The following is a 72,089-nucleotide window of genomic DNA, read 5'->3' as shown; positions in this document are numbered from 1 at the left end:
TGTGATGACTGTTCTAAGAATTCACAATAATAAACACTGGAATTGTTCTGTGATGTAAATGGAACACTTGAATAACACATAAAAACAACCTTATTACAAAACGGGGAACAAAAATACACTGTACAAACGTTCAGATAACTTTATTGGCGAGTTTACTGTTTACATTTCCTATTCCCATCATTCTCATGACGTTTTTAAAGAAACTCCTTAGAATACTAAAGAATATAAGTTAAAAGAGCTCAGAACACTCTGTAAATGTGGTTACTGTTCTAAGAATTCACATAATAAACACTGGAATTGTTCTGTGATGTAAATGGAACACTTGAATAACAAGTAAAAAGAACCTTTTTGCAAAACGGGGAGCAAAAATACACTGAACACACATTCAGATAACTCTGAAATGGCGAGTTTACTGTTTACAATTACAATTCCCGTCATGCTGATGGCGTGTTTAAAGAAAGTACTTAGAATCCTTCAGAATATAAGAAATTTGATCTCAGAACACTCTGTCAATGTGGTTACTGTTCTAAGAATTCACAATCATAAACATTGGAATGTTTCTGTGATGTAAATGGAACACTTGAATAATAAGTCAAAAGAACCTTATTACAAAACGGGTAACAAAAATACAGTGAACCTAGGTTCAAACAGGTCTCAAATGCCGAGTTACTGTTTACATTTCCTATTCCCGTCATTCTGATGGCGTTTTTAAAGAAACTCCTTAGAATACTAAAGAATATCGGTTAAAGGAGCTCCGAACACTCTGTAAATGTGATGACTGTTCTAAGAATTCACAATAATAAACACTGGAATTGTTCTGTGATGTAAATGGAACACTTGAATAACACGTAAAAACAACCTTATTACAAAACGGGGAACAAAAATACACTGTACAAACGTTCAGATAACTATATTGGCGAGGTTACTGTTTACATTTCCTATTGCCATCATTCTCATGACGTTTTTAAAGAAACTCCTTAGAATACTAAAGAATATAAGTTCAAAGAGCTCAGAACACTCTGTAAATGAGGTTACTGTTCTAATAATTAACAATAATAAACACTGGAATTGTTCTGTGATGTAAATGGAACACTTGAATAACAAGTCAAAAGAACCTTATTACAAATGAGGAACAAAAATACAGTGAACACACGTTCAGATATCTCTGTAATGGTGAGTTTACCGTTTACAGTTACAATTCCCGTCATTCTGATGGTGTGTTTAAAGAAAGTACTTAGAATCCTGCAGAATATAAGAAATTTGATCTCAGACCACTCTGTCAATGTGGTTACTGTTCTAAGAATTCACAATCATAAACATTGGAATGTTTCTGTGATGGAAATGGAACACTTGAATAACAAGTCAAAAGAACCGTATTACAAATCAGGGAGTAAAAATGCAGTGAACATAGGTTCAAAGAGGTCTCAAATGCCGAGTTTACTGTTTACATTTCCAATTCCCGTCATTCTGATGGAGTTTTTAAAGAAACTCCTTAGAATACTAAAGAATATCGGTTAAAGGAGCTCCGAACACTCTGTAAATGTGATGACTGTTCTAAGAATTCACAATAATAAACACTGGAATTGTTCTGTGATGTAAATGGAACACTTGAATAACAAGTAAAAACAACCTTATTACAAAACGGGGAACAAAAATACACTGAACAAACGTTCAGATAACTATATTGGCGAGTTTACTGTTTACATTTCCTATTCCCATAATTCTCATGACGTTTTTAAAGAAACTCCTTAGAATACTAAAGATTATAAGTTAAAAGAGCTCAGAAAACTGTGTAAATGTGGTTACTGTTCTAAGAATTCACTTAATAAACACTGGAATTGTTCTGTGATGTAAATGGAACACTTGAATAACAAGTCAAAAGAACCTTATTACAAAACGGGGAACAAAAATACAGTGAACATAGGTTCAAACAGGTCTCAAATGCCGAGTTTACTGTTTACATTTCCAATTCCCGTCATTCTCATGACGTTTTTAAAGAAACTCCTAGAAGACTAAAGAATATAAGTTAAAAGAGCTCAGGACACTCTGTAAAGGTGGTTACTGTTCTAAGAATTCACAATAATAAACACTGGAATTGTTCTGTGATGTAAATGGAACACTTGAATAACAGGTCAAAAGAACCTTATTACAAAACGGGGAACAAAAATACAGTGAACATAGGTTCAAACAGGTCTCAAATGCCGAGTTTACTGTTTACATTTCCAATTCCCGTCATTCTGATGGCGTTTTTAAAGAAACTCCTTAGAATACTAAAGAATATAAGTTAAAAGAGCTCAGAACACTCTGTAAATGTTGTTATTGTTCTAAGAATTCACATAATAAACACTGGAATTGTTCTGTGATGTAAATGGAACACTTGAATAACAAGTAAAAAGAACGTTATTGCAAAACGGGGAGCAAAAATACACTGAACACACATTCAGATAACTCTGAAATGGCGAGTTTACTGTTTACAATTACAATTCCCGTCATGCTGATGGCGTGTTTAAAGAAAGTACTTAGAATCCTAGAGAATATAAGAAATTTGATCTCAGAACACTCTGTCAATGTGGTTACTGTTCTAAGAATTCACAATCATAAACATTGGAATGTTTCTGTGATGTAAATGGAACACTTGAATAACAAGTCAAAAGATCCTTTTTACAAAACGGGTAACAAAAATACAGTGACCCTAGGTTCAAACAGGTCTCAAATGCCGAGTTCCTGTTTACATTTCCTATTCCCGTCATTCTGATGGCGTTTTTAAAGAAACTCCTTAGAATACTAAAGAATATAAGTTAAAAGAGCTCAGAACACTCTGTAAATGTCATGACTGTTCTAAGAATTCACAATAATAAACACTGGAATGTTTCTGTGATGTAAATGGAACACTTGAATAACAAGTAAAAACAACCTTATTACAAAACGGGGAACAAAAATACACTGAACAAACGTTCAGATAACTGTATTGGCGAGTTTACTGTTTACATTTCCTATTCCCATCATTCTCATGACGTTTTTAAAGAAACTCCTTAGAATACTAAAGAATATAAGTTAAAAGAGCTCAGAACACTCTGTAAATGTGGTTACTGTTCTAAGAATTCACATAATAAACACTGGAATTGTTCTGTGATGTAAATGGAACACTTGAATAACAAGTCAAAAGAACCTTATTACAAATGAGGAACAAAAATACAGTGAACACACGTTCAGATAACTCTGTAATGGTGAGTTTACTGTTTGCAGTTACAATTCCCGTCATTCTGATGGTGTGTTTAAAGAAAGTACTTAGAATCCTTCAGAATATAACAAATTTGATCTCAGAACACTCTGTCAATGTGGTTACTGTTCTAAGAATTCACAATCATAAACATTGTAATGTTTCTGTGATGGAAAAGGAACACTTGAATAAAAAGTCAAAAGAACCGTATTACAAATCAGGGAGTAAAAATGCAGTGAACATAGGTTCAAACAGGTCTCAAATGCCGAGTTTACTGTTTACATTTCCAATTACCGTCATTCTGATGGCGTTTTTAAAGAAACTCCTTAGAATACTAAAGTATACAAGTTAAAAGTGCTCAGAACACTCTCTAAATGTGATTACTGTTCTAAGAATTCACAATAATAAACACTGGAATTGTTCTGTGATGTAAATGGAACACTTGAATAACAAGTCAAAAGAACCTTATTACAAAACGGGGAACAAAAATACAGTGAACATAGGTTCAAACAGGTCTAAAATGCCGAGTTTACTGTTTACATTTCAAATTCCCGTCATTCTGATGGCGTTTTTAAAGAAATTCCTTAGAATACTAAAGAATATCGGTTAAAGGAGCTCCGAACACTCTGTAAATGTGATGACTGTTCTAAGAATTCACAATAATAAACACTGGAATTGTTCTGTGATGTAAATGGAACACTTGAATAACAAGTCAAAAGAACCTTATTACAAAACGGGGAACAAAAATACAGTGAACATAGGTTCAAACAGGTCTCAAATGCCGAGTTAACTGTTTACATTTCCAATTCCCGTCATTCTCATGACATTTTTAAAGAAACTCCTTAGAATACTAAAGAATATAAGTTAAAAGAGCTCAGAACACTCTGTAAATGTGGTTACTGTTATAAGAATTCACAATAATAAACACTGGAATTGTTCTGTGATGTAAATGGAACACTTGAATAACAAGTCAAAAGGACCTTATTACAAAACGGGGAACAAAAATACAGTGAACATAGGTTCAAACAGGTCTCAAATGCCGAGTTTACTGTTTACATTTCCAATTCCCGTCATTCTGATGGCGTTTTTAAAGAAACTCCTTAGAATACTAAAGAATATCGGTTAAAGGAGCTCGGAACACTCTGTAAATGTTATGACTGTTCTAAGAATTCACAATAATAAACACTGGAATTGTTCTGTGATGTAAATGGAACACTTGAATAACACGTAAAAACAACCTTATTACCAAACGGGGAACAAAAATACACTGTACAAACGTTCAGATAACTATATTGGCGAGTTTACTGTTTACATTTCCTATTCCCATCATTCTCATGACGTTTTTAAAGAAAGTCCTTAGAATACTAAAGAATATAAGTTAAAAGAGCTCAGAACACTCTCTAAATGTGGTTACTGTTCTAAGAATTCACATAATAAACACTGGAATTGTTCTGTGATGTAAATGGAACACTTGAATAACAAGTAAAAAGAACCTTTTTGCAAAACGTTGAGCAAAAATACACTGAACACACATTCAGATAACTCTGAAATGGCGAGTTTACTGTTTACAATTACAATTCCCATCATGCTGATGGCGTGTTTAAAGAAAGTACTTAGAATCCTTCAGAATATAAGAAATTTGATCTCAGAACACTCTGTCAATGTGGTTACTGTTCTAAGAATTCACAATCATAAACATTGGAATGTTTCTGTGATGTAAATGGAACACTTGAATAACAAGTCAAAAGAAACTTATTACAAAACGGGTAACAAAATACAGTGACCCTAGGTTCCAACAGGTCTCAAATGCCGAGTTACTGTTTACATTTCCAATTCCCGTCATTCTGATGGCGTTTTTAAAGAAACTCCTTAAAATACTAAAGTATATAAGTTAAAAGAACCAGAACACTCTCTAAATGTGGTTACTGTTCTAAGAATTCACAATAATAAACACTGGAATTGTTCTGTGATGTAAATGGAACACTTGAATAACAAGTCAAAAGAACCTTATTAAAACGGGGAACAAAAATACAGTGAACATAGGTTCAAACAGGTCTCAAATGCCGAGTTTACTGTTTACATTTCCAATTCCCGTCATTCTCATGACATTTTTAAAGAAACTCCTTAGAATACTAAAGAATATAAGTTAAAAGAGCTCAGAACACTCTGTAAATGTGGTTACTGTTATAAGAATTCACAATAATAAACACTGGAATTGTTCTGTGATGTAAATGGAACACTTGAATAACAAGTCAAAAGAACCTTATTACAAAACGGGGAACAAAAATACAGTGAACATAGGTTCAAACAGGTCTCAAATGCCGAGTTTACTGTTTACATTTCCAACTCCCGTCATTCTGATGGCGTTTTTAAAGTAACTCCTTAGAATACTAAAGAATATCGGTTAAAGGAGCTCCGAACACTCTGTAAATGTGATGACTGTTCTAAGAATTCACAATAATAAACACTGGAATTGTTCTGTGATGTAAATGGAACACTTGAATAACAAGTCAAAAGAACCTTATTACAAAACGGGGAACAAAAATACACTGAACAAACGTTCAGATAACTATATTGGCGAGTTTACTGTTTACATTTCCTATTCCCATCATTCTCATGACGTTTTTAAAGAAACTCCTTAGAATACTAAAGAATATAAGTTAAAAGAGCTCAGAAAACTGTGTAAATGTGGTTACTGTTCTAAGAATTCACTTAATAAACACTGGAATTGTTCTGTGATGTAAATGGAACACTTGAATAACAAGTCAAAAGAACCTTATTACAAAACGGGGAACAAAAATACAGTGAACATAGGTTCAAACAGGTCTCAAATGCCGAGTTTACTGTTTACATTTCCAATTCCCGTCATTCTCATGACGTTTTTAAAGAAACTCCTAGAAGACTAAAGAATATAAGTTAAAAGAGCTCAGAACACTCTGTAAAGGTGGTTACTGTTCTAAGAATTCACAATAATAAACACTGGAATTGTTCTGTGATGTAAATGGAACACTTGAATAACAGGTCAAAAGAACCTTATTACAAAACGGGGAACAAAAATACAGTGAACATAGGTTCAAACAGGTCTCAAATGCCGAGTTTACTGTTTACATTTCCAATTCCCGTCATTCTGATGGCGTTTTTAAAGAAACTCCTTAGAATACTAAAGAATATCGGTTAAAGGAGCTCGGAACACTCTGTAAATGTGATGACTGTTCTAAGAATTCACAATAATAAACACTGGAATTGTTCTGTGATGTAAATGGAACACTTGAATAACACGTAAAAACAACCTTATTACAAAACGGGGAACAAAAATACACTGTACAAACGTTCAGATAACTATATTGGCGAGTTTACTGTTTACATTTCCTATTCCCATCATTCTAATATCGTTTTTAAAGAAACTCCTTAGAATACTAAAGAATATAAGTTAAAGAGCTCAGAACACTCTGTAAATGTGGTTACTGTTCTAAGAATTCACATAATAAACACTGGAATTGTTCTGTGATGTAAATGGAACACTTGAATAACAAGTCAAAAGAACCTTATTAAAACGGGGAACAAAAATACAGTGAACATAGGTTCAAACAGGTCTCAAATGCCGAGTTTACTGTTTACATTTCCAATTCCCGTCATTCTCATGACATTTTTAAAGAAACTCCTTAGAATACTAAAGAATATAAGTTAAAAGAGCTCAGAACACTCTGTAAATGTGGTTACTGTTATAAGAATTCACAATAATAAACACTGGAATTGTTCTGTGATGTAAATGGAACACTTGAATAACAAGTCAAAAGGACCTTATTACAAAACGGGGAACAAAAATACAGTGAACATAGGTTCAAACAGGTCTCAAATGCCGAGTTTACTGTTTACATTTCCAATTCCCGTCATTCTGATGGCGTCTTTAAAGAAACTCCTTAGAATACTAAAGAATATCGGTTAAAGGAGCTCCGAACACTCTGTAAATGTGATGACTGTTCTAAGAATTCACAATAATAAACACTGGAATTGTTCTGTGATGTAAATGGAACACTTGAATAACACGTAAAAACAACCTTATTACAAAACGGGGAACAAAAATACACTGTACAAACGTTCAGATAACTATATTGGCGAGGTCACTGTTTACATTTCCTATTCCCATCATTCTCATGACGTTTTTAAAGAAACTCCTTAGAATACTAAAGAATATAAGTTCAAAGAGCTCAGAACACTCTGTAAATGAGGTTACTGTTCTAATAATTAACAATAATAAACACTGGAATTGTTCTGTGATGTAAATGGAACACTTGAATAACAAGTCAAAAGAACCTTATTACAAATGAGGAACAAAAATACAGTGAACACACGTTCAGATAACTCTGTAATGGTGAGTTTACCGTTTACAGTTACAATTCCCGTCATTCTGATGGTGTGTTTAAAGAAAGTACTTAGAATCCTTCAGAATATAAGAAATTTGATCTCAGACCACTCTGTCAATGTGGTTACTGTTCTAAGAATTCACAATCATAAACATTGGAATGTTTCTGTGATGGAAATGGAACACTTGAATAACAAGTCAAAAGAACCGTATTACAAATCAGGGAGTAAAAATGCAGTGAACATAGGTTCAAAGAGGTCTCAAATGCCGAGTTTACTGTTTACATTTCCAACTCCCGTCATTCTGATGGCGTTTTTAAAGTAACTCCTTAGAATACTAAAGAATATCGGTTAAAGGAGCTCCGAACACTCTGTAAATGTGATGACTGTTCTAAGAATTCACAATAATAAACACTGGAATTGTTCTGTGATGTAAATGGAACACTTGAATAACAAGTAAAAACAACCTTATTACAAAACGGGGAACAAAAATACACTGAACAAACGTTCAGATAACTATATTGGCGAGTTTACTGTTTACATTTCCTATTCCCATCATTCTCATGACGTTTTTAAAGAAACTCCTTAGAATACTAAAGAATATAAGTTAAAAGAGCTCAGAAAACTGTGTAAATGTGGTTACTGTTCTAAGAATTCACTTAATAAACACTGGAATTGTTCTGTGATGTAAATGGAACACTTGAATAACAAGTCAAAAGAACCTTATTACAAAACGGGGAACAAAAATACAGTGAACATAGGTTCAAACAGGTCTCAAATGCCGAGTTTACAGTTTACATTTCCAATTCCCGTCATTCTCATGACGTTTTTAAAGAAACTCCTAGAAGACTAAAGAATATAAGTTAAAAGAGCTCAGAACACTCTGTAAAGGTGGTTACTGTTCTAAGAATTCACAATAATAAACACTGGAATTGTTCTGTGATGTAAATGGAACACTTGAATAACAGGTCAAAAGAACCTTATTACAAAACGGGGAACAAAAATACAGTGAACATAGGTTCAAACAGGTCTCAAATGCCGAGTTTACTGTTTACATTTCCAATTCCCGTCATTCTGATGGCGTTTTTAAAGAAACTCCTTAGAATACTAAAGAATATCGGTTAAAGGAGCTCGGAACACTCTGTAAATGTGATGACTGTTCTAAGAATTCACAATAATAAACACTAGAATTGTTCTGTGATGTAAATGGAACACTTGAATAACACGTAAAAACAACCTTATTACAAAACGGGGAACTAAATACACTGTACAAACGTTCAGATAACTATATTGGCGAGTTTACTGTTTACATTTCCTATTCCCATCATTCTCATGACGTTTTTAAAGAAACTCCTTAGAATACTAAAGAATATAAGTTAAAAGAGCTCAGAACACTCTGTAAATGTGGTTACTGTTCTAAGAATTCACATAATAAACACTGGAATTGTTCTGTGATGTAAATGGAACACTTGAATAACAAGTAAAAAGAACCTTTTTGCAAAACGGGGAGCAAAAATACACTGAACACACATTCAGATAACTCTGAAATGGCGAGTTTACTGTTTATAATTACAATTCCCGTCATGCTGATGGCGTGTTTAAAGAAAGTACTTAGAATCCTTCAGAATATAAGAAATTTGATCTCAGAACACTCTGTCAATGTGGTTACTGTTCTAAGAATTCACAATCATAAACATTGGAATGTTTCTGTGATGTAAATGGAACACTTGAATAACAAGTCAAAAGAAACTTATTACAAAACGGGTAACAAAAATACAGTGACCCTAGGTTCCAACAGGTCTCAAATGCCGAGTTACTGTTTACATTTCCTATTCCCGTCATTCTGATGGCGTTTTTAAAGAAACTCCTTAAAATACTAAAGTATATAAGTTAAAAGAACCAGAACACTCTCTAAATGTGGTTACTGTTCTAAGAATTCACAATAATAAACACTGGAATTGTTCTGTGATGTAAATGGAACACTTGAATAACAAGTCAAAAGAACCTTATTAAAACGGGGAACAAAAATACAGTGAACATAGGTTCAAATAGGTCTCAAATGCCGAGTTTACTGTTTACATTTCCAATTCCCGTCATTCTCATGACATTTTTAAAGAAACTCCTTAGAATACTAAAGAATATAAGTTAAAAGAGCTCAGAACACTCTGTAAATGTGGTTAATGTTCTAAGAATTCACAATAATAAACACTGGAATTGTTCTGTGATGTAAATGGAACACTTGAATAACAAGTCAAAAGAACCTTATTACAAAACGGGGAACAAAAATACAGTGAACACAGGTTCAAACAGGTCTCAAATGCCGAGTTTACTGTTTACATTTCCAATTCCCATCATTCTGATGGCGTTTTTAAAGAAACTCCTTAGAATACTAAAGAATATCGGTTAAAGGAGCTCCGAACACTCTGTAAATGTGATGACTGTTCTAACAATTCACAATAATAAACACTGGAATTGTTCTGTGATGTAAATGGAACACTTGAATAACACGTAAAAACAACCTTATTACAAAACGGGGAACAAAAATACACTGTACAAACGTTCAGATAACTATATTGGCGAGGTTACTGTTTACGTTTCCTATTCCCATCATTCTCATGACGTTTTTAAAGAAACTCCTTAGAATACTAAAGAATATAAGTTCAAAGAGCTCAGAACACTCTGTAAATGAGGTTACTGTTCTAATAATTAACAATAATAAACACTGGAATTGTTCTGTGATGTAAATGGAACACTTGAATAACAAGTCAAAAGAACCTTATTACAAATGAGGAACAAAAATACAGTGAACACACGTTCAGATAACTCTGTAATGGTGAGTTTACCGTTTACAGTTACAATTCCCGTCATTCTGATGGTGTGTTTAAAGAAAGTACTTAGAATCCTTCAGAATATAAGAAATTTGATCTCAGACCACTCTGTCAATGTGGTTACTGTTCTAAGAATTCACAATCATAAACATTGGAATGTTTCTGTGATGGAAATGGACCACTTGAATAACAAGTCAAAAGAACCGTATTACAAATCAGGGAGTAAAAATGCAGTGAACATAGGTTCAAAGAGGTCTCAAATGCCGAGTTTACTGTTTACATTTCCAACTCCCGTCATTCTGATGGCGTTTTTAAAGTAACTCCTTAGAATACTAAAGAATATAAGTTAAAAGAGCTCAGAAAACTGTGTAAATGTGGTTACTGTTCTAAGAATTCACTTAATAAACACTGGAATTGTTCTGTGATGTAAATGGAACACTTGAATAACAAGTCAAAAGAACCTTATTACAAAACGGGGAACAAAAATACAGTGAACATAGGTTCAAACAGGTCTCAAATGCCGAGTTTACTGTTTACATTTCCAATTCCCGTCATTCTCATGACGTTTTTAAAGAAACTCCTAGAAGACTAAAGAATATAAGTTAAAAGAGCTCAGAACACTCTGTAAAGGTGGTTACTGTTCTAAGAATTCACAATAATAAACACTGGAATTGTTCTGTGATGTAAATGGAACACTTGAATAACAGGTCAAAAGAACCTTATTACAAAACGGGGAACAAAAATACAGTGAACATAGGTTCGAACAGGTCTCAAATGCCGAGTTTACTGTTTACATTTCCAATTCCCGTCATTCTGATGGCGTTTTTAAAGAAACTCCTTAGAATACTAAAGAATATCGGTTAAAGGAGCTCCGAACACTCTGTAAATGTGATGACTGTTCTAAGAATTCACAATAATAAACACTGGAATAGTTCTGTGATGTAAATGGAACACTTGAATAACAAGTAAAAACAACCTTATTACAAAACGGGGAACAAAAATACACTGAACAAACGTTCAGATAACTATATTGGCGAGTTTACTGTTTACATTTCCAATTCCCGTCATTCTGATGGCGTTTTTAAAGAAACTCCTTAGAATACTAAAGTATACAAGTTAAAACTGCTAAGAACACTCTCTAAATTTGGTTACTGTTCTAAGAATTCACAATAATAAACACTGGAATTGTTCTGTGATGTAAATGGAACACTTGAATAACAAGTCAAAAGAACCTTATTACAAAACGGGGAACAAAAATACAGTGAACATAGATTCAAACATGTCTCAAATGCCGAGTTTACTGTTTACATTTCCAATTCCCGTCATTCTGATGGCGTTTTTAAAGAAACTCCTTAGAATACTAAAGAATATCGGTTAAAGGAGCTCCGAACACTCTGTAAATGTGATGACTGTTCTAAGAATTCACAATAATAAACACTGGAATTGTTCTGTGATGTAAATGGAACACTTGAATAACAAGTCAAAAGAACCTTATTACAAAACGGGGAACAAAAATACACTGAACACACGTTCAGATAACTCTGAAATGGCAAGTTTACTGTTTACAATTACAATGCCCGTCATGCGGATGGCGTGTTTAAAGAAAGTACTTAGAATCCTAGAGAATATAATAAATTTGATCTCAGAACACTCTGTCAATGTGGTTACTGTTCTAAGAATTCACAATAATAAAAACTGGAATTGTTCTGTGATGTAAATGGAACACTTGAATAACAAGTCAAAAGAACCTTCTTACAAAACCGGGAACAAAAATACAGTGACCCTAGGTTCAAACAGGTCTCAAATGCCGAGTTACTGTTTATATTTCCTATTCCCGTCATTCTGATGGCGTTTTTAAAGAAACTCCTTAGAATACTAAAGAATATAAGTTAAAAGAGCTCAGAACACTCTGTAAATGTGGTTACTGTTCTAAGAATTCACAATAATAAACACTGGAATTGTTCTGTGATGTAAATGGAACACTTGAATAACAAGTAAAAAGAACCTTATTACAAAACGGGGAACAAAAATACACTGAACACACATTCAGATAACTCTGAAATGGCGAGTTTACTGTTTACAATTACAATTCCCGTCATGCTGATGGCGTGTTTAAAGAAAGTACTTAGAATCCTTCAGAATATAAGAAATTTGATCTCAGAACACTCTGTAAATGTGGTTACTGTTCTAAGAATTCACAATCATAAACATTGGAATGTTTCTGTGATGGAAATGGAACACTTGAATAACAAGTCAAAAGAACCGTATTACAAATCAGGGAGTAAACATGCAGTGAACATAGGTTCAAAGAGGTCTCAAATGCCGAGTTTACTGTTTACATTTCCAATTCCCGTCTTTGTGATGGCGTTTTTAAAGAAACTCCTTAGAATACTAAAGTATACAAGTTAAAAGTGCTCAGAACACTCTCTAAATGTGGTTACTGTTCTAAGAATTCACAATAATAAACACTGGAATTGTTCTGTGATGTAAATGGAACACTTGAATATCAAGTCAAAAGAACCTTATTACAAAACGGGGAACAAAAATACAGTGAACATAGGTTCAAACAGGTCTCAAATGCCGAGTATACTATTTACATTTCCAATTCCCGTCATTCTGATGGCGTTTTTAAAGAAACTCCTTAGAATACTAAAGAATATCGGTTAAAGGAGCTCCGAACACTCTGTAAATGTGATGACTGTTCTAAGAATTCACAATAATAAACACTGGAATTGTTCTGTGATGTAAATGGAACACTTGAATAACAAGTCAAAAGAACCTTATTACAAAACGGGGAACAAAAATACACTGAACACACGTTCAGATAACTCTGAAATGGCGAGTTTACTGTTTACAATTACAATGCCCGTCATGCGGATGGCGTGTTTAAAGAAAGTACTTAGAATCCTAGAGAATATAAGAAATTTGATCTCAGAACACTCTGTCAATGTGGTTACTGTTCTAAGAATTCACAATAATAAACACTGGAATTGTTCTGTGATGTAAATGGAACACTTGAATAACAAGTCAAAAGAACCTTCTTACAAAACCAGGAACAAAAATACAGTGACCCTAGGTTCAAACAGGTCTCAAATGCCGAGTTACTGTTTATATTTCCTATTCCCGTCATTCTGATGGCGTTTTTAAAGAAACTCCTTAGAATACTAAAGAATATAAGTTAAAAGAGCTCAGAACACTCTGTAAATGTGGTTACTGTTCTAAGAATTCACAATAATAAACACTGGAATTGTTCTGTGATGTAAATGGAACACTTGAATAACAAGTCAAAAGAACCTTATTACAAAACGGGGAACAAAAATACAGTGAACACACGTTCAGATAACTCTGTAATGGTGAGTTTACTGTTTACAGTTACAATTCCCGTCATTCTGATGGTGTGTTTAAAGAAAGTTCTTAGAATCCTTCAGAATATAAGAAGTTTGATCTCAGAAAACTCTGTCAATGTGGTTACTGTTCTAAGAATTCACAATCATAAACATTGGAATGTTTCTGTGATGGAAATGGAACACTTGAATAACAAGTCAAAAGAACCGTATTACAAATCAGGGAGTAAAAATGCAGTGAACATAGGTTCAAAGAGGTCTCAAATACCGAGTTTACTGTTTACATTTCCAATTCCCGTCTTTCTGATGGCGTTTTTAAAGAAACTCCTTAGAATACTAAAGTATACAAGTTAAAAGTGCTCAGAACACTCTCTAAATGTGATTACTGTTCTAAGAATTCACAATAATAAACACTGGAATTGTTCTGTGATGTAAATGGAACACTTGAATAACAAGTAAAAACAACCTTATTACAAAACGGGGAACAAAAATACAGTGAACATAGGTTCAAACAGGTCTCAAATGCCGAGTTTACTGTTTACATTTCCAATTCCCGTCATTCTCATGACGTTTTTAAAGAAACTCCTTAGAATACTAAAGAATATAAGTTAAAAGAGCTCAGAACACTCTGTAAATGTGGTTACTGTTCTAAGAATTCACATAACAAACACTGGAATTGTTCTGTGATGTAAATGGAACACTTGAATAACAAGTAAAAAGAACCTTATTGCAAAACGGGGAGCAAAAATACACTGAACACACATTCAGATAACTCTGAAATGGCGAGTTTACTGTTTACAATTACAATTCCCGTCATGCTGATGGCGTGTTTAAAGAAAGTACTTAGAATCCTTCAGAATATAAGAAATTTGATCTCAGAACACTCTGTCAATGTGGTTACTGTTCTAAGAATTCACAATCATAAACATTGGAATGTTTCTGTGATGTAAATGGAACACTGGAATAACAAGTCAAAAGAACCTTTTTACAAAACGGGTAATAAAAATACAGTGACCCTAGGTTCAAACAGGTCTCAAATGCCGAGTTACTGTTTACATTTCCTATTCCCGTCATTCTCATGGCGTTTTTAAAGAAACTCCTTAAAATACTAAAGTATATAAGTTAAAAGAACTCAGAAATCTCTCTAAATGTGGTTACTGTTCTAAGAATTCACAATAATAAACACTGGAATTGTTCTGTGATGTAAATGGAACACTTGAATAACAAGTCAAAAGAACCTTCTTACAAAACCGGGAACAAAAATACAGTGACCCTAGGTTCAAACAGGTCTCAAATGCCGAGTTACTGTTTATATTTCCTATTCCCGTCATTCTGATGGCGTTTTTAAAGAAACTCCTTAGAATACTAAAGAATATAAGTTAAAAGAGCTCAGAACACTCTGTAAATGTGGTTACTGTTCTAAGAATTCACAATAATAAACACTGGAATTGTTCTGTGATGTAAATGGAACACTTGAATAACAATTCAAAAGAACCTTATTACAAAACGGGGAACAAAAATACAGTGAACACACGTTCAGATAACTCTGTAATGGTGAGTTTACTGTTTACAGTTACAATTCCCGTCATTCTGATGGTGTGTTTAAAGAAAGTTCTTAGAATCCTTCAGAATATAAGAAGTTTGATCTCAGAACACTCTGTCAATGTGGTTACTGTTCTAAGAATTCACAATCATAAACATTGGAATGTTTCTGTGATGGAAATGGAACACTTGAATAACAAGTCAAAAGAACCTTATTACAAATCAGAGAGTAAAAATGCAGTGAACATAGGTTCAAAGAGGTCTCAAATGCCGAGTTTACTGTTTACATTTCCAATTCCCGTCTTTCTGATGGCGTTTTTAAAGAAACTCCTTAGAATACTAAAGTATACAAGTTAAAAGTGCTCAGAACACTCTCTAAATGTGGTTACTGTTCTAAGAATTCACAATAATAAACACTGGAATTGTTCTGTGATGTAAATGGAACACTTGAATAACAAGTAAAAAGGACCTTATTACAAAACGGGGAACAAAAATACAGTGAACATAGGTTCAAACAGGTCTCAAATGTCGAGTTTACTGTTTACATTTCCAATTCCCGTCATTCTCATGACGTTTTTAAAGAAACTCCTTAGAATACTAAAGAATATAAGTTAAAAGAGCTCAGAACACTCTGTAAATGTGGTTACTGTTCTAAGAATTGACATAACAAACACTGGAATTGTTCTGTGATGTAAATGGAACACTTGAATAACAAGTAAAAAGAACCTTATTGCAAAACGGGGAGCAAAAATACACTGAACACACATTCAGATAACTCTGAAATGGCGAGTTTACTGTTTACAATTACAATTCCCGTCATGCTGATGGCGTGTTTAAAGAAAGTACTTAGAATCCTTCAGAATATAAGAAATTTGATCTCAGAACACTCTGTCAATGTGGTTACTGTTCTAAGAATTCACAATCATAAACATTGGAATGTTTCTGTAATGTAAATGGAACACTTGAATAACAAGTCAAAAGAACCTTTTTACAAAACGGGTAATAAAAATACAGTGACCCTAGGTTCAAACAGGTCTCAAATGCCGAGTTACTGTTTACATTTCCTATTCCCGTCATTCTGATGGCGTTTTTAAAGAAACTCCTTAGAATACTAAAGAATATAAGTTAAAAGAGCTCAGAACACTCTGTAAATGTGGTTACTGTTCTAAGAATTCACAATAATAAACACTGGAATTGTTCTGTGATGTAAATGGAACACTTGAATAACAAGTAAAAAGAACCTTATTACAAAACGGGGAACAAAAATACACTGAACACACATTCAGATAACTCTGAAATGGCGAATTTACTGTTTACAATTACAATTCCCGTCATGCTGATGGCATGTTTAAAGAAAGTACTTAGAATCCTTCAGAATATAAGAAATTTGATCTCAGAACACTCTGTCAATGTGGTTACTGTTCTAAGAATTCACAATCATAAATTTGGAATGTTTCTGTGATGTAAATGGAACACTTGAATAACAAGTCAGAAGAACCTTATTACAAAACGGGTAATAAAAATACAGTGACCCTAGGTTCAAACAGGTCTCAAATGCCGAGTTACTGTTTACATTTCCTATTCCCGTCATTCTGATGGCGTTTTTAAAGAAACTCCTTAAAATACTAAAGTATATAAGTTAAAAGAACTCAGAAAACTCTCTAAATGTGGTTACTGTTCTAAGAATTCACAATAATAAACACTGGAATTGTTCTGTGATGTAAATGGAACACTTGAATAACAAGTCAAAAGAACCTTATTACAAAACGGGGAACAAAAATACAGGGAACATAGGTTCATACAGGTCTCAAATGCCGAGTTACTGTTTACATTTCCTATTCCTGTCTTTCTGATGGCGTTTTTAAAGAAACTCTTTAGAATACTAAAGAATATAAGTTAAAAGAGCTCAGAACACTCTGTAAATGTGGTTACTGTTCTAAGAATTCACAATAATAAACACTGGAATTGTTCTGTGATGTAAAATGAACACTTGAATAACAAGTCAAAAGAACCTTATTACAAAACGGGGAACAAAAATACAGTGAACACACGTTCAGATAACTCTGTAATGGTGAGTTTACTGTTTACAGTTACAATTCCCGTCATTCTGATGGTGTGTTTAAAGAAAGTTCTTAGAATCCTTCAGAATATAAGAAATTTGATCTCAGAACACTCTGTCAATGTGGTTACTGTTCTAAGAATTCACAATCATAAACATTGGAATGTTTCTGTGATGGAAATGGACCACTTGAATAACAAGTCAAAAGAACCGTATTACAAATCAGGGAGTAAACATGCAGTGAACATAGGTTCAAAGAGGTCTCAAATGCCGAGTTTACTGTTTACATTTCCAATTCCCGTCTTTGTGATGGCGTTTTTAAAGAAACTCCTTAGAATACTAAAGTATACAAGTTAAAAGTGCTCAGAACACTCTCTAAATGTGGTTACTGTTCTAAGAATTCACAATAATAAACACTGGAATTGTTCTGTGATGTAAATGGAACACTTGAATAACAAGTCAAAAGAACCTTATTACAAAACGGGGAACAAAAATACAGTGAACATAGGTTCAAACAGGTCTCAAATGCCGAGTTTACTGTTTACATTTCCAATTCCCGTCATTCTGATGGCGTTTTTAAAGAAACTCCTTAGAATACTAAAGAATATCGGTTAAAGGAGCTCCGAACACTCTGTAAATGTGATGACTGTTCTAAGAATTCACAATAATAAACACTGGAATTGTTCTGTGATGTAAATGGAACACTTGAATAACAAGTCAAAAGAACCTTATTACAAAACGGGGAACAAAAATACACTGAACACACGTTCAGATAACTCTGAAATGGCGAGTTTACTGTTTACAATTACAATGCCCGTCATGCGGATGGCGTGTTTAAAGAAAGTACTTAGAATCCTAGAGAATATAAGAAATTTGATCTCAGAACACTCTGTCAATGTGGTTACTATTCTAAGAATTCACAATAATAAACACTGGAATTGTTCTGTGATGTAAATGGAACACTTGAATAACAAGTCAAAAGAACCTTCTTACAAAACCAGGAACAAAAATACAGTGACCCTAGGTTCAAACAGGTCTCAAATGCCGAGTTACTGTTTATATTTCCTATTCCCGTCATTCTGATGGCGTTTTTAAAGAAACTCCTTAGAATACTAAAGAATATAAGTTAAAAGAGCTCAGAACACTCTGTAAATGTGGTTACTGTTCTAAGAATTCACAATAATAAACACTGGAATTGTTCTGTGATGTAAATGGAACACTTGAATAACAAGTCAAAAGAACCTTATTACAAAACGGGGAACAAAAATACAGTGAACACACGTTCAGATAACTCTGTAATGGTGAGTTTACTGTTTACAGTTACAATTCCCGTCATTCTGATGGTGTGTTTAAAGAAAGTTCTTAGAATCCTTCAGAATATAAGAAGTTTGATCTCAGAACACTCTGTCAATGTGGTTACTGTTCTAAGAATTCACAATCATAAACATTGGAATGTTTCTGTGATGGAAATGGAACACTTGAATAACAAGTCAAAAGAACCGTATTACAAATCAGGGAGTAAAAATGCAGTGAACATAGGTTCAAAGAGGTCTCAAATGCCGAGTTTACTGTTTACATTTCCAATTCCCGTCTTTCTGATGGCGTTTTTAAAGAAACTCCTTAGAATACTAAAGTATACAAGTTAAAAGTGCTCAGAACACTCTCTAAATGTGATTACTGTTCTAAGAATTCACAATAATAAACACTGGAATTGTTCTGTGATGTAAATGGAACACTTGAATAACAAGTAAAAAGAACCTTATTACAAAACGGGGAACAAAAATACAGTGAACATAGGTTCAAACAGGTCTCAAATGCCGAGTTTACTGTTTACATTTCCAATTCCCGTCATTCTCATGACGTTTTTAAAGAAACTCCTTAGAATACTAAAGAATATAAGTTAAAAGAGCTCAGAACACTCTGTAAATGTGGTTACTGTTCTAAGAATTCACATAACAAACACTGGAATTGTTCTGTGATGTAAATGGAACACTTGAATAACAAGTAAAAAGAACCTTATTGCAAAACGGGGAGCAAAAATACACTGAACACACATTCAGATAACTCTGAAATGGCGAGTTTACTGTTTACAATTACAATTCCCGTCATGCTGATGGCGTGTTTAAAGAAAGTACTTAGAATCCTTCAGAATATAAGAAATTTGATCTCAGAACACTCTGTCAATGTGGTTACTGTTCTAAGAATTCACAATCATAAACATTGGAATGTTTCTGTGATGTAAATGGAACACTTGAATAACAAGTCAAAAGAACCTTTTTACAAAACGGGTAATAAAAATACAGTGACCCTAGGTTCAAACAGGTCTCAAATGCCGAGTTACTGTTTACATTTCCTATTCCCGTCATTCTCATGGCGTTTTTAAAGAAACTCCTTAAAATACTAAAGTATATAAGTTAAAAGAACTCAGAAATCTCTCTAAATGTGGTTACTGTTCTAAGAATTCACAATAATAAACACTGGAATTGTTCTGTGATGTAAATGGAACACTTGAATAACAAGTCAAAAGAACCTTCTTACAAAACCGGGAACAAAAATACAGTGACCCTAGGTTCAAACAGGTCTCAAATGCCGAGTTACTGTTTATATTTCCTATTCCCGTCATTCTGATGGCGTTTTTAAAGAAACTCCTTAGAATACTAAAGAATATAAGTTAAAAGAGCTCAGAACACTCTGTAAATGTGGTTACTGTTCTAAGAATTCACAATAATAAACACTGGAATTGTTCTGTGATGTAAATGGAACACTTGAATAACAATTCAAAAGAACCTTATTACAAAACGGGGAACAAAAATACAGTGAACACACGTTCAGATAACTCTGTAATGGTGAGTTTACTGTTTACAGTTACAATTCCAGTCATTCTGATGGTGTGTTTAAAGAAAGTTCTTAGAATCCTTCAGAATATAAGAAGTTTGATCTCAGAACACTCTGTCAATGTGGTTACTGTTCTAAGAATTCACAATCATAAACATTGGAATGTTTCTGTGATGGAAATGGAACACTTGAATAACAAGTCAAAAGAACCTTATTACAAATCAGGGAGTAAAAATGCAGTGAACATAGGTTCAAAGAGGTCTCAAATGCCGAGTTTACTGTTTACATTTCCAATTCCCGTCTTTCTGATGGCGTTTTTAAAGAAACTCCTTAGAATACTAAAGTATACAAGTTAAAAGTGCTCAGAACACTCTCTAAATGTGATTACTGTTCTAAGAATTCACAATAATAAACACTGGAATTGTTCTGTGATGTAAATGGAACACTTGAATAACAAGTAAAAAGGACCTTATTACAAAACGGGGAACAAAAATACAGTGAACATAGGTTCAAACAGGTCTCAAATGCCGAGTTTACTGTTTACATTTCCAATTCCCGTCATTCTCATGACGTTTTTAAAGAAACTCCTTAGAATACTAAAGAATATAAGTTAAAAGAGCTCAGAACACTCTGTAAATGTGGTTACTGTTCTAAGAATTGACATAACAAACACTGGAATTGTTCTGTGATGTAAATGGAACACTTGAATAACAAGTAAAAAGAACCTTATTGCAAAACGGGGAGCAAAAATACACTGAACACACATTCAGATAACTCTGAAATGGCGAGTTTACTGTTTACAATTACAATTCCCGTCATGCTGATGGCGTGTTTAAAGAAAGTACTTAGAATCCTTCAGAATATAAGAAATTTGATCTCAGAACACTCTGTCAATGTGGTTACTGTTCTAAGAATTCACAATCATAAACATTGGAATGTTTCTGTAATGTAAATGGAACACTTGAATAACAAGTCAAAAGAACCTTTTTACAAAACGGGTAATAAAAATACAGTGACCCTAGGTTCAAACAGGTCTCAAATGCCGAGTTACTGTTTATATTTCCTATTCCCGTCATTCTCATGGCGTTTTTAAAGAAACTCCTTAGAATACTAAAGAATATAAGTTAAAAGAGCTCAGAACACTCTGTAAATGTGGTTACTGTTCTAAGAATTCACAATAATAAACACTGGAATTGTTCTGTGATGTAAAAGGAACACTTGAATAACAAGTCAAAAGAACCTTATTACAAAACGCGGAACAAAAATACAGTGAACACACGTTCAGATAACTATGTAATGGTGAGTTTACTGTTTACAGTTACAATTCCCGTCATTCTGATGGTGTGTTTAAAGAAAGTTCTTAGAATCCTTCAGAATATAAGAAGTTTGATCTCAGAACACTCTGTCAATGTGGTTACTGTTCTAAGAATTCACAATCATAAACATTGGAATGTTTCTGTGATGGAAATGGAACACTTGAATAACAAGTCAAAAGAACCGTATTACAAATCAGGGAGTAAAAATGCAGTGAACATAGGTTCAAAGAGGTCTCAAATGCCGAGTTTACTGTTTACATTTCCAATTCCCGTCTTTCTGATGGCGTTTTTAAAGAAACTCCTTAGAATACTAAAGTATACAAGTTAAAAGTGCTCAGAACACTCTCTAAATGCGGTTACTGTTCTAAGAATTCACAATAATAAACACTGGAATTTTTCTGTGATGTAAATGGAACACTTGAATAACAAGTCAAAAGAACCTTATTACAAAACGGGGAACAAAAATACAGTGAACATAGGTTCAAACAGGTCTCAAATGCCGAGTTTACAGTTTACATTTCCAATTCCCGTCATTCTGATGGCGTTTTTAAAGAAACTCCTTAGAATACTAAAGAATATCGGTTAAAGGAGCTCCGAACACTCTGTAAATGTGATGACTGTTCTAAGAATTCACAATAATAAACACTGGAATTGTTCTGTGATGTAAATGGAACACTTGAATAACAAGTCAAAAGAACCTTATTACAAAACGGGGAACAAAAATACACTGAACACACGTTCAGATAACTCTGAAATGGCGAGTTTACTGTTTACAATTACAAGGCCCGTCATGCGGATGGCGTGTTCAAAGATAGTACTTAGAATCCTAGAGAATATAAGAAATTTGATCTCAGAACACTCTGTCAATGTGGTTACTGTTCTAAGAATTCACAATAATAAACACTGGAATTGTTCTGTGATGTAAATGGAACACTTGAATAACAAGTCAAAAGAAACTTCTTACAAAACCGGGAACAAAAATACAGTGACCCTAGGTTCAAACAGGTCTCAAATGCCAAGTTACTGTTTATATTTCCTATTCCCGTCATTCTGATGGCGTTTTTAAAGAAACTCCTTAGAATACTAAAGAATATAAGTTAAAAGAGCTCAGAATACTCTGTAAATGTGGTTACTGTTCTAAGAATTCACAATAATAAACACTGGAATTGTTCTGTTATGTAAATGGAATACTTGAATAACAAGTCAAAAGAACCTTATTACAAAACGGGGAACAAAAATACAGTGAACACACGTTCAGATAACTCTGTAATGGTGAGTTTACTGTTTACAGTTACAATTCCCGTCATTCTGATGATGTGTTTAAAGAAAGTTCTTAGAATCCTTCAGAATATAAGAAATTTGATCTCAGAACACTCTGTCAATGTGGTTACTGTTCTAAGAATTCACAATCATAAACATTGGAATTGTTCTGTGATGTAAATGGAACACTTGAATAACAAGTCAAAATAACCTTAATACAAAACGGGGAACAAAAATACAGTGAACAGAGGTTCAAACAGGTCTCAAATGCCGAGTTTACTGTTTACATTTCCAATTCCCGTCATTCTGATGGCGTTTTTAAAGAAACTCCTTAGAATACTAAAGTATCCAAGTTAAAAGTGCTCAGAACACTCTCTAAATGTGGTTACCGTTCTAAGAATTAACAATAATAAACACTGGAATTGTTCTGTGATGTAAATGGAACACTTGAATAACAAGTAAAAACAACCTTATTACAAAACGGGGAACAAAAATACACTGAACAAACGTTCAGATAACTGTATTGGCGAGTTTACTGTTTACATTTCCAATTCCCATCATTCTCATGACGTTTTTAAAGAAACTCCTTAGAATACTAAAGAATATAAGTTAAAAGAGCTCAGAACACTCTGTAAATTTGGTTATTGTTCTAAGAATTCACATAATAAACACTGGAATTGTTCTGTGATGTAAATGTAACACTTGAATAACAAGTAAAAAGAACCTTATTACAAAACGGGGAACAAAAATACACTGAACACACATTCAGATAACTCTGAAATGGCGAGTTTACTGTTTACAATTACAATTCCCGTCATGCTGATGGCGTGTTTAAAGAAAGTACTTAGAATCCTAGAGAATATAAGAAATTTGATCTCAGAACACTCTGTCAATGTGGTTACTGTTCTAAGAATTCACAATCATAAACATTGGAATGTTTCTGTGATGGAAATGGAACACTTGACTAACAAGTCAAAAGAACCGTATTACAAATCAGGGAGAAAAAATGCAGTGAACATAGGTTCCAACAGGTCTCAAATGCCTTTCCAATTCCCGTCCTTCTGATGGCGTTTTTAAAGAAACTCCTTAGAATACTAAAGTATACAAGTTAAAAGTGCTCAGAACACTCTCTAAATGTGGTTACTGTTCTAAGAATTCACAATAATAAACACTGGAATTGTTCTGTGATGTAAATGGAACACTTGAATAACAAGTCAAAAGAACCTTATTACAAAACGGGGAACAAATATACAGTTAACATAGGTTCAAACAGGTCTCAAATGCCGAGTTTACTGTTTACTTTTCCAATTACCGTCATTCTGATGGCGTTTTTAAAGAATCTCCTTAGAATACTAAAGAATATCGGTTAAAGGAGCTCCGAACACTCTGTAAATGTGATGACTGTTCTAAGAATTCACAATAATAAACACTGGAATTGTTCTGTGATGTAAATGGAACACTTGAATAACAAGTAAAAACAACCTTATTACAAAACGGGGAACAAAAATCCACTGAACAAACGTTCAGAATTCTATATTGGCGAGTTTACAGTTTACATTTCCTATTCGGTCATTCTCATGACGTTTTTAAAGAAACTCCTTAGAATACTAAAGAATATAAGTTCAAAGAGCTCAGAACACTCTGTAAATGTGGTTACTGTTCCAAGAATTCACATAACAAACACTGGAATTGTTCTGTGATGTAAATGGAACACTTGAATAACAAGTAAAAAGAACCTTATTGCAAAACGGGGAGCAAAAATACACTGAACACACATTCAGATAACTCTGAAATGGCGAGTTTACTGTTTACAATTACAATTCCCGTCATGCTGATGGCGTGTTTAAAGAAAGTACTTAGAATCCTTCAGAATATAAGAAATTTGATCTCAGAACACTCTGTCAATGTGGTTACTGTTCTAAGAATTCACAATCATAAACATTGGAATGTTTCTGTGATGTAAATGGAACACTTGAATAACAAGTCAAAAGAACCTTATTACAAAACGGGTAATAAAAATACAGTGACCCTAGGTTCAAACAGGTCTCAAATGCCGAGTTACTGTTTACATTTCCAATTCCCGTCTTTCTGATGGCGTTTTTAAAGAAACTCCTTAGAATACTAAAGTATAGAAGTTAAAAGTGCTCAGAACACTCTCTAAATGTGGTTACTGTTCTAAGAATTCACAATAATAAACACTGGAATTGTTCTGTGATGTAAATGGAACACTTGAATAACAAGTCAAAAGAACCTTATTACAAAACGGGGAACAAAAATACAGTGAAAATAGGTTCAAACAGTTCTCAAATGCCGAGTTTACTGTTTACATTTCCAATTCCCGTCATTCTGATGGCGTTTTTAAAGAAACTCCTTAGAATACTAAAGAATATCGGTTAAAGGATCTCCGAACACTCTGTATATGTGATGACTGTTCTAAGAATTCACAATAATAAACACTGGAATTGTTCTGTGATGTAAATGGAACACTTGAATAACAAGTCAAAAGAACCTTATTACAAAACGGGGAACAAAAATACACTGAACACACGTTCAGATAACTCTGAAATGGCGAGTTTACTGTTTACAATTACAATGCCCGTCATGCGGATGGCGTGTTTAAAGAAAGTACTTAGAATCCTAGAGAATATAAGAAGTTTGATCTCAGAACACTCTGTCAATGTGGTTACTGTTCTAAGAATTCACAATAATAAACACTGGAATTGTTCTGTGATGTAAATGGAACACTTGAATAACAAGTCAAAAGAACCTTCTTACAAAACCGGGAACAAAAATACAGTGACCCTAGGTTCAAACAGGTCTCAAATGCCGAGTTACTGTTTATATTTCCTATTCCCGTCATTCTGATGGCGTTTTTAAAGAAACTCCTTAGAATACTAAAGAATATAAGTTAAAAGAGATCAGAACACTCTGTAAATGTGGTTACTGTTCTAAGAATTCACAATAATAAACACTGGAATTGTTCTGTGATGTAAATGGAACACTTGAATAACAAGTCAAAAGAACCTTATTACAAAACGGGGAACAAAAATACAGTGAACACACGTTCAGATAACTCTGTAATGGTGAGTTTACTGTTTACAGTTACAATTCCCGTCATTCTGATGGTGTGTTTAAAGAAAGTTCTTAGAATCCTTCAGAATATAAGAAGTTTGATCTCAGAACACTCTCTCAATGTGGTTACTGTTCTAAGAATTCACAATCATAAACATTGGAATGTTTCTGTGATGGAAATGGAACACTTGAATAACAAGTAAAAAGAACCGTATTACAAATCAGGGAGTAAAAATGCAGTGAACATAGGTTCAAAGAGGTCTCAAATGCCGAGTTTACTGTTTACATTTCCAATTCCCGTCTTTCTGATGGCGTTTTTAAAGAAACTCCTTAGAATACTAAAGTATACAAGTTAAAAGTGCTCAGAATACTCTCTAAATGTGGTTACTGTTCTAAGAATTCACAATAATAAACACTGGAATTGTTCTGTGATGTAAATGGAACACTTGAATAACAAGTCAAAAGAACCTTATTACAAAACGGGGAACAAAAATACACTGAACATAGGGTCAAACCGGTCTCAAATGCCGAGTTTACTGTTTACATTTCCAATTCCCGTCATTCTCATGACGATTTTAAAGAAACTCCTTAGAATACTAAAGAATATAAGTTAAAAGAGCTCAGAACACTCTGTAAATGTGGATACTGTTCTAAGAATTCACATAACAAACACTGGAATTGTTCTGTGATGTAAATGGAACACTTGAATAACAAGTAAAAAGAACCTTATTGCAAAACGGGGAGCAAAAATACACTGAACACACATTCAGATAACTCTGAAATGGCGAGTTTACTGTTTACAATTACAATTCCCGTCATGCTGATGGCGTGTTTAAAGAAAGTACTTAGAATCCTTCAGAATATAAGAAATTTGATCTCAGAACACTCTGTCAATGTGGTTACTGTTCTAAGAATTCACAATCATAAACATTGGAATGTTTCTGTGATGTAAATGGAACACTTGAATAACAAGTCTAAAGAACCTTATTACAAAACGGGTAATAAAAATACAGTGACCTTAGGTTCAAACAGGTCTCAAATGCCGAGTTACTGTTTACATTTCCAATTCCCGTCTTTCTGATGGCGTTTTTAAAGAAACTCCTTAGAATACTAAAGTATAGAAGTTAAAAGTGCTCAGAACACTCTCTAAATGTGGTTACTGTTCTAAGAATTCACAATAATAAACACTGGAATTGTTCTGTGATGTAAATGGAACACTTGAATAACAAGTCAAAAGAACCTTATTACAAAACGGGGAACAAAAATACAGTGAAAATAGGTTCAAACAGTTCTCAAATGCCGAGTTTACTGTTTACATTTCCAATTCCCGTCATTCTGATGGCGTTTTTAAAGAAACTCCTTAGAATACTAAAGAATATCGGTTAAAGGATCTCCGAACACTCTGTATATGTGATGACTGTTCTATGAATTCACAATAATAAACACTGGAATTGTTCTGTGATGTAAATGGAACACTTGAATAACAAGTCAAAAGAACCTTATTACAAAACGGGAAACAAAAATACACTGAACACACGTTCAGATAACTCTGAAATGGCAAGTTTACTGTTTACAATTACAATGCCCGTCATGCGGATGGTGTGTTTAAAGAAAGTACTTAGAATCCTAGAGAATATAAGAAATTTGATCTCAGAACACTCTGTCAATATGGTTACTGTTCTACGAATTCACAATAATAAACACTGGAATTGTTCTGTGATGTAAATGGAACACTTGAATAACAAGTCAAAAGAACCTTCTTACAAAACCGGGAACAAAAATACAGTGACCCTAGGTTCAAACAGGTCTCAAATGCCGAGTTACTGTTTATATTTCCTATTCCCGTCATTCTGATGGCGTTTTTAAAGAAACTCCTTAGAATACTAAAGAATATAAGTTAAAAGAGATCAGAACACTCTGTAAATGTGGTTACTGTTCTAAGAATTCACAATAATAAACACTGGAATTGTTCTGTGATGTAAATGGAACACTTGAATAACAAGTCAAAAGAACCTTATTACAAAACGGGGAACAAAAATACAGTGAACACACGTTCAGATAACTCTGTAATGGTGAGTTTACTGTTTACAGTTACAATTCCCGTCATTCTGATGGTGTGTTTAAAGAAAGTTCTTAGAATCCTTCAGAATATAAGAAGTTTGATCTCAGAACACTCTCTCAATGTGGTTACTGTTCTAAGAATTCACAATCATAAACATTGGAATGTTTCTGTGATGGAAATGGAACACTTGAATAACAAGTCAAAAGAACCTTATTACAAAACGGGTAATAAAAATACACTGACCCTAGGTTCAAACTGGTCTCAAATGCCGAGTTACTGTTTACATTTCCAATTCCCGTCTTTCTGATGGCGTTTTTAAAGAAACTCCTTAGAATACTAAAGTATACAAGTTAAAAGTGCTCAGAACACTCTCTAAATGTGGTTACTGTTCTAAGAATTCACAATAATAAACACTGGAATTGTTCTGTGATTTAAATGGAACACTTGAATAACAAGTCAAAAGAACCTTATTACAAAACGGGGAACAAAAATACAGTGAACATAGGTTCAAACAGGTCTCAAATGCCGAGTTTACTGTTTACATTTCCAATTCCCGTCATTCTCATGACGTTTTTAAAGAAACTCCTTAGAATACTAAAGAATATAAGTTAAAAGAGCTCAGAACACTCTGTAAATGTGGTTACTGTTCTAAGAATTCACATAACAAACACTGGAATTGTTCTGTGATGTAAATGGAACACTTGAATAACAAGTAAAAAGAACCTTATTGCAAAACGGGGAGCAAAAATACACTGAACACACATTCAGATAACTCTGAAATGGCGAGTTTACTGTTTACAATTACAATTCCCGTCATGCTGATGGCGTGTTTAAAGAAAGTACTTAGAATCCTTCAGAATATAAGAAATTTGATCTCAGAACACTCTGTCAATGTGGTTACTGTTCTAAGAATTCACAATCATAAACATTGGAATGTTTCTGTGATGTAAATGGAACACTTGAATAACAAGTCAAAAGAACCTTATTACAAAACGGGTAATAAAAATACACTGACCCTAGGTTCAAACCGGTCTCAAATGCCGAGTTACTGTTTACATTTCCAATTCCCGTCTTTCTGATGGCGTTTTTAAAGAAACTCCTTAGAATACTAAAGTATAGAAGTTAAAAGTGCTCAGAACACTCTCTAAATGTGGTTACTGTTCTAAGAATTCACAATAATAAACACTGGAATTGTTCTGTGATGTAAATGGAACACTTGAATAACAAGTCAAAAGAACCTTATTACAAAACGGGGAACAAAAATACAGTGAAAATAGGTTCAAACAGTTCTCAAATGCCGAGTTTACTGTTTACATTTCCAATTCCCGTCATTCTGATGGCGTTTTTAAAGAAACTCCTTAGAATACTAAAGAATATCGGTTAAAGGATCTCCGAACACTCTGTATATGTGATGACTGTTCTATGAATTCACAATAATAAACACTGGAATTGTTCTGTGATGTAAATGGAACACTTGAATAACAAGTCAAAAGAACCTTATTACAAAACGGGAAACAAAAATACACTGAACACACGTTCAGATAACTCTGAAATGGCAAGTTTACTGTTTACAATTACAATGCCCGTCATGCGGATGGCGTGTTTAAAGAAAGTACTTAGAATCCTAGAGAATATAAGAAATTTGATCTCAGAACACTCTGTCAATGTGGTTACTGTTCTACGAATTCACAATAATAAACACTGGAATTGTTCTGTGATGTAAATGGAACACTTGAATAACAAGTCAAAAGAACCTTCTTACAAAACCGGGAACAAAAATACAGTGACCCTAGGTTCAAACAGGTCTCAAATGCCGAGTTACTGTTTATATTTCCTATTCCCGTCATTCTGATGGCGTTTTTAAAGAAACTCCTTAGAATACTAAAGAATATAAGTTAAAAGAGATCAGAACACTCTGTAAATGTGGTTACTGTTCTAAGAATTCACAATAATAAACACTGGAATTGTTCTGTGATGTAAATGGAACACTTGAATAACAAGTCAAAAGAACCTTATTACAAAACGGGGAACAAAAATACAGTGAACACACGTTCAGATAACTCTGTAATGGTGAGTTTACTCTTTACAGTTACAATTCCCGTCATTCTGATGGTGTGTTTAAAGAAAGTTCTTAGAATCCTTCAGAATATAAGAAGTTTGATCTCAGAACAGTCTCTCAATGTGGTTACTGTTCTAAGAATTCACAATCATAAACATTGGAATGTTTCTGTGATGGAAATGGAACACTTGAATAACAAGTCAAAAGAACCGTATTACAAATCAGGGAGTAAAAATGCAGTGAACATAGGTTCAAAGAGGTCTCAAATGCCGAGTTTACTGTTAACATTTCCAATTCCCGTCTTTCTGATGGCGTTTTTAAAGAAACTCCTTAGAATACTAAAGTATACAAGTTAAAAGTGCTCAGAACACTCTCTAAATGTGGTTACTGTTCTAAGAATTCACAATAATAAACACTGGAATTGTTCTGTGATGTAAATGGAACACTTGAATAACAAGTCAAAAGAACCTTATTACAAAACGGGGAACAAAAATACAGTGACCATAGGTTCAAACAGGTCTCAAATGCCGAGTTTACTGTTTACATTTCCAATTCCCGTCATTCTCATGACGTTTTTAAAGAAACTCCTTAGAATACTAAAGAATATAAGTTAAAAGAGCTCAGAACACTCTGTAAATGTGGTTACTGTTCTAAGAATTCACATAACAAACACTGGAATTGTTCTGTGATGTAAATGGAACACTTGAATAACAAGTAAAAAGAACCTTATTGCAAAACGGGGAGCAAAAATACACTGAACACACATTCAGATAACTCTGAAATGGCGAGTTTACTGTTTACAATTACAATTCCCGTCATGCTGATGGCGTGTTTAAAGAAAGTACTTAGAATCCTTCAGAATATAAGAAATTTGATCTCAGAACACTCTGTCAATGTGGTTACTGTTCTAAGAATTCACAATCATAAACATTGGAATGTTTCTGTGATGTAAATGGAACACTTGAATAACAAGTCAAAAGAACCTTATTACAAAACGGGTAATAAAAATACACTGACCCTAGGTTCAAACAGGTCTCAAATGCCGAGTTACTGTTTACATTTCCAATTCCCGTCTTTCTGATGGCGTTTTTAAAGAAACTCCTTAGAATACTAAAGTATAGAAGTTAAAAGTGCTCAGAACACTCTCTAAATGTGGTTACTGTTCTAAGAATTCACAATAATAAACACTGGAATTGTTCTGTGATGTAAATGGAACACTTGAATAACAAGTCAAAAGAACCTTATTACAAAACGGGGAACAAAAATACAGTGAAAATAGGTTCAAACAGTTCTCAAATGCCGAGTTTACTGTTTACATTTACAATTCCCGTCATTCTGATGGCGTTTTTAAAGAAACTCCTTAGAATACTAAAGAATAACGGTTAAAGGATCTCCGAACACTCTGTATATGTGATGACTGTTCTAAGAATTCACAATAATAAACACTGGAATTGTTCTGTGATGTAAATGGAACACTTGAATAACAAGTCAAAAGAACCTTATTACAAAACGGGGAACAAAAATACACTGAACACACGTTCAGATAACTCTGAAATGGCGAGTTTACTGTTTACAATTACAATGCCCGTCATGCGGATGGCGTGTTTAAAGAAAGTACTTAGAATCCTAGAGAATATAAGAAGTTTGATCTCAGAACACTCTGTCAATGTGGTTACTGTTCTAAGAATTCACAATAATAAACACTGGAATTGTTGTGTGATGTAAATGGAACACTTGAATAACAAGTCAAAAGAACCTTCTTACAATACCGGGAACAAAAATACAGTGACCCTAGGTTCAAACAGGTCTCAAATGCCGAGTAACTGTTTATATTTCCTATTCCCGTCATTCTGATGGCGTTTTTAAAGAAACTCCTTAGAATACTAAAGAATATAAGTTAAAAGAGATCAGAACACTCTGTAAATGTGGTTACTGTTCTAAGAATTCACAATAATAAACACTGGAATTGTTCTGTGATGTAAATGGAACACTTGAATAACAAGTCAAAAGAACCTTATTACAAAACGGGGAACAAAAATACAGTGAACACACGTTCAGATAACTCTGTAATGGTGAGTTTACTGTTTACAGTTACAATTCCCGTCATTCTGATGGTGTGTTTAAAGAAAGTTCTTAGAATCCTTCTGAATATAAGAAGTTTGATCTCAGAACCCTCTGTCAATGTGTTTACTGTTCTAAGAATTCACAATCATAAACATTGGAATGTTTCTGTGATGGAAATGGAACACTTGAATAACAAGTCAAAAGAACCGTATTACAAATCAGGGAGTCAAAATGCAGTGAACATAGGTTCAAAGAGGTCTCAAATGCCGAGTTTACTGTTTACATTTCCAATTCCCGTCTTTCTGATGGCGTTTTTAAAGAAACTCCTTAGAATACTAAAGTATACAAGTTAAAAGTGCTCAGAACACTCTCTAAATGTGGTTACTGTTCTAAGAATTCACAATAATAAACACTGGAATTGTTCTGTGATGTAAATGGAACACTTGAATAACAAGTCAAAAGAACCTTATTACAAAACGGGGAACAAAAATACAGTGAACATAGGTTCAAACAGGTCTCAAATGCCGAGTTTACTGTTTACATTTCCAATTCCCGTCATTCTCATGACGTTTTTAAAGAAACTCCTTAGAATACTAAAGAATATAAGTTAAAAGAGCTCAGAACACTCTGTAAATGTGGTTACTGTTCTAAGAATTCACATAACAAACACTGGAATTGTTCTGTGATGTAAATGGAACACTTGAATAACAAGTAAAAAGAACCTTATTGCAAAACGGGGAACAAAAATACACTGAACACACATTCAGATAACTCTGAAATGGCGAGTTTACTGTTTACAATTACAATTCCCGTCATGCTGATGGCGTGTTTAAAGAAAGTACTTAGAATCCTTCAGAATATAAGAAATTTGATCTCAGAACACTCTGTCAATGTGGTTACTGTTCTAAGAATTCACAATCATAAACATTGGAATGTTTCTGTGATGTAAATGGAACACTTGAATAACAAGTCAAAAGAACCTTATTACAAAACGGGTAATAAAAATACTGTGACCCTAGGTTCAAACAGGTCTCAAATGCCGAGTTACTGTTTACATTTCCAATTCCCGTCTTTCTGATGGCGTTTTTAAAGAAACTCCTTAGAATACTAAAGTATAGAAGTTAAAAGTGCTCAGAACACTCTCTAAATGTGGTTACTGTTCTAAGAATTCACAATAATAAACACTGGAATTGTTCTGTGATGTAAATGGAACACTTGAATAACAAGTCAAAAGAACCTTATTACAAAACGGGGAACAAAAATACAGTGAACATAGGTTCAAACAGTTCTCAAATGCCGAGTTTACTGTTTACATTTCCAATTCCCGTCATTCTGATGGCGTTTTTAAAGAAACTCCTTAGAATACTAAAGAATATAAGTTAAAAGAGCTCAGAACACTCTGTAAATGTGGTTACTGTTCTAAGAATTCACATAATAAACACTGGAATTGTTCTGTGATGTAAATGGAACACTTGAATAACAAGTAAAAAGAACCTTATTGCAAAACGGTGAGCAAAAATACACTGAACACACATTCAGATAACTCTGAAATGGCGAGTTTACTGTTTACAATTTCAATTCCCGTCATGCTGATGGCGTGTTTAAAGAAAGTACTTAGAATCCTTCAGAATATAAGAAATTTGATCTCAGAACACTCTGTCAATGTGGTTACTGTTCTAAGAATTCACAATCATAAACATTGGAATGTTTCTGTGATGGAAATGGAACACTTGAATAACAAGTAAAAAGAACCGTATTACAAATCAGGGAGTAAAAATGCAGTGAACATATGTTCAAAGAGGTCTCAAATGCCGAGTTTACTGTTTACATTTCCAATTCCCGTCTTTCTGATGGCGTTTTTAAAGAAACTCCTTAGAATACTAAAGTATACAAGTTAAAAGTGCTCAGAACACTCTCTAAATGTGGTTACTGTTCTAAGAATTCACAATAATAAACACTGGAATTGTTCTGTGATGTAAATGGAACACTTGAATAACAAGTCAAAAGAACCTTATTACAAAACGGGGAACAAAAATACAGTGAAAATAGGTTCAAACAGTTCTCAAATGCCGAGTTTACTGTTTACATTTCCAATTCCCGTCATTCTGATGGCGTTTTTAAAGAAACTCCTTAGAATACTAAAGAATATCGGTTAAAGGATCTCCGAACACTCTGTATATGTGATGACTGTTCTATGAATTCACAATAATAAACACTGGAATTGTTCTGTGATGTAAATGGAACACTTGAATAACAAGTCAAAAGAACCTTATTACAAAACGGGAAACAAAAATACACTGAACACACGTTCAGATAACTCTGAAATGGCAAGTTTACTGTTTACAATTACAATGCCCGTCATGCGGATGGCGTGTTTAAAGAAAGTACTTAGAATCCTAGAGAATATAAGAAATTTGATCTCAGAACACTCTGTCAATGTGGTTACTGTTCTACGAATTCACAATAATAAACACTGGAATTGTTCTGTGATGTAAATGGAACACTTGAATAACAAGTCAAAAGAACCTTCTTACAAAACCGGGAACAAAAATACAGTGACCCTAGGTTCAAACAGGTCTCAAATGCCGAGTTACTGTTTATATTTCCTATTCCCGTCATTCTGATGGCGTTTTTAAAGAAACTCCTTAGAATACTAAAGAATATAAGTTAAAAGAGATCAGAACACTCTGTAAATGTGGTTACTGTTCTAAGAATTCACAATAATAAACACTGGAATTGTTCTGTGATGTAAATGGAACACTTGAATAACAAGTCAAAAGAACCTTATTACAAAACGGGGAACAAAAATACAGTGAACACACGTTCAGATAACTCTGTAATGGTGAGTTTACTGTTTACAGTTACAATTCCCGTCATTCTGATGGTGTGTTTAAAGAAAGTTCTTAGAATCCTTCAGAATATAAGAAGTTTGATCTCAGAACACTCTCTCAATGTGGTTACTGTTCTAAGAATTCACAATCATAAACATTGGAATGTTTCTGTGATGGAAATGGAACACTTGAATAACAAGTCAAAAGAACCGTATTACAAATCAGGGAGTAAAAATGCAGTGAACATAGGTTCAAAGAGGTCTCAAATGCCGAGTTTACTGTTTACATTTCCAATTCCCGTCTTTCTGATGGCGTTTTTAAAGAAACTCCTTAGAATACTAAAGTATACAAGTTAAAAGTGCTCAGAACACTCTCTAAATGTGGTTACTGTTCTAAGAATTCACAATAATAAACACTGGAATTGTTCTGTGATGTAAATGGAACACTTGAATAACAAGTCAAAAGAACCTTATTACAAAACGGGGAACAAAAATACAGTGAACATAGGTTCAAACAGGTCTCAAATGCCGAGTTTACTGTTTACATTTCCAATTCCCGTCATTCTCATGACGTTTTTAAAGAAACTCCTTAGAATACTAAAGAATATAAGTTAAAAGAGCTCAGAACACTCTGTAAATGTGGTTACTGTTCTAAGAATTCACATAACAAACACTGGAATTGTTCTGTGATGTAAATGGAACACTTGAATAACAAGTAAAAAGAACCTTATTGCAAAACGGGGAGCAAAAATACACTGAACACACATTCAGATAACTCTGAAATGGCGAGTTTACTGTTTACAATTACAATTCCCGTCATGCTGATGGCGTGTTTAAAGAAAGTACTTAGAATCCTTCAGAATATAAGAAATTTGATCTCAGAACACTCTGTCAATGTGGTTACTGTTCTAAGAATTCACAATCATAAACATTGGAATGTTTCTGTGATGTAAATGGAACACTTGAATAACAAGTCAAAAGAACCTTATTACAAAACGGGTAATAAAAATACAGTGACCCTAGGTTCAAACCGGTCTCAAATGCCGAGTTACTGTTTACATTTCCAATTCCCGTCTTTCTGATGGCGTTTTTAAAGAAACTCCTTAGAATACTAAAGTATAGAAGTTAAAAGTGCTCAGAACACTCTCTAAATGTGGTTACTGTTCTAAGAATTCACAATAATAAACACTGGAATTGTTCTGTGATGTAAATGGAACACTTGAATAACAAGTCAAAAGAACCTTATTACAAAACGGGGAACAAAAATACAGTGAAAATATGTTCAAACAGTTCTCAAATGCCGAGTTTACTGTTGACATTTCCAATTCCCGTCATTCTGATGGCGTTTTTAAAGAAACTCCTTAGAATACTAAAGAATATCGGTTAAAGGATCTCCGAACACTCTGTATATGTGATGACTGTTCTATGAATTCACAATAATAAACACTGGAATTGTTCTGTGATGTAAATGGAACACTTGAATAACAAGTCAAAAGAACCTTATTACAAAACGGGAAACAAAAATACACTGAACACACGTTCAGATAACTCTGAAATGGCAAGTTTACTGTTTACAATTACAATGCCCGTCATGCGGATGGCGTGTTTAAAGAAAGTACTTAGAATCCTAGAGAATATAAGAAATTTGATCTCAGAACACTCTGTCAATGTGGTTACTGTTCTACGAATTCACAATAATAAACACTGGAATTGTTCTGTGATGTAAATGGAACACTTGAATAACAAGTCAAAAGAACCTTCTTACAAAACCGGGAACAAAAATACAGTGACCCTAGGTTCAAACAGGTCTCAAATGCCGAGTTACTGTTTATATTTCCTATTCCCGTCATTCTGATGGCGTTTTTAAAGAAACTCCTTAGAATACTAAAGAATATAAGTTAAAAGAGATCAGAACACTCTGTAAATGTGGTTACTGTTCTAAGAATTCACAATAATAAACACTGGAATTGTTCTGTGATGTAAATGGAACACTTGAATAACAAGTCAAAAGAACCTTATTACAAAACGGGGAACAAAAATACAGTGAACACACGTTCAGATAACTCTGTAATGGTGAGTTTACTGTTTACAGTTACAATTCCCGTCATTCTGATGGTGTGTTTAAAGAAAGTTCTTAGAATCCTTCAGAATATAAGAAGTTTGATCTCAGAACAGTCTCTCAATGTGGTTACTGTTCTAAGAATTCACAATCATAAACATTGGAATGTTTCTGTAATGGAAATGGAACACCTGAATAACAAGTCAAAAGAACCGTATTACAAATCAGGGAGTAAAAATGCAGTGAACATAGGTTCAAAGAGGTCTCAAATGCCGAGTTTACTGTTAACATTTCCAATTCCCGTCTTTCTGATGGCGTTTTTAAAGAAACTCCTTAGAATACTAAAGTATACAAGTTAAAAGTGCTCAGAACACTCTCTAAATGTGGTTACTGTTCTAAGAATTCACAATAATAAACACTGGAATTGTTCTGTGATGTAAATGGAACACTTGAATAACAAGTCAAAAGAACCTTATTACAAAACGGGGAACAAAAATACAGTGAACATAGGTTCAAACAGGTCTCAAATGCCGAGTTTACTGTTTACATTTCCAATTCCAGTCATTCTGATGGCGTTTTTAAAGAAACTCCTTAGAATACTAAAGAATATAAGTTAAAAGAGCTCAGAACACTCTGTAAATGTGGTTACTGTTCTAAGAATTCACATAATAAACACTGGAATTGTTCTGTGATGTAAATGGAACACTTGAATAACAAGTAAAAAGAACCTTATTGCAAAACGGTGAGCAAAAATACACTGAACACACATTCAGATAACTCTGAAATGGCGAGTTTACTGTTTACAATTTCAATTCCCGTCATGCTGATGGCGTGTTTAAAGAAAGTACTTAGAATCCTTCAGAATATAAGAAATTTGATCTCAGAACACTCTGTCAATGTGGTTACTGTTCTAAGAATTCACAATCATAAACATTGGAATGTTTCTGTGATGGAAATGGAACACTTGAATAACAAGTAAAAAGAACCGTATTACAAATCAGGGAGTAAAAATGCAGTGAACATATGTTCAAAGAGGTCTCAAATGCCGAGTTTACTGTTTACATTTCCAATTCCCGTCTTTCTGATGGCGTTTTTAAAGAAACTCCTTAGAATACTAAAGTATACAAGTTAAAAGTGCTCAGAACACTCTCTAAATGTGGTTACTGTTCTAAGAATTCACAATAATAAACACTGGAATTGTTCTGTGATGTAAATGGAACACTTGAATAACAAGTCAAAAGAACCTTATTACAAAACGGGGAACAAAAATACAGTGAAAATAGGTTCAAACAGTTCTCAAATGCCGAGTTTACTGTTTACATTTCCAATTCCCGTCATTCTGATGGCGTTTTTAAAGAAACTCCTTAGAATACTAAAGAATATCGGTTAAAGGATCTCCGAACACTCTGTATATGTGATGACTGTTCTATGAATTCACAATAATAAACACTGGAATTGTTCTGTGATGTAAATGGAACACTTGAATAACAAGTCAAAAGAACCTTATTACAAAACGGGAAACAAAAATACACTGAACACACGTTCAGATAACTCTGAAATGGCAAGTTTACTGTTTACAATTACAATGCCCGTCATGCGGATGGCGTGTTTAAAGAAAGTACTTAGAATCCTAGAGAATATAAGAAATTTGATCTCAGAACACTCTGTCAATGTGGTTACTGTTCTACGAATTCACAATAATAAACACTGGAATTGTTCTGTGATGTAAATGGAACACTTGAATAACAAGTCAAAAGAACCTTCTTACAAAACCGGGAACAAAAATACAGTGACCCTAGGTTCAAACAGGTCTCAAATGCCGAGTTACTGTTTATATTTCCTATTCCCGTCATTCTGATGGCGTTTTTAAAGAAACTCCTTAGAATACTAAAGAATATAAGTTAAAAGAGATCAGAACACTCTGTAAATGTGGTTACTGTTCTAAGAATTCACAATAATAAACACTGGAATTGTTCTCTGATGTAAATGGAACACTTGAATAACAAGTCAAAAGAACCTTATTACAAAACGGGGAACAAAAATACAGTGAACACACGTTCAGATAACTCTGTAATGGTGAGTTTACTGTTTACAGTTACAATTCCCGTCATTCTGATGGTGTGTTTAAAGAAAGTTCTTAGAATCCTTCAGAATATAAGAAGTTTGATCTCAGAACACTCTCTCAATGTGGTTACTGTTCTAAGAATTCACAATCATAAACATTGGAATGTTTCTGTGATGGAAATGGAACACTTGAATAACAAGTAAAAAGAACCTTATTGCAAAACGGGGAGCAAAAATACACTGAACACACATTCAGATAACTCTGAAATGGCGAGTTTACTGTTTCCATTTCCAATTCCCGTCATTCTCATGACGTTTTTAAAGAAACTCCTTAGAATACTAAAGTATAGAAGTTAAAAGTGCTCAGAACACTCTCTAAATGTGGTTACTGTTCTAAGAATTCACAATAATAAACACTGGAATTGTTCTGTGATGTAAATGGAACACTTGAATAACAAGTCAAAAGAACCTTATTACAAAACGGGGAACAAAAATACAGTGAACATAGGTTCAAACTGGTCTCAAATGCCGAGTTTACTGTTTACATTTCCAATTCCCGTCATTCTGATGGCGTTTTTAAAGAAACTCCTTAGAATACTAAAGAATATCGGTTAAAGGAGCTCCGAACACTCTGTAAATGTGATGACTGTTCTAAGAATTCACAATAATAAACACTGGAATTGTTCTGTGATGTAAATGGAACACTTGAATAACAAGTAAAAAGAACCTTATTGCAAAACGGTGAGCAAAAATACACTGAACACACATTCAGATAACTCTGAAATGGCGAGTTTACTGTTTACAATTACAATTCCCGTCATGCTGATGGCGTGTTTAAAGAAAGTACTTAGAATCCTTCAGAATATAAGAAATTTGATCTCAGAACACTCTGTCAATGTGGTTACTGTTCTAAGAATTCACAATCATAAACATTGGAATGTTTCTGTGATGGAAATGGAACACTTGAATAACAAGTCAAAAGAACCGTATTACAAATCAGGGAGTAAAAATGCAGTGAACATAGGTTCAAAGAGGTCTCAAATGCCGAGTTTACTGTTTACATTTCCAATTCCCGTCTTTCTGATGGCGTTTTTAAAGAAACTCCTTAGAATACTAAAGTATAGAAGTTAAAAGTGCTCAGAACACTCTCTAAATGTGGTTACTGTTCTAAGAATTCACAATAATAAACACTGGAATTGTTCTGTGATGTAAATGGAACACTTGAATAACAAGTCAAAAGAACCTTATTACAAAACGGGGAACAAAAATACAGTGAAAATAGGTTCAAACAGTTCTCAAATGCCGAGTTTACTGTTTACATTTCCAATTCCCGTCATTCTGATGGCGTTTTTAAAGAAACTCCTTAGAATACTAAAGAATATCGGTTAAAGGATCTCCGAACACTCTGTATATGTGATGACTGTTCTATGAATTCACAATAATAAACACTGGAATTGTTTTGTGATGTAAATGGAACACTTGAATAACAAGTCAAAAGAACCTTATTACAAAACGGGAAACAAAAATACACTGAACACACGTTCAGATAACTCTGAAATGGCAAGTTTACTGTTTACAATTACAATGCCCGTCATGCGGATGGCGTGTTTAAAGAAAGTACTTAGAATCCTAGAGAATATAAGAAATTTGATCTCAGAACACTCTGTCAATGTGGTTACTGTTCTACGAATTCACAATAATAAACACTGGAATTGTTCTGTGATGTAAATGGAACACTTGAATAACAAGTCAAAAGAACCTTCTTACAAAACCGGGAACAAAAATACAGTGACCCTAGGTTCAAACAGGTCTCAAATGCCGAGTTACTGTTTATATTTCCTATTCCCGTCATTCTGATGGCGTTTTTAAAGAAACTCCTTAGAATACTAAAGAATATAAGTTAAAAGAGATCAGAACACTCTGTAAATGTGGTTACTGTTCTAAGAATTCACAATAATAAACACTGGAATTGTTCTGTGATGTAAATGGAACACTTGAATAACAAGTCAAAAGAACCTTATTACAAAACGGGGAACAAAAATACAGTGAACACACGTTCAGATAACTCTGTAATGGTGAGTTTACTGTTTACAGTTACAATTCCCGTCATTCTGATGGTGTGTTTAAAGAAAGTTCTTAGAATCCTTCAGAATATAAGAAGTTTGATCTCAGAACACTCTCTCAATGTGGTTACTGTTCTAAGAATTCACAATCATAAACATTGGAATGTTTCTGTGATGGAAATGGAACACTTGAATAACAAGTAAAAAGAACCGTATTACAAATCAGGGAGTAAAAATGCAGTGAACATAGGTTCAAAGAGGTCTCAAATGCCGAGTTTACTGTTTACATTTCCAATTCCCGTCTTTCTGATGGCGTTTTTAAAGAAACTCCTTAGAATACTAAAGTATACAAGTTAAAAGTGCTCAGAACACTCTCTAAATGTGGTTACTGTTCTAAGAATTCACAATAATAAACACTGGAATTGTTCTGTGATGTAAATGGAACACTTGAATAACAAGTCAAAAGAACCTTATTACAAAACGGGGAACAAAAATACAGTGAACATAGGTTCAAACAGGTCTCAAATGCCGAGTTTACTGTTTACATTTCCAATTCCCGTCATTCTCATGACGTTTTTAAAGAAACTCCTTAGAATACTAAAGAATATAAGTTAAAAGAGCTCAGAATACTCTGTAAATGTGGTTACTGTTCTAAGAATTCACAATAATAAACACTGGAATTGTTCTGTGATGTAAATGGAACACTTGAATAACAAGTCAAAAGAACCTTATTACAAAATGGGGAACAAAAATACACTGAACACACGTTCAGATAACTCTGAAATGGCGAGTTTACTGTTTACAATTACAATGCCCGTCATGCTGATGGCGTGTTTAAGGAAAGTACTTAGAATACTAGAGAATATAAGAAATTTGATCTCAGAACACTCTGTCAATGTGGTTACTGTTCTAATAATTCACAATCATAAACATTGGAATGTTTCTGTGATGTAAATGGAACACTTGAATAACAAGTCAAAAGAACCTTATTACAAATGAGGAACAAAAATACAGTGAACACACGTTCAGATAACTCTGTAATGGTGAGTTTACTGTTTACAGTTAGAATTCCCGTCATTCTGATGATGTGTTTAAAGAAAGTACTTAGAATCCTTCAGAATATAAGAAATTTGATCTCAGAACATTCTGTCAATGTGGTTACTGTTCTAAGAATTCACAATCATAAACATTGGAATGTTTCTGTGATGGAAATGGAACACTTGAATAACAAGTCAAAAGAACCGTATTACAAATCAGGGAGAAAAAATACAGTGAACATATTTTCAATCAGGTCTCAAATGCTGAGTTTACTGTTTACATTTCCAATTCCCGTCATTCTGATGGCGTTTTGAAAGAAAATCCTTAGAATACTAAAGTATACAAGTTAAAAGTGCTCAGAACACTCTCTAAATGTGATGACTGTTATAAGAATTCACAATAATAAACACTGGAATTGTACTGTGATGTAAATGGAACACTTGAATAACAAGTAAATACAACCTTATTACAAAACGGGAACAAAAATGCACTGAACAAACGTTCGGATAACTGTAATGGCGAGTTTAGTGTTTACATTTCCTATTCTGTCATTCTCATGACGTTTTTAAAGAAACTCCTTAGAATACTAAAGAATATCGCTTAAGGGAGCTCTGAACACTCTGTAAATGTGATGACTGTTCTAAGAATTCACAATAATAACCACTGGAATTGTTCTGTGATGTAAATGGAACACTTGAATAACAATTAAATACAACCTTATTCCAAAACGGGAACAAAAATACACTGAACAAACGTTCAGATAACTGTAATGGCGAGTTTACTGTTTACATTTCCTATTCTGTCATTCTCATGACGTTTTTAAAGAAACTGCTTAGAATACTAAAGAATATAAGTTAAAAGAGCTCAGAACACTCTGTAAATGTGGTTACTGTTCTAAGAATTCACATAATAAACACTGGAATTGTTCTGTGATGTAAATGGAACACTTGAATAACAAGTAAAAAGAACCTTATTACAAAACGGGGAACAAAAATACACTGAACACACATTCAGATAACTCTGAAATGGCGAGTTTACTGTTTACAATTACAATTCCCGTCATGCTGATGGCGTGTTTAAAGAAAGTACTTAGAATCCTAGAGAATGTAAGAAATTTGATCTCAGAACCCTCTGTCAATGTGGTTACTGTTCTAAAAATTCACAATCATAAACATTGGAATGTTTCTGTGATGTAAATGGAACACTTGAATAACAAGTCAAAAGAACCTTATTACAAAACTGGAAACAAAAATACTGTCACCCTAGGTTCAAACAGGTCTCAAATGCCGAGTTACTGTTTACATTTCCTATTCCCGTCATTCTGATGGCGTTTTTAAAGAAACTCCTTAGAATACTAAAGTATATAAGTTAAAAGAACCAGAACACTCTGTAAATGTGGTTACTGTTCTAAGAATTCACAATAATAAACACTGGAATTGTTCTGTGATGTAAATGGAACACTTGAATAACAAGTCAAAAGAACCTTATTACAAAACGGGGAACAAAAATCCACTGAACAAACGTTCAGATAACTATATTGGCGAGTTTACAGTTTACATTTCCTATTCTGTCATTCTCATGACGTTTTTAAAGAAACTCCTTAGAATACTAAAGAATATAAGTTCAAAGAGCTCAGAACACTCTGTAAATGTGGTTACTGTTCTAAGAATTCACAATAATAAACACTGGAATTGTTCTGTGATGTAAATGGAACACTTGAATAACAAGTCAAAAGAACCTTATTACAAATGAGGAACAAAAATATAGTGAAAACACGTTCAGATAACTCTGTAATGGTGAGTTTACTGTTTCCAGTTAAAATTCCTGTCATTCTCATGGTGGGTTTAAAGAAAGTACTTAGAATGCTTCAGAATATAAGAAATTTGATCTCAGAATACACTGTCAATGTGGTTATTGTTCTAAGAATTCACAATCATAAACATTGGAATGTTTCTGTGATGTAAATGGAACACTTGAATAACAAGTAAAAAGAACGTTATTACTAAACGGGGAGCAAAAATACACTGAACACACATTCAGATAACTCTGAAATGGCGAGTTTACTGTTTACAATTACAATTCCCGTCATGCTGATGGCGTGTTTAAAGAAAGTACTTAGAATCCTTCAGAATATAAGAAATTTGATCTCAGAACACTCTGTCAATGTGGTTACTGTTCTAAGAATTCTCAATCATAAACATTGGAATGTTTCTGTGATGTAAATGGAACACTTGAATAACAAGTCAAAAGAACCTTATTACAAAACGGGTAACAAAAATACAGTGACCCTAGGTTCAAACAGGTCTCAAATGCCGAGTTACTGTTTACATTTCCTATTCCCGTCATTCTGATGGCGTTTTTAAAGAAACTCCTTAGAATACTAAAGTATATATATATTAAAAGAGCTCAGAACACTCTGTAAATGTGGTTACTGTTCTAAGAATTCACAATAATAAACACTGGAATTGTTCTGTGATGTAAATGGAACACTTGAATAACAAGTCAAAAGAACCTTATTACAAAACGGGGAACAAAAATACAGTGAACATAGGTTCAAACAGGTCTCAAATGCCGAGTTTACTGTTTACATTTCCAATTCCCGTCATTCTGATGGCGTTTTTAAAGAAACTCCTTAGAATACTAAAGAATATCGGTTAAAGGAGCTCCGAACACTCTGTAAATGTGATGACTGTTCTAAGAATTCAGAATAATGACAACTGGAATTGTTCTGTGATGTAAATGGAACACTTGAATAAGAAGTAAATACAACCTTATTACAAAACGGGAACAAATATACACTGAACAAACGTTCAGATAACTGTAATGGCGAGTTTACTGTTTACAATTCCTATTCCCGTCATTCTCATGACGTTTTTAAAGAAACTCCTGAGAATACTAAAGAATATAAGTTAAAAGAGCTCAGAATACTCTGTAAATGTGGTTACTGTTCTAAGAATTCACAATAATAAACACTGGAATTGTTCTGTGATGTAAATGGAACACTTGAATAACAAGTCAAAAGAACCTTATTACAAAACGGGGAACAAAAATACACTGAACACACGTTCAGATAACTCTGAAATGGCGAGTTTACTGTTTACAATTACAATGCCCGTCATGCTGATGGCGTGTTTAAGGAAAGTACTTAGAATACTAGAGAATATAAGAAATTTGATCTCAGAACACTCTGTCAATGTGGTTACTGTTCTAATAATTCACAATCATAAACATTGGAATGTTTCTGTGATGTAAATGGAACACTTGAATAACAAGTCAAAAGAACCTTATTACAAATGAGGAACAAAAATACAGTGAACACACGTTCAGATAACTCTGTAATGGTGAGTTTACTGTTTACAGTTAGAATTCCCGTCATTCTGATGATGTGTTTAAAGAAAGTACTTAGAATCCTTCAGAATATAAGAAATTTGATCTCAGAACATTCTGTCAATGTGGTTACTGTTCTAAGAATTCACAATCATAAACATTGGAATGTTTCTGTGATGGAAATGGAACACTTGAATAACAAGTCAAAAGAACCGTATTACAAATCAGGGAGAAAAAATACAGTGAACATATTTTCAATCAGGTCTCAAATGCTGAGTTTACTGTTTACATTTCCAATTCCCGTCATTCTGATGGCGTTTTGAAAGAAAATCCTTAGAATACTAAAGTATACATGTTAAAAGTGCTCAGAACACTCTCTAAATGTGATGACTGTTATAAGAATTCACAATAATAAACACTGGAATTGTACTGTGATGTAAATGGAACACTTGAATAACAAGTAAATACAACCTTATTACAAAACGGGAACAAAAATGCACTGAACAAACGTTCGGATAACTGTAATGGCGAGTTTAGTGTTTACATTTCCTATTCTGTCATTCTCATGACGTTTTTAAAGAAACTCCTTAGAATACTAAAGAATATCGCTTAAGGGAGCTCTGAACACTCTGTAAATGTGATGACTGTTCTAAGAATTCACAATAATAACCACTGGAATTGTTCTGTGATGTAAATGGAACACTTGAATAACAAGCAAATACAACCTTATTCCAAAACGGGAACAAAAATACACTGAACAAACGTTCAGATAACTGTAATGGCGAGTTTACTGTTTACATTTCCTACTCTGTCATTCTCATGACGTTTTTAAAGAAACTGCTTAGAATACTAAAGAATATAAGTTAAAAGAGCTCAGAACACTCTGTAAATGTGGTTACTGTTCTAAGAATTCACATAATAAACACTGGAATTGTTCTGTGATGTAAATGGAACACTTGAATAACAAGTAAAAAGAACCTTATTACAAAACGGGGAACAGAAATACACTGAACACACATTCAGATAACTCTGAAATGGCGAGTTTACTGTTTACAATTACAATTCCCGTCATGCTGATGGCGTGTTTAAAGAAAGTACTTAGAATCCTAGAGAATGTAAGAAATTTGATCTCAGAACCCTCTGTCAATGTGGTTACTGTTCTAAAAATTCACAATCATAAACATTGGAATGTTTCTGTGATGTAAATGGAACACTTGAATAACAAGTCAAAAGAACCTTATTACAAAACTGGTAACAAAAATACTGTCACCCTAGGTTCAAACAGGTCTCAAATGCCGAGTTACTGTTTACATTTCCTATTCCCGTCATTCTGATGGCGTTTTTAAAGAAACTCCTTAGAATACTAAAGTATATAAGTTAAAAGAACCAGAACACTCTGTAAATGTGGTTACTGTTCTAAGAATTCACAATAATAAACACTGGAATTGTTCTGTGATGTAAATGGAACACTTGAATAACAAGTCAAAAGAACCTTATTACAAAACGGGGAACAAAAATCCACTGAACAAACGTTCAGATAACTATATTGGCGAGTTTACAGTTTACATTTCCTATTCTGTCATTCTCATGACGTTTTTAAAGAAACTCCTTAGAATACTAAAGAATATAAGTTCAAAGAGCTCAGAACACTGTGTAAATGTGGTTACTGTTCTAAGAATTCACAATAATAAACACTGGAATTGTTCTGTGATGTAAATGGAACACTTGAATAACAAGTCAAAAGAACCTTATTACAAATGAGGAACAAAAATATAGTGAAAACACGTTCAGATAACTCTGTAATGGTGAGTTTACTGTTTCCAGTTACAATTCCTGTCATTCTCATGGTGGGTTTAAAGAAAGTACTTAGAATGCTTCAGAATATAAGAAATTTGATCTCAGAATACACTGTCAATGTGGTTATTGTTCTAAGAATTCACAATCATAAACATTGGAATGTTTCTGTGATGTAAATGGAACACTTGAATAACAAGTAAAAAGAACGTTATTACTAAACGGGGAACAAAAATACACTGAACACACGTTCAGATAACTCTGAAATGGCGAGTTTACTGTTTACAGGTACAATTCCCGTCATTCTGATGGCGTGTTTAAAGAAAGTACTTAGAATCCTAGAGAAGATAAGAAATTTGATCTCAGAACACTCTGTCAATGTGGTTACTGTTCTAAGAATTCTCAATCATAAACATTGGAATGTTTCTGTGATGTAAATGGAACACTTGAATAACAAGTCAAAAGAACCTTATTACAAAACGGGTAACAAAAATACAGTGACCCTAGGTTCAAACAGGTCTCAAATGCCGAGTTACTGTTTACATTTCCTATTCCCGTCATTCTGATGGCGTTTTTAAAGAAACTCCTTAGAATACTAAAGTATATATATATTAAAAGAGCTCAGAACACTCTGTAAATGTGGTTACTGTTCTAAGAATTCACAATAATAAACACTGGAATTGTTCTGTGATGTAAATGGAACACTTGAATAACAAGTCAAAAGAACCTTATTACAAAACGGGGAACAAAAATACAGTGAACATAGGTTCAAACAGGTCTCAAATGCCGAGTTTACTGTTTACATTTCCAATTCCCGTCATTCTGATGGCGTTTTTAAAGAAACTCCTTAGAATACTAAAGAATATCGGTTAAAGGAGCTCCGAACACTCTGTAAATGTGATGACTGTTCTAAGAATTCAGAATAATGACAACTGGAATTGTTCTGTGATGTAAATGGAACACTTGAATAAGAAGTAAATACAACCTTATTACAAAACGGGAACAAATATACACTGAACAAACGTTCAGATAACTGTAATGGCGAGTTTACTGTTTACATTTCCTATTCCCGTCATTCTCATGACGTTTTTAAAGAAACTCCTTAGAATACTAAAGAATATAAGTTAAAAGAGCTCAGAATACTCTGTAAATGTGGTTACTGTTCTAAGAATTCACAATAATAAACACTGGAATTGTTCTGTGATGTAAATGGAACACTTGAATAACAAGTCAAAAGAACCTTATTACAAAACGGGGAACAAAAATACACTGAACACACGTTCAGATAACTCTGAAATGGCGAGTTTACTGTTTACAATTACAATGCCCGTCATGCTGATGGCGTGTTTAAGGAAAGTACTTAGAATACTAGAGAATATAAGAAATTTGATCTCAGAACACTCTGTCAATGTGGTTACTGTTCTAATAATTCACAATCATAAACATTGGAATGTTTCTGTGATGTAAATGGAACACTTGAATAACAAGTCAAAAGAACCTTATTACAAATGAGGAACAAAAATACAGTGAACACACGTTCAGATAACTCTGTAATGGTGAGTTTACTGTTTACAGTTAGAATTCCCGTCATTCTGATGATGTGTTTAAAGAAAGTACTTAGAATCCTTCAGAATATAAGAAATTTGATCTCAGAACATTCTGTCAATGTGGTTACTGTTCTAAGAATTCACAATCATAAACATTGGAATGTTTCTGTGATGGAAATGGAACACTTGAATAACAAGTCAAAAGAACCGTATTACAAATCAGGGAGAAAAAATACAGTGAACATATTTTCAATCAGGTCTCAAATGCTGAGTTTACTGTTTACATTTCCAATTCCCGTCATTCTGATGGCGTTTTGAAAGAAAATCCTTAGAATACTAAAGTATACAAGTTAAAAGTGCTCAGAACACTCTCTAAATGTGATGACTGTTATAAGAATTCACAATAATAAACACTGGAATTGTACTGTGATGTAAATGGAACACTTGAATAACAAGTAAATACAACCTTATTACAAAACGGGAACAAAAATGCACTGAACAAACGTTCGGATAACTGTAATGGCGAGTTTAGTGTTTACATTTCCTATTCTGTCATTCTCATGACGTTTTTAAAGAAACTCCTTAGAATACTAAAGAATATCGCTTAAGGGAGCTCTGAACACTCTGTAAATGTGATGACTGTTCTAAGAATTCACAATAATAACCACTGGAATTGTTCTGTGATGTAAATGGAACACTTGAATAACAAGGAAATACAACCTTATTCCAAAACGGGAACCAAAATACACTGAACAAACGTTCAGATAACTGTAATGGCGAGTTTACTGTTTACATTTCCTATTTTGTCATTCTCATGACGTTTTTAAAGAAACTGCTTAGAATACTAAAGAATATAAGTTAAAAGAGCTCAGAACACTCTGTAAATGTGGTTACTGTTCTAAGAATTCACATAATAAACACTGGAATTGTTCTGTGATGTAAATGGAACACTTGAATAACAAGTAAAAAGAACCTTATTACAAAACGGGGAACAAAAATACACTGAACACACATTCAGATAACTCTGAAATGGCGAGTTTACTGTTTACAATTACAATTCCCGTCATGCTGATGGCGTGTTTAAAGAAAGTACTTAGAATCCTAGAGAATATAAGAAATTTGATCTCAGAACCCTCTGTCAATGTGTTTACTGTTCTAAAAATTCACAATCATAAACATTGGAATGTTTCTGTGATGTAAATGGAACACTTGAATAACAAGTCAAAAGAACCTTATTACAAAACTGGTAACAAAAATACTGTCACCCTAGGTTCAAACAGGTCTCAAATGCCGAGTTACTGTTTACATTTCCTATTCCCGTCATTCTGATGGCGTTTTTAAAGAAACTCCTTAGAATACTAAAGTATATAAGTTAAAAGAACCAGAACACTCTGTAAATGTGGTTACTGTTCTAAGAATTCACAATAATAAACACTGGAATTGTTCTGGGATGTAAATGGAACACTTGAATAACAAGTCAAAAGAACCTTATTACAAAACGGGGAACAAAAATCCACTGAACAAACGTTCAGATAACTATATTGGCGAGTTTACAGTTTACATTTCCTATTCTGTCATTCTCATGACGTTTTTAAAGAAACTCCTTAGAATACTAAAGAATATAAGTTCAAAGAGCTCAGAACACTCTGTAAATGTGGTTACTGTTCTAAGAATTCACAATAATAAACACTGGAATTGTTCTGTGATGTAAATGGAACACTTGAATAACAAGTCAAAAGAACCTTATTACAAATGAGGAACAAAAATATAGTGATAACACGTTCAGATAACTCTGTAATGGTGAGTTTACTGTTTCCAGTTACAATTCCTGTCATTCTGATGGTGGGTTTAAAGAAAGTACTTAGAATGCTTCAGAATATAAGAAATTTGATCTCAGAATACACTGTCAATGTGGTTATTGTTCTAAGAATTCACAATCATAAACATTGGAATGTTTCTGTGATGTAAATGGAACACTTGAATAACAAGTAAAAAGAACGTTATTACTAAACGGGGAACAAAAATACACTGAACACACGTTCAGATAACTCTGAAATGGCGAGTTTACTGTTTACAGGTACAATTCCCGTCATTCTGATGGCGTGTTTAAAGAAAGTACTTAGAATCCTAGAGAAGATAAGAAATTTGATCTCAGAACACTCTGTCAATGTGGTTACTGTTCTAAGAATTCTCAATCATAAACATTGGAATGTTTCTGTGATGTAAATGGAACACTTGAATAACAAGTCAAAAGAACCTTATTACAAAACGGGTAACAAAAATACAGTGACCCTAGGTTCAAACAGGTCTCAAATGCCGAGTTACTGTTTACATTTCCTATTCCCGTCATTCTGATGGCGTTTTTAAAGAAACTCCTTAGAATACTAAAGTATATATATATTAAAAGAGCTCAGAACACTCTGTAAATGTGGTTACTGTTCTAAGAATTCACAATAATAAACACTGGAATTGTTCTGTGATGTAAATGGAACACTTGAATAACAAGTCAAAAGAACCTTATTACAAAACGGGGAACAAAAATACAGGGAACATAGGTTCATACAGGTCTCAAATGCCGAGTTACTGTTTACATTTCCAATTCCCGTCATTCTGATGGCGTTTTTAAAGAAACTCCTTAGAATACTAAAGAATATCGGTTAAAGGAGCTCCGAACACTCTGTAAATGTGATGACTGTTCTAAGAATTCAGAATAATGACAACTGGAATTGTTCTGTGATGTAAATGGAACACTTGAATAAGAAGTAAATACAACCTTATTACAAAACGGGAACAAATATACACTGAACAAACGTTCAGATAACTGTAATGGCGAGTTTACTGTTTACATTTCCTATTCCCGTCATTCTGATGGCGTTTTTAAAGAAACTCCTTAGAATACTAAAGTATATAAGTTAAAAGAACCAGAACACTCTGTAAATGTGGTTACTGTTCTAAGAATTCACAATAATAAACACTGGAATTGTTCTGTGATGTAAATGGAACACTTGAATAACAAGTCAAAAGAACCTTATTACAAAACGGGGAACAAAAATCCACTGAACAAACGTTCAGATAACTATATTGGCGAGTTTACAGTTTACATTTCCTATTCTGTCATTCTCATGACGTTTTTAAAGAAACTCCTTAGAATACTAAAGAATATAAGTTCAAAGAGCTCAGAACACTCTGTAAATGTGGTTACTGTTCTAAGAATTCACAATAATAAACACTGGAATTGTTCTGTGATGTAAATGGAACACTTGAATAACAAGTCAAAAGAACCTTATTACAAATGAGGAACAAAAATATAGTGATAACACGTTCAGATAACTCTGTAATGGTGAGTTTACTGTTTCCAGTTACAATTCCTGTCATTCTGATGGTGGGTTTAAAGAAAGTACTTAGAATGCTTCAGAATATAAGAAATTTGATCTCAGAATACACTGTCAATGTGGTTATTGTTCTAAGAATTCACAATCATAAACATTGGAATGTTTCTGTGATGTAAATGGAACACTTGAATAACAAGTAAAAAGAACGTTATTACTAAACGGGGAACAAAAATACACTGAACACACGTTCAGATAACTCTGAAATGGCGAGTTTACTGTTTACAGGTACAATTCCCGTCATTCTGATGGCGTGTTTAAAGAAAGTACTTAGAATCCTAGAGAAGATAAGAAATTTGATCTCAGAACACTCTGTCAATGTGGTTACTGTTCTAAGAATTCTCAATCATAAACATTGGAATGTTTCTGTGATGTAAATGGAACACTTGAATAACAAGTCAAAAGAACCTTATTACAAAACGGGTAACAAAAATACAGTGACCCTAGGTTCAAACAGGTCTCAAATGCCGAGTTACTGTTTACATTTCCTATTCCCGTCATTCTGATGGCGTTTTTAAAGAAACTCCTTAGAATACTAAAGTATATATATATTAAAAGAGCTCAGAACACTCTGTAAATGTGGTTACTGTTCTAAGAATTCACAATAATAAACACTGGAATTGTTCTGTGATGTAAATGGAACACTTGAATAACAAGTCAAAAGAACCTTATTACAAAACGGGGAACAAAAATACAGTGAACATAGGTTCAAACAGGTCTCAAATGCCGAGTTTACTGTTTACATTTCCAATTCCCGTCATTCTGATGGCGTTTTTAAAGAAACTCCTTAGAATACTAAAGAATATCGGTTAAAGGAGCTCCGAACACTCTGTAAATGTGATGACTGTTCTAAGAATTCAGAATAATGACAACTGGAATTGTTCTGTGATGTAAATGGAACACTTGAATAAGAAGTAAATACAACCTTATTACAAAACGGGAACAAATATACACTGAACAAACGTTCAGATAACTGTAATGGCGAGTTTACTGTTTACATTTCCTATTCCCGTCATTCTCATGACGTTTATAAAGAAACTCCTTAGAATACTAAAGAATATAAGTTAAAAGAGCTCAGAATACTCTGTAAATGTGGTTACTGTTCTAAGAATTCACAATAATAAACACTGGAATTGTTCTGTGATGTAAATGGAACACTTGAATAACAAGTCAAAAGAACCTTATTACAAAACGGGGAACAAAAATACACTGAACACACGTTCAGATAACTCTGAAATGGCGAGTTTACTGTTTACAATTACAATGCCCGTCATGCTGATGGCGTGTTTAAGGAAAGTACTTAGAATACTAGAGAATATAAGAAATTTGATCTCAGAACACTCTGTCAATGTGGTTACTGTTCTAATAATTCACAATCATAAACATTGGAATGTTTCTGTGATGTAAATGGAACACTTGAATAACAAGTCAAAAGAACCTTATTACAAAACGGGGAACAAAAATCCACTGAACAAACGTTCAGATAACTATATTGGCGAGTTTACAGTTTACATTTCCTATTCTGTCATTCTCATGACGTTTTTAAAGAAACTCCTTAGAATACTAAAGAATATAAGTTCAAAGAGCTCAGAACACTCTGTAAATGTGGTTACTGTTCTAAGAATTCACAATAATAAACACTGGAATTGTTCTGTGATGTAAATGGAACACTTGAATAACAAGTCAAAAGAACCTTATTACAAATGAGGAACAAAAATATAGTGATAACACGTTCAGATAACTCTGTAATGGTGAGTTTACTGTTTCCAGTTACAATTCCTGTCATTCTGATGGTGGGTTTAAAGAAAGTACTTAGAATGCTTCAGAATATAAGAAATTTGATCTCAGAATACACTGTCAATGTGGTTATTGTTCTAAGAATTCACAATCATAAACATTGGAATGTTTCTGTGATGTAAATGGAACACTTGAATAACAAGTAAAAAGAACGTTATTACTAAACGGGGAACAAAAATACACTGAACACACGTTCAGATAACTCTGAAATGGCGAGTTTACTGTTTACAGGTACAATTCCCGTCATTCTGATGGCGTGTTTAAAGAAAGTACTTAGAATCCTAGAGAAGATAAGAAATTTGATCTCAGAACACTCTGTCAATGTGGTTACTGTTCTAAGAATTCTCAATCATAAACATTGGAATGTTTCTGTGATGTAAATGGAACACTTGAATAACAAGTCAAAAGAACCTTATTACAAAACGGGGAACAAAAATCCACTGAACAAACGTTCAGATAACTATATTGGCGAGTTTACAGTTTACATTTCCTATTCTGTCATTCTCATGACGTTTTTAAAGAAACTCCTTAGAATACTAAAGAATATAAGTTCAAAGAGCTCAGAACACTCTGTAAATGTGGTTACTGTTCTAAGAATTCACAATAATAAACACTGGAATTGTTCTGTGATGTAAATGGAACACTTGAATAACAAGTCAAAAGAACCTTATTACAAATGAGGAACAAAAATATAGTGATAACACGTTCAGATAACTCTGTAATGGTGAGTTTACTGTTTCCAGTTACAATTCCTGTCATTCTGATGGTGGGTTTAAAGAAAGTACTTAGAATGCTTCAGAATATAAGAAATTTGATCTCAGAATACACTGTCAATGTGGTTATTGTTCTAAGAATTCACAATCATAAACATTGGAATGTTTCTGTGATGTAAATGGAACACTTGAATAACAAGTAAAAAGAACGTTATTACTAAACGGGGAACAAAAATACACTGAACACACGTTCAGATAACTCTGAAATGGCGAGTTTACTGTTTACAGGTACAATTCCCGTCATTCTGATGGCGTGTTTAAAGAAAGTACTTAGAATCCTAGAGAAGATAAGAAATTTGATCTCAGAACACTCTGTCAATGTGGTTACTGTTCTAAGAATTCTCAATCATAAACATTGGAATGTTTCTGTGATGTAAATGGAACACTTGAATAACAAGTCAAAAGAACCTTATTACAAAACGGGTAACAAAAATACAGTGACCCTAGGTTCAAACAGGTCTCAAATGCCGAGTTACTGTTTACATTTCCTATTCCCGTCATTCTGATGGCGTTTTTAAAGAAACTCCTTAGAATACTAAAGTATATATATATTAAAAGAGCTCAGAACACTCTGTAAATGTGGTTACTGTTCTAAGAATTCACAATAATAAACACTGGAATTGTTCTGTGATGTAAATGGAACACTTGAATAACAAGTCAAAAGAACCTTATTACAAAACGGGGAACAAAAATACAGTGAACATAGGTTCAAACAGGTCTCAAATGCCGAGTTTACTGTTTACATTTCCAATTCCCGTCATTCTGATGGCGTTTTTAAAGAAACTCCTTAGAATACTAAAGAATATCGGTTAAAGGAGCTCCGAACACTTTGTAAATGTGATGACTGTTCTAAGAATTCAGAATAATGACAACTGGAATTGTTCTGTGATGTAAATGGAACACTTGAATAAGAAGTAAATACAACCTTATTACAAAACGGGAACAAATATACACTGAACAAACGTTCAGATAACTGTAATGGCGAGTTTACTGTTTACATTTCCTATTCCCGTCATTCTGATGGCGTTTTTAAAGAAACTCCTTAGAATACTAAAGTATATAAGTTAAAAGAACCAGAACACTCTGTAAATGTGGTTACTGTTCTAAGAATTCACAATAATAAACACTGGAATTGTTCTGTGATGTAAATGGAACACTTGAATAACAAGTCAAAAGAACCTTATTACAAAACGGGGAACAAAAATCCACTGAACAAACGTTCAGATAACTATATTGGCGAGTTTACAGTTTACATTTCCTATTCTGTCATTCTCATGACGTTTTTAAAGAAACTCCTTAGAATACTAAAGAATATAAGTTCAAAGAGCTCAGAACACTCTGTAAATGTGGTTACTGTTCTAAGAATTCACAATAATAAACACTGGAATTGTTCTGTGATGTAAATGGAACACTTGAATAACAAGTCAAAAGAACCTTATTACAAATGAGGAACAAAAATATAGTGATAACACGTTCAGATAACTCTGTAATGGTGAGTTTACTGTTTCCAGTTACAATTCCTGTCATTCTGATGGTGGGTTTAAAGAAAGTACTTAGAATGCTTCAGAATATAAGAAATTTGATCTCAGAATACACTGTCAATGTGGTTATTGTTCTAAGAATTCACAATCATAAACATTGGAATGTTTCTGTGATGTAAATGGAACACTTGAATAACAAGTAAAAAGAACGTTATTACTAAACGGGCAACAAAAATACACTGAACACACGTTCAGATAACTCTGAAATGGCGAGTTTACTGTTTACAGGTACAATTCCCGTCATTCTGATGGCGTGTTTAAAGAAAGTACTTAGAATCCTAGAGAAGATAAGAAATTTGATCTCAGAACACTCTGTCAATGTGGTTACTGTTCTAAGAATTCTCAATCATAAACATTGGAATGTTTCTGTGATGTAAATGGAACACTTGAATAACAAGTCAAAAGAACCTTATTACAAAACGGGTAACAAAAATACAGTGACCCTAGGTTCAAACAGGTCTCAAATGCCGAGTTACTGTTTACATTTCCTATTCCCGTCATTCTGATGGCGTTTTTAAAGAAACTCCTTAGAATACTAAAGTATATATATATTAAAAGAGCTCAGAACACTCTGTAAATGTGGTTACTGTTCTAAGAATTCACAATAATAAACACTGGAATTGTTCTGTGATGTAAATGGAACACTTGAATAACAAGTCAAAAGAACCTTATTACAAAACGGGGAACAAAAATACAGTGAACATAGGTTCAAACAGGTCTCAAATGCCGAGTTTACTGTTTACATTTCCAATTCCCGTCATTCTGATGGCGTTTTTAAAGAAACTCCTTAGAATACTAAAGAATATCGGTTAAAGGAGCTCCGAACACTCTGTAAATGTGATGACTGTTCTAAGAATTCAGAATAATGACAACTGGAATTGTTCTGTGATGTAAATGGAACACTTGAATAAGAAGTAAATACAACCTTATTACAAAACGGGAACAAATATACACTGAACAAACGTTCAGATAACTGTAATGGCGAGTTTACTGTTTACATTTCCTATTCCCGTCATTCTCATGACGTTTTTAAAGAAACTCCTTAGAATACTAAAGAATATAAGTTAAAAGAGCTCAGAATACTCTGTAAATGGGGTTACTGTTCTAAGAATTCACAATAATAAACACTGGAATTGTTCTGTGATGTAAATGGAACACTTGAATAACAAGTCAAAAGAACCTTATTACAAAACGGGGAACAAAAATACACTGAACACACGTTCAGATAACTCTGAAATGGCGAGTTTACTGTTTACAATTACAATGCCCGTCATGCTGATGGCGTGTTTAAGGAAAGTACTTAGAATACTAGAGAATATAAGAAATTTGATCTCAGAACACTCTGTCAATGTGGTTACTGTTCTAATAATTCACAATCATAAACATTGGAATGTTTCTGTGATGTAAATGGAACACTTGAATAACAAGTCAAAAGAACCTTATTACAAATGAGGAACAAAAATACAGTGAACACACGTTCAGATAACTCTGTAATGGTGAGTTTACTGTTTACAGTTAGAATTCCCGTCATTCTGATGATGTGTTTAAAGAAAGTACTTAGAATCCTTCAGAATATAAGAAATTTGATCTCAGAACATTCTGTCAAAGTGGTTACTGTTCTAAGAATTCACAATCATAAACATTGGAATGTTTCTGTGATGGAAATGGAACACTTGAATAACAAGTCAAAAGAACCGTAATACAAATCAGGGAGAAAAAATACAGTTAACATATTTTCAATCAGGTCTCAAATGCTGAGTTTACTGTTTACATTTCCAATTCCCGTCATTCTGATGGCGTTTTGAAAGAAAATCCTTAGAATACTAAAGTATACAAGTTAAAAGTGCTCAGAACACTCTCTAAATGTGATGACTGTTATAAGAATTCACAATAATAAACACTGGAATTGTACTGTGATGTAAATGGAACACTTGAATAACAAGTAAATACAACCTTATTACAAAACGGGAACAAAAATGCACTGAACAAACGTTCGGATAACTGTAATGGCGAGTTTAGTGTTTACATTTCCTATTCTGTCATTCTCATGACGTTTTTAAAGAAACTCCTTAGAATACTAAAGAATATCGCTTAAGGGAGCTCTGAACACTCTGTAAATGTGATGACTGTTCTAAGAATTCACAATAATAACCACTGGAATTGTTCTGTGATGTAAATGGAACACTTGAATAACAAGGAAATACAACCTTATTCCAAAACGGGAACCAAAATACACTGAACAAACGTTCAGATAACTGTAATGGCGAGTTTACTGTTTACATTTCCTATTTTGTCATTCTCATGACGTTTTTAAAGAAACTGCTTAGAATACTAAAGAATATAAGTTAAAAGAGCTCAGAACACTCTGTAAATGTGGTTACTGTTCTAAGAATTCACATAATAAACACTGGAATTGTTCTGTGATGTAAATGGAACACTTGAATAACAAGTAAAAAGAACCTTATTACAAAACGGGGAACAAAAATACACTGAACACACATTCAGATAACTCTGAAATGGCGAGTTTACTGTTTACAATTACAATTCCCGTCATGCTGATGGCGTGTTTAAAGAAAGTACTTAGAATCCTAGAGAATATAAGAAATTTGATCTCAGAACCCTCTGTCAATGTGTTTACTGTTCTAAAAATTCACAATCATAAACATTGGAATGTTTCTGTGATGTAAATGGAACACTTGAATAACAAGTCAAAAGAAACTTATTACAAAACTGGTAACAAAAATACTGTCACCCTAGGTTCAAACAGGTCTCAAATGCCGAGTTACTGTTTACATTTCCTATTCCCGTCATTCTGATGGCGTTTTTAAAGAAACTCCTTAGAATACTAAAGTATATAAGTTAAAAGAACCAGAACACTCTGTAAATGTGGTTACTGTTCTAAGAATTCACAATAATAAACACTGGAATTGTTCTGTGATGTAAATGGAACACTTGAATAACAAGTCAAAAGAACCTTATTACAAAACGGGGAACAAAAATCCACTGAACAAACGTTCAGATAACTATATTGGCGAGTTTACAGTTTACATTTCCTATTCTGTCATTCTCATGACGTTTTTAAAGAAACTCCTTAGAATACTAAAGAATATAAGTTCAAAGAGCTCAGAACACTCTGTAAATGTGGTTACTGTTCTAAGAATTCACAATAATAAACACTGGAATTGTTCTGTGATGTAAATGGAACACTTGAATAACAAGTCAAAAGAACCTTATTACAAATGAGGAACAAAAATATAGTGATAACACGTTCAGATAACTCTGTAATGGTGAGTTTACTGTTTCCAGTTACAATTCCTGTCATTCTGATGGTGGGTTTAAAGAAAGTACTTAGAATGCTTCAGAATATAAGAAATTTGATCTCAGAATACACTGTCAATGTGGTTATTGTTCTAAGAATTCACAATCATAAACATTGGAATGTTTCTGTGATGTAAATGGAACACTTGAATAACAAGTAAAAAGAACGTTATTACTAAACGGGGAACAAAAATACACTGAACACACGTTCAGATAACTCTGAAATGGCGAGTTTACTCTTTACAGGTACAATTTCCGTCATTCTGATGGCGTGTTTAAAGAAAGTACTTAGAATCCTAGAGAAGATAAGAAATTTGATCTCAGAACACTCTGTCAATGTGGTTACTGTTCTAAGAATTCTCAATCATAAACATTGGAATGTTTCTGTGATGTAAATTGAACACTTGAATAACAAGTCAAAAGAACCTTATTACAAAACGGGTAACAAAAATACAGTGACCCTAGGTTCAAACAGGTCTCAAATGCCGAGTTACTGTTTACATTTCCTATTCCCGTCATTCTGATGGCGTTTTTAAAGAAACTCCTTAGAATACTAAAGTATATATATATTAAAAGAGCTCAGAACACTCTGTAAATGTGGTTACTGTTCTAAGAATTCACAATAATAAACACTGGAATTGTTCTGTGATGTAAATGGAACACTTGAATAACAAGTCAAAAGAACCTTATTACAAAACGGGGAACAAAAATACAGTGAACATAGGTTCAAACAGGTCTCAAATGCCGAGTTTACTGTTTACATTTCCAATTCCCGTCATTCTGATGGCGTTTTTAAAGAAACTCCTTAGAATACTAAAGAATATCGGTTAAAGGAGCTCCGAACACTCTGTAAATGTGATGACTGTTCTAAGAATTCAGAATAATGACAACTGGAATTGTTCTGTGATGTAAATGGAACACTTGAATAAGAAGTAAATACAACCTTATTACAAAACGGGAACAAATATACACTGAACAAACGTTCAGATAACTGTAATGGCGAGTTTACTGTTTACATTTCCTATTCCCGTCATTCTCATGACGTTTTTAAAGAAACTCCTTAGAATACTAAAGTATATAAGTTAAAAGTGCTCAGAACACTCTCTAAATGTGGTTACTGTTCTAAGAATTCACAATAATAAACACTGGAATTGTTCTGTGATGTAAATGGAACACTTGAATAACAAGTCAAAAGAACCTTATTACAAAACGGGGAACAAAAATACACTGAACACACGTTCAGATAACTCTGAAATGGCGAGTTTACTGTTTACAATTACAATGCCCGTCATGCTGATGGCGTGTTTAAGGAAAGTACTTAGAATACTAGAGAATATAAGAAATTTGATCTCAGAACACTCTGTCAATGTGGTTACTGTTCTAATAATTCACAATCATAAACATTGGAATGTTTCTGTGATGTAAATGGAACACTTGAATAACAAGTCAAAAGAACCTTATTACAAATGAGGAACAAAAATACAGTGAACACACGTTCAGATAACTCTGTAATCGTGAGTTTACTGTTTACAGTTAGAATTCCCGTCATTCTGATGATGTGTTTAAAGAAAGTACTTAGAATCCTTCAGAATATAAGAAATTTGATCTCAGAACATTCTGTCAAAGTGGTTACTGTTCTAAGAATTCACAATCATAAACATTGGAATGTTTCTGTGATGGAAATGGAACACTTGAATAACAAGTCAAAAGAACCGTAATACAAATCAGGGAGAAAAAATACAGTGAACATATTTTCAATCAGGTCTCAAATGCTGAGTTTACTGTTTACATTTCCAATTCCCGTCATTCTGATGGCGTTTTGAAAGAAAATCCTTAGAATACTAAAGTATACAAGTTAAAAGTGCTCAGAACACTCTCTAAATGTGATGACTGTTATAAGAATTCACAATAATAAACACTGGAATTGTACTGTGATGTAAATGGAACACTTGAATAACAAGTAAATACAACCTTATTACAAAACGGGAACAAAAATGCACTGAACAAACGTTCGGATAACTGTAATGGCGAGTTTAGTGTTTACATTTCCTATTCTGTCATTCTCATGACGTTTTTAAAGAAACTCCTTCGAATACTAAAGAATATCGCTTAAGGGAGCTCTGAACACTCTGTAAATGTGATGACTGTTCTAAGAATTCACAATAATAACCACTGGAATTGTTCTGTGATGTAAATGGAACACTTGAATAACAAGCAAATACAACCTTATTCCAAAACGGGAACCAAAATACACTGAACAAACGTTCAGATAACTGTAATGGCGAGTTTACTGTTTACATTTCCTATTCCCGTCATTCTGAAGGCGTTTTTAAAGAAACTCCTTAGAATACTAAAGTATATAAGTTAAAAGAACCAGAACACTCTGTAAATGTGGTTACTGTTCTAAGAATTCACATAATAAACACTGGAATTGTTCTGTGATGTAAATGGAACACTTGAATAACAAGTAAAAAGAACCTTATTACAAAACGGGGAACAAAAATACACTGAACACACATTCAGATAACTCTGAAATGGCGAGTTTACTGTTTACAATTACAATTCCCGTCATGCTGATGGCGTGTTTAAAGAAAGTACTTAGAATCCTAGAGAATATAAGAAATTTGATCTCAGAACCCTCTGTCAATGTGGTTACTGTTCTAAAAATTCACAATCATAAACATTGGAATGTTTCTGTGATGTAAATGGAACACTTGAATAACAAGTCAAAAGAACCTTATTACAAAACTGGTAACAAAAATACTGTCACCCTAGGTTCAAACAGGTCTCAAATGGCGAGTTACTGTTTACATTTCCTATTCCCGTCATTCTGATGGCGTTTTTGAAGAAACTCCTTAGAATACTAAAGTATATAAGTTAAAAGAACCAGAACACTCTGTAAATGTGGTTACTGTTCTAAGAATTCACAATAATAAACACTGGAATTGTTCTGTGATGTAAATGGAACACTTGAATAACAAGTCAAAAGAACCTTATTAAAACGGGGAACAAAAATACAGTGAACATAGGTTCAAACAGGTCTCAAATGCCGAGTTTACTGTTTACAATTCCAATTCCCGTCATTCTGATGGCGTTTTTAAAGAATCTCCTTAGAATACTAAAGAATATCGCTTAAAGGAGCTCCGAACACTCTGTAAATGTGATGACTGTTCTAAGAATTCACAATAATAACAACTGGAATTGTTCTGTGATGTAAATGGAACACTTGAATAACAAGTAAATACAACCTTATTACAAAACGGGAACAAAAATACACTGAACAAACGTTCAGATAACTGTAATGGCGAGTTTACTGTTTACATTTCCTATTCTGTCACTCTCATGACGTTTTTAAAGAAACTCCGTAGAATACGAAAGAATATAAGTTAAAAGAGCTCCGAACACTCTGTAAATGTGGTTACTGTTCTAAGAATTCACAATAATAAACACTGGAATTGTTCTGTGATGTAAATGGAACACTTGAATAACAAGTCAAAAGAACCTTATTACAAAACGGGTAACAAAAATACAGTGACCCTAGGTTCAAACAGGTCTCAAATGCCGAGTTACTGTTTACATTTCCTATTCCCGTCATTCTGATGGCGTTTTTAAAGAAACTCCTTAGAATACTAAAGTATATATATATTAAAAGAGCTCAGAACACTCTGTAAATGTGGTTACTGTTCTAAGAATTCACAATAATAAACACTGGAATTGTTCTGTGATGTAAATGGAACACTTGAATAACAAGTCAAAAGAACCTTATTACAAAACGGGGAACAAAAATACAGTGAACACACGTTCAGATAACTCTGTAATGGTGAGTTTACTGTTTACACTTAAAATTCCCGTCATTCTGATGGTGTGTTTAAAGAAAGTACTTAGAATCCTTCAGAATATAAGAAATTTGATTTCAGAACACTCTGTCAATGTGGTTACTGTTCTAAAAATTCACAATCATAAACATTGGAATGTTTCAATGATGTAAATGGAACACTTGAATAACAAGTCAAAAGAACCGTATTACAAATCAGGGAGTAAAAATGCAGTGAACATAGGTTCAAAGTGATCTCAAATGCCGAGTTTACTGTTTACATTTCCAAATCCCGTCTTTCTGATGGGGTTTTTAAAGAAAATCCTTAGAATACTAAAGTATACAAGTTAAAAGTGCTCAGAACACTCTCTAAATGTGGTTACCGTTCTAAGAATTCACAATAATAAACACTAGAATTGTTCTGTGATGTAAATGGAACACTTGAATAACAAGTCAAAAGAACCTTATTACAAACGGGGAACAAAAATACAGTGAACATAGGTTCAAACAGGTCTCAAATGCTGTGTTTACTGTTTACATTTCCAATTTCCGTCATTCTGATGGCGTTTTTAAAGAAACTCCTTAGAATACTAAAGAATATCGGTTAAAGGAGCTCCGAACACTCTGTAAATGTGATGACTGTTCTAAGAATTCACAATAATGAAAACTGGAATTGTTCTGTGATGTAAATGGAACACTTGAATAACAAGTAAAAACAACCTTATTACAAAAGGGGGAACAAAAATACACTGAACAAACGTTCAGATAACTGTATTGGCGAGTTTACTGTTTACATTTCCTATTCCCGTCATTCTGAAGGCGTTTTTAAAGAAACTCCTTAGAATACTAAAGTATATAAGTTAAAAGAACAAGAACACTCTGTAAATGTGGTTACTGTTCTAAGAATTCACATAATAAACACTGGAATTGTTCTGTGATGTAAATGGAACACTTGAATAACAAGTAAAAAGAACCTTATTACAAAACGGGGAACAAAAATACACTGAACACACATTCAGATAACTCTGAAATGGCGAGTTTACTGTTTACAATTACAATTCCCGTCATGCTGATGGCGTGTTTAAAGAAAGTACTTAGAATCCTAGAGAATATAAGAAATTTGATCTCAGAACCCTCTGTCAATGTGGTTACTGTTCTAAAAATTCACAATCATAAACATTGGAATGTTTCTGTGATGTAAATGGAACACTTGAATAACAAGTCAAAAGAACCTTATTACAAAACTGGTAACAAAAATACTGTCACCCTAGGTTCAAACAGGTCTCAAATGGCGAGTTACTGTTTACATTTCCTATTCCCGTCATTCTGATGGCGTTTTTGAAGAAACTCCTTAGAATACTAAAGTATATAAGTTAAAAGAACCAGAACACTCTGTAAATGTGGTTACTGTTCTAAGAATTCACAATAATAAACACTGGAATTGTTCTGTGATGTAAATGGAACACTTGAATAACAAGTCAAAAGAACCTTATTAAAACGGGGAACAAAAATACAGTGAACATAGGTTCAAACAGGTCTCAAATGCCGAGTTTACTGTTTACAATTCCAATTCCCGTCATTCTGATGGCGTTTTTAAAGAATCTCCTTAGAATACTAAAGAATATCGCTTAAAGGAGCTCCGAACACTCTGTAAATGTGATGACTGTTCTAAGAATTCACAATAATAACAACTGGAATTGTTCTGTGATGTAAATGGAACACTTGAATAACAAGTAAATACAACCTTATTACAAAACGGGAACAAAAATACACTGAACAAACGTTCAGATAACTGTAATGGCGAGTTTACTGTTTACATTTCCTATTCTGTCACTCTCATGACGTTTTTAAAGAAACTCCGTAGAATACGAAAGAATATAAGTTAAAAGAGCTCCGAACACTCTGTAAATGTGGTTACTGTTCTAAGAATTCACAATAACAAACACTGGAATTGTTCTGTGATGTAAATGGAACACTTGAATAACAAGTCAAAAGAACCTTATTACAAAACGGGTAACAAAAATACAGTGACCCTAGGTTCAAACAGGTCTCAAATGCCGAGTTACTGTTTACATTTCCTATTCCCGTCATTCTGATGGCGTTTTTAAAGAAACTCCTTAGAATACTAAAGTATATATATATTAAAAGAGCTCAGAACACTCTGTAAATGTGGTTACTGTTCTAAGAATTCACAATAATAAACACTGGAATTGTTCTGTGATGTAAATGGAACACTTGAATAACAAGTCAAAAGAACCTTATTACAAAACGGGGAACAAAAATACAGTGAACATAGGTTCAAACAGGTCTCAAATGCCGAGTTTACTGTTTACATTTCCAATTCCCGTCATTCTGATGGCGTTTTTAAAGAAACTCCTTAGAATACTAAAGAATATCGGTTAAAGGAGCTCCGAACACTCTGTAAATGTGATGACTGTTCTAAGAATTCAGAATAATGACAACTGGAATTGTTCTGTGATGTAAATGGAACACTTGAATAAGAAGTAAATACAACCTTATTACAAAACGGGAACAAATATACACTGAACAAACGTTCAGATAACTGTAATGGCGAGTTTACTGTTTACATTTCCTATTCCCGTCATTCTCATGACGTTTTTAAAGAAACTCCTTAGAATACTAAAGAATATAAGTTAAAAGAGCTCAGAATACTCTGTAAATGGGGTTACTGTTCTAAGAATTCACAATAATAAACACTGGAATTGTTCTGTGATGTAAATGGAACACTTGAATAACAAGTCAAAAGAACCTTATTACAAAACGGGGAACAAAAATACACTGAACACACGTTCAGATAACTCTGAAATGGCGAGTTTACTGTTTACAATTACAATGCCCGTCATGCTGATGGCGTGTTTAAGGAAAGTACTTAGAATACTAGAGAATATAAGAAATTTGATCTCAGAACACTCTGTCAATGTGGTTACTGTTCTAATAATTCACAATCATAAACATTGGAATGTTTCTGTGATGTAAATGGAACACTTGAATAACAAGTCAAAAGAACCTTATTACAAATGAGGAACAAAAATACAGTGAACACACGTTCAGATAACTCTGTAATGGTGAGTTTACTGTTTACAGTTAGAATTCCCGTCATTCTGATGATGTGTTTAAAGAAAGTACTTAGAATCCTTCAGAATATAAGAAATTTGATCTCAGAACATTCTGTCAAAGTGGTTACTGTTCTAAGAATTCACAATCATAAACATTGGAATGTTTCTGTGATGGAAATGGAACACTTGAATAACAAGTCAAAAGAACCGTAATACAAATCAGGGAGAAAAAATACAGTTAACATATTTTCAATCAGGTCTCAAATGCTGAGTTTACTGTTTACATTTCCAATTCCCGTCATTCTGATGGCGTTTTGAAAGAAAATCCTTAGAATACTAAAGTATACAAGTTAAAAGTGCTCAGAACACTCTCTAAATGTGATGACTGTTATAAGAATTCACAATAATAAACACTGGAATTGTACTGTGATGTAAATGGAACACTTGAATAACAAGTAAATACAACCTTATTACAAAACGGGAACAAAAATGCACTGAACAAACGTTCGGATAACTGTAATGGCGAGTTTAGTGTTTACATTTCCTATTCTGTCATTCTCATGACGTTTTTAAAGAAACTCCTTCGAATACTAAAGAATATCGCTTAAGGGAGCTCTGAACACTCTGTAAATGTGATGACTGTTCTAAGAATTCACACTAATAACCACTGGAATTGTTCTGTGATGTAAATGGAACACTTGAATAACAAGGAAATACAACCTTATTCCAAAACGGGAACCAAAATACACTGAACAAACGTTCAGATAACTGTAATGGCGAGTTTACTGTTTACATTTCCTATTCCCGTCATTCTGAAGGCGTTTTTAAAGAAACTCCTTAGAATACTAAAGTATATAAGTTAAAAGAACCAGAACACTCTGTAAATGTGGTTACTGTTCTAAGAATTCACATAATAAACACTGGAATTGTTCTGTGATGTAAATGGAACACTTGAATAACAAGTAAAAAGAACCTTATTACAAAACGGGGAACAAAAATACACTGAACACACATTCAGATAACTCTGAAATGGCGAGTTTACTGTTTACAATTACAATTCCCGTCATGCTGATGGCGTGTTTAAAGAAAGTACTTAGAATCCTAGAGAATATAAGAAATTTGATCTCAGAACCCTCTGTCAATGTGGTTACTGTTCTAAAAATTCACAATCATAAACATTGGAATGTTTCTGTGATGTAAATGGAACACTTGAATAACAAGTCAAAAGAACCTTATTACAAAACTGGTAACAAAAATACTGTCACCCTAGGTTCAAACAGGTCTCAAATGCCGAGTTACTGTTTACATTTCCTATTCCCGTCATTCTGATGGCGTTTTTGAAGAAACTCCTTAGAATACTAAAGTATATAAGTTAAAAGAACCAGAACACTCTGTAAATGTGGTTACTGTTCTAAGAATTCACAATAATAAACACTGGAATTGTTCTGTGATGTAAATGGAACACTTGAATAACAAGTCAAAAGAACCTTATTACAAAACGGGGAACAAAAATACAGTGAAAATAGATTCAAACAGTTCTCAAATGCCGTGTTTACTGTTTACATTTCCAATTCCCGTCATTCTGATGGCGTTTTTAAAGAATCTCCTTAGAATACTAAAGAATATCGCTTAAAGGAGCTCCGAACACTCTGTAAATGTGATGACTGTTCTAAGAATTCACAATAATAACAACTGGAATTGTTCTGTGATGTAAATGGAACACTTGAATAACAAGTCAAAAGAACCTTATTACAAAACGGGTAACAAAAATACAGTGACCCTAGGTTCAAACAGGTCTCAAATGCCGAGTTACTGTTTACATTTCCTATTCCCGTCATTCTGATGGCGTTTTTAAAGAAACTCCTTAGAATACTAAAGTATATATATATTAAAAGAGCTCAGAACACTCTGTAAATGTGGTTACTGTTCTAAGAATTCACAATAATAAACACTGGAATTGTTCTGTGATGTAAATGGAACACTTGAATAACAAGTCAAAAGAACCTTATTACAAAACGGGGAACAAAAATACAGTGAACACACGTTCAGATAACTCTGTAATGGTGAGTTTACTGTTTACACTTAAAATTCCCGTCATTCTGATGGTGTGTTTAAAGAAAGTACTTAGAATCCTTCAGAATATAAGAAATTTGATTTCAGAACACTCTGTCAATGTGGTTACTGTTCTAAAAATTCACAATCATAAACATTGGAATGTTTCTGTGATGTAAATGGAACACTTGAATAACAAGTCAAAAGAACCGTATTACAAATCAGGGAGTAAAAATGCAGTGAACATAGGTTCAAAGTGGTCTCAAATGCCGAGTTTACTGTTTACATTTCCAAATCCCGTCTTTCTGATGGGGTTTTTAAAGAAACTCCTTAGAATACTAAAGTATACAAGTTAAAAGTGCTCAGAACACTCTCTAAATGTGGTTACCGTTCTAAGAATTCACAATAATAAACACTAGAATTGTTCTGTGATGTAAATGGAACACTTGAATAACAAGTCAAAAGAACCTTATTACAAACGGGGAACAAAAATACAGTGAACATAGGTTCAAACAGGTCTCAAATGCTGTGTTTACTGTTTACATTTCCAATTTCCGTCATTCTGATGGCGTTTTTAAAGAAACTCCTTAGAATACTAAAGAATATCGGTTAAAGGAGCTCCGAACACTCTGTAAATGTGATGACTGTTCTAAGAATTCACAATAATGAAAACTGGAATTGTTCTGTGATGTAAATGGAACACTTGAATAACAAGTAAAAACAACCTTATTACAAAAGGGGGAACAAAAATACACTGAACAAACGTTCAGATAACTGTATTGGCGAGTTTACTGTTTACATTTCCTATTCCCGTCATTCTGAAGGCGTTTTTAAAGAAACTCCTTAGAATACTAAAGTATATAAGTTAAAAGAACCAGAACACTCTGTAAATGTGGTTACTGTTCTAAGAATTCACATAATAAACACTGGAATTGTTCTGTGATGTAAATGGAACACTTGAATAACAAGTAAAAAGAACCTTATTACAAAACGGGGAACAAAAATACACTGAACACACATTCAGATAACTCTGAAATGGCGAGTTTACTGTTTACAATTACAATTCCCGTCATGCTGATGGCGTGTTTAAAGAAAGTACTTAGAATCCTAGAGAATATAAGAAATTTGATCTCAGAACCCTCTGTCAATGTGGTTACTGTTCTAAAAATTCACAATCATAAACATTGGAATGTTTCTGTGATGTAAATGGAACACTTGAATAACAAGTCAAAAGAACCTTATTACAAAACTGGTAACAAAAATACTGTCACCCTAGGTTCAAACAGGTCTCAAATGCCGAGTTACTGTTTACATTTCCTATTCCCGTCATTCTGATGGCGTTTTTAAAGAAACTCCTTAGAATACTAAAGTATATAAGTTAAAACAACCAGAACACTCTGTAAATGTGGTTACTGTTCTAAGAATTCACAATAATAAACACTGGAATTGTTCTGTGATGTAAATGGAACACTTGAATAACAAGTCAAAAAAACCTTATTAAAACGGGGAACAAAAATACAGTGAACATAGGTTCAAACAGGTCTCAAATGCCGAGTTTACTGTTTACAATTCCAATTCCCGTCATTCTGATGGCGTTTTTAAAGAATCTCCTTAGAATACTAAAGAATATCGCTTAAAGGAGCTCCGAACACTCTGTAAATGTGATGACTGTTCTAAGAATTCACAATAATAACAACTGGAATTGTTCTGTGATGTAAATAGAACACTTGAATAACAAGTAAATACAACCTTATTACAAAACGGGAACAAAAATACACTGAACAAACGTTCAGATAACTGTAATGGCGAGTTTACTGTTTACATTTCCTATTCTGTCATTCTCATGACGTTTTTAAAGAAACTCCGTAGAATACGAAAGAATATAAGTTAAAAGAGCTCCGAACACTCTGTAAATGTGGTTACTGTTCTAAGAATTCACAATATTAACCACTGGAATTGTTCTGTGATGTAAATGGAACACTTGAATAACAAGTCAAAAGAACCTTATTGCAAAACGGGGAACAAAAATACACTGAACACACATTCAGATAACTCTGAAATGGCGAGTTTACTCTTTACAATTACAATGCCCGTCATGCTGATGGCGTGTTTAAAGAAAGTACTTAGAATCCTAGAGAATATAAGAAATTTGATCTCAGAACCCTCTGTCAATGTGGTTACTATTCTAAGAATTCACAATCATAAACATTGGAATGTTTCTGTGATGTAAAAGGAACACTTGAATAACATGTCAAAAGAAACTTATTACAAAACGGGTAATAAAAATACAGTGACCCTAAGTTCAAACAGGTCTCAAATGCCGAGTTACTGTTTACATTTCCTATTCCCGTCATTCTGATGGCGTTTTAAAAGAAACTCCTTAGAATAGTAAAGAATATAAGTTAAAAGAGCTCAGAACACTCTGTAAATGTGGTTACTGTTCTAAGAATTCACAATAATAAACACTGGAATTGTTCTGTGATGTAAATGGAACACTTGAATAACAAGTCAAAAGAACCTTATTACAAAACGGGGAACAAAAATACAGTGAACACACGTTCAGATAACTCTGTAATGGTGAGTTTACTGTTTACACTTACAATTCCCGTCATTCTGATGGTGTGTTTAAAGAAAGTACTTAGAATCCTTCAGAATATAAGAAATTTGATCTCAGAACACTCTGTCAATGTGGTTACTGTTCTAAAAATTCACAATCATAAACATTGGAATGTTTCTGTGATGTAAATGGAACACTTGAATAACAAGTCAAAAGAACCTTATTACAAATCAGGGAGTAAAAATGCAGTGAACATAGGTTCAAAGTGGTCTCAAATGCCGAGTTTACTGTTTACATTTCCAAATCCCGTCTTTCTGATGGCGTTTTTAAAGAAACTCCTTAGAATACTAAAGTATACAAGTTAAAAGTGCTCAGAACACTCTCTAAATGTGGTTACCGTTCTAAGAATTCACAATAATAAACACTAGAATTGTTCTGTGATGTAAATGGAACACTTGAATAACAAGTCAAAAGAACCTTATTACAAAACGGGGAACAAAAATACAGTGAACATAGGTTCAAACAGGTCTCAAATGCTGTGTTTACTGTTTACATTTCCAATTTCCGTCATTCTGATGGCGTTTTTAAAGAAACTCCTTAGAATACTAAAGAATATCGGTTAAAGGAGCTCCGAACACTCTGTAAATGTGATGACTGTTCTAAGAATTCACAATAATGAAAACTGGAATTGTTCTGTGATGTAAATGGAACACTTGAATAACAAGTAAAAACAACCTTATTACAAAAGGGGGAACAAAAATACACTGAACAAACGTTCAGATAACTGTATTGGCGAGTTTACTGTTTACATTTCCTATTCCCGTCATTCTGAAGGAGTTTTTAAAGAAACTCCTTAGAATACTAAAGTATATAAGTTAAAAGAACCAGAACACTCTGTAAATGTGGTTACTGTTCTAAGAATTCACATAATAAACACTGGAATTGTTCTGTGATGTAAATGGAACACTTGAATAACAAGTAAAAAGAACCTTATTACAAAACGGGGAACAAAAATACACTGAACAC

The sequence above is a fragment of the Myotis nattereri genome, assembly GCF_964212035.1.
Source record: "Myotis nattereri genome assembly, chromosome: 15".
NCBI lineage: Eukaryota > Metazoa > Chordata > Mammalia > Chiroptera > Vespertilionidae > Myotis > Myotis nattereri.
This window is presented reverse-complemented; position numbering follows the sequence as displayed.